Raw genomic sequence first — 72,089 nt, 5'->3', positions numbered from 1 at the left:
CTGGCAAACTGGCAGTGGCCTTTTTAGTGGAGGGAGAGGGCCACATTAGGCTAATGATGGGGGGGCAGCGACAGAGACAAAAGGCTGTGTGTGCGAGAGGAGGAGGCTCGTCCGTCCTCTTCTCTCATTAACACCACAGCGCTCGCCTCTGCTGTCACACAGCCAGGCCGCACAGGCAGATCATTAACCACAAGCTGGGATGTGGAAAACTGGGTGTTCTCGGCTGTATCGCACACTACGCTAACTGTGTGTATGTGCGTGTGTGTATTTTCATTGGCGATTTACCCGACTTAATCCACCTCTTAGTACCACTACTATTGAATCACAATTATAGAAACCATCAATACCTGAAAACACAGTATAACAGCATGTGCCACATAATCACATGGAGCACTTTAGAATCAATATTATCAGATTAGATTGACATGGCTTCACATAGGGCCCTATTTTTGTGCCCAGCGCAAAGTACAGTCTAACTGTATGCATGGCTGAAGTGTTCTTTATTTCTTTTTTTGTGTGTTCCCTACTAGTTTGCCATCCCATAGAAGTGGCTCACCTCATCCCCCTTTAAATTCAGCACAGCGAGTCGTGCGGTCTGCATGGCATACAAAAATTACCATTATCTGGAAAGTAACATATAACACATTCCCTTCCAGATATTGTATTATTGTACAAAACCTCACTGTGTGCAGGTGTTAGGGCCCCACAGTGAAGTAATGCATGCCTCCTCTAAAATGATTAGAATTGCATTTACTGTGTTACTGTTATGGTGTTACTGTATGAACCCTAAATTGTGTGAATTGTGCTGCCGTAACACTCTAATATCATTTCAAAGTTGTCTTTCAACATTACAGATGATTTAATTTTAGGAAAAAAAATTCACCAGGAATGCAAGACGTCGTCATCATTTTGCAACCGGTATAAAAGGCAATTAGTACTTCCCCATGAGTTATGTTATTATGTTTTTGACACCAAAAAAAGTAAAGTATTAGAGAAAAATAACATTTTAAGTATTGTACTTTGTACTTTATAAAAAATATACAATTATGACATAATTAAACAGAATGTAATTAATTATTCAATTTGAGCAACATGATTTAATTCAATGGGCCTCCCTCTGTTGTGAGCTCCTTGGCCACCAAGGGCAGCACTGTATAATACACACAGACATATATATATATATATATATATATATATATATATATATATATATATATATATATATATATATATATATATATATATATATATATATATATATATTTCATCAGCTAAGAGAATTCATCAAAACAAAACAAAATGACGTGTCCGCCTTCCAGGGTTTAAAGGTAGCAGAGTGCTAGAGCGCTCCCGGCTCTAATGGTAGAAACACGGTAATGCGCTCCCAGTCTTAATGGGTTAAAACAGCAGATAGCCGCAACTAAGCTGCAGTCACTTTTTTACTGAGGATAAAAAATGTATAAACGTGAATATTATTGTATGCTCTGTCTACATGCCCTGCTACCTTGTTGCTATATAAATAAAGATGAGTTAAGTTGTTTGAAGGTTTGGAAATGCTGCAACATTGGTGCTAGTTTTGTAAGCCCATCCATTGTTTTAGCAGTAAGTTAGCATTAAGTCAGGCGGTATTGTTAAATACACCATGTGTAATTCACTTTGTTTTATATTTAGTTTCATTGTAAACTTCAACTGGGAGTGGCACTATAACAGATTGAAATGGGTCATTGGCCTCTTTTTAGAAGAATTGTTCAGTTTGTAGCAAACTGCTCCTAGTTGTGAAGTTTGATGGCACACATTTTTCCTTTGCAACTTAAGACAAAAAAAACACCAAAAAACGTGTATATGAAGAAAAACTCAGAAGTATGGTCACTCGTAAATTGAGGCATCACTGTATAGAACGCTTATTTACAATTACAGCAACTAGCATAAAATATGTTACATATTTGAGATAACTTGCCAAACAACGGTATCAAAGCAGTCGAGAAGGGTAAAAGAACAAAACAAAACAAAAAACAAACAAACAAAAAAACACTTCCTGATCTCCACGCAAAGTAATTGTGTGACAATTTCGATGGCATTCCTTGTTATTCATTGTGGGAAGCAGCCATGTGAGTCCAGCGAAGGGTGTCAAATTAAAACAGGATTAGCCACAAGGAGGATGGCGGCTTATTGCAACACTACAGTGCAAAGCTGGCAGCCTCACTTGTGGGAAGGGAGCCAGACAGGATGTAATGTTGCGGAAGGTATGAGTAGAGAAGAGGATGAACAACTTAAATGGCAGAGGGAGCAGACGGGGTCACAGATGTGACATGATGCTAACAATGGGAGCGGCGGGGGTAAAAATGTGCAGACACCCCATCTTGGGCAAAGCTGTCTTCCAGCTGTTTGGGTCACCTGTCTATTAAGAGGGGACATATTTCTTCAGGCCTAAAGGGGCACCGACACATTTATTGCACTGACAAGGGGGAGGCCTTTGAGCACTTTTATTATTTAACCAGACCTAATAAATCACTTTTCCTCTTGTTTTTGGCTAAGATGGACATGCATGCTGGGTCTGAATTTAGGTAAATTTCCAGAAACTTCTCACATTTGACTCAATTAATTAATTAATTTCAGAATTTTAGTTTCCTGGTTACAGACTCACCAGCTTTGTTTAAAGTTGCCGTTTATTCCAATGAATTTCTGCAAATGAATTCTTGTCACATAAACACATTTCAAAGTGACCCAGGCCTCTCAACCCTACCACTTTTGTGGGCGCAGGCCGATATTGAGATGACCTCCAGGCCTTTTCCTGTATCCTGGCGGCCCCGTTTGAAAACAAAGCACACACGACAACAGAGAAGTAGAAAAATCAGATGGCTTAATTGTTCTCAGACAATTAGACCATCACTCAGTAGAACAGTGAGCAAGTGAGCAAAAGTAGCAAAAGGAGGAGGCAGCTGGAGAAAGGGATGAAAGAAGGGGACACTAAAACACCCACTGGGAATAAGAAGCAAGGAGGGAGCGGGCCAAGCTATTGAGTGCCTGACGGCACCACAGAAGCAGAGGGCAGTTGACAATACTGTACACTGCTGTTGTGCACCATTAAGTGGCATGGAGGAGCGGCTCGGGACAAAAGCCTTGTGTCCTCGAGGAGGGAGGCCAGTAGCTCCAGAGGAGTTCTCCTTTCTCCGCCCATATGTTTGTGGCTACCTCACAGGATGCTTCACGTACCGCGGCCGCATGCTCGGCATCTGGCCGCAACACGTGGATGCGCAGTCTCCATGGCAACAGCGCAATGATACACAAAGATTCAAGGCAGCACTTGAGAGATTAAGGAAAGGAAGTGATTTTAGATGTAGTGGACTCCCAATTAGGTTGGATTTAGGGTTGTAGTAATGCCACAACAACCGGATTGTGAAAATAGACGCTTAACATACCAGACTGGAATTAGAAAATGATAAGATTAAGTCACTCGGGGAAGTCCTGCTAAAATAATAATGTTAAAATAAGGAGCTGGACTCGCTTCTAAAATCTTGATTCATTTGTCGTGTCGATGTCAGCGAGCGAATTCTGGTTGGATTTGTAATTTAATATGATGTATTTCTTGGGGGGGGGGGGGGGGTAAAATTTGCCAGAAAATAAACATGTGCATCAATCTCTAATGCTAAATACTATCTTGGTTGACTGTTCAACAGCGCTAAACAAGCACAAGCAATGCAGTGCACACACCAATATTCAACTTTTTCTCTCCGTCTCGAGAGCTATTGGAAGCTGGCTGTGCCGTTTACCTCGCGCCGGACAGCACTGCAACATTGCAAATAAAGCTCAGCTTGTGTTGTCTTACCAACGACTGACAACCTCAGTGGATAGTCGGACTACATTTCCCATGATTCTTGGATTCAAAAGCAGGAAGTTCTAGTTCCAGTCAGCTGCTACGCCTGCTACGTAAGTCTGTCTTGCTACCGATTAGATGCGGATACGAATGAGAACGCAAACGTGAATTTGGAAGTCAATAGGAAGAAATGTAACCGTTAAATTCCATTTGAATGGGTTTTATCTTATGAATCGCTATGACAACTGTGTGATTGACATACATATGGCAAAAAAACGGGACGCCAGGATGAGACCTGTGTAAGAGCGGGACAAAACAATGAGGTTGGTGAAATCTGTCTGAATGCGGAACCCAAACCTCAAAGTCAGGACTGTCCTGGCCAAAAACTGGACCCTACATGTGTCATTTTATAATCGGGGCTTTAACATAGAGACCATCGCCTGTTCAACATGGAAGCCACTCAGGAACCGATGGCCGCTTGCCTGAAATGTACAGTACGTGTTTTTTTTTTAATGATCAGGTAGCATTTTAAAATTGTTGCACTGTTGGCGTTTGAACTAACAACTGCGAAGAAAAAAGCCCCGCGATCAACATGCACATTTGTGTCTGCTTTACGTCAAATCATCAAGATTTAGAAAAGATTCAGAGTATTGTCAAGACAACAGGTATGATTTCATCTATATGGACTCCCTGCGCTTTCTCTGACGAGTCAACTGGCGGTCCCATATTGTTTAAATCTGGAACTGAAAGTGTCGCAACATCGGATCACAGTCCACAAATTATGATTTGATTTTTAATTTGCCACGCCCACTTCAAGGAATGTCGGAATTACCACCCAGCCCTAGTTAAAATACTTTCTATGAATTATAATCGGTACCATGGTGTTGCAATGGTTAGCATGTCTACTGTCTACGTCACTGAGAGCGTTTGTGAGTTGTAATCTCATCTCACATTTTCATGTTCTTGTTGGCTCTCACATTCCCAAAACACGAATGTCAGGTTCAACTGAAGACTAAATTGTCTTCAGGTGTTTGTCAGGCTCTGACTTTTCCTGCATTGTGGTTAAAAATATTGAGTAAGAAACGGAGATGCATAGTGAGTTTCTCATGGAACACATTGTGATGTTTGCAACATCTTCCAAAACTCCTGAATTCACACTCATGTTTCCAAACAAAGCATGTGCATGTCCAACACATTGATGACTTTAGCCGGCTTTTTTGAGCAACTGTGCTCCCCATTGGAGCAGTGACAAAGAGACGTCAAAATGATGGATGATAAAGCTGCTGCTGGAAGTACTCCCAACTCCCGGACCTCCCAAACAAGAAACACATCTAGAAGCAGCCTGCCAGTGAGAGACAACAAGTCGTGGGGGAGCCGAAAGCGAAGTAAAGAAGTGCAATCCTAACAAGTGTTTACCCAGGCTCCGTTGCCAAGCTGTGCAGCAATAACCCAGCGTGGCGAAAGGCCGCGCCTGATCCAGGAAGAAAAGCCCGGGACCGTCAGGTCAGGGGTCACTAACTCTACCATTGTGTCCAACAGGGCAAGCACACTTCGGCTTTTCTCTGGCTTTCAAAGGCCTGCGATGGGGGTGGAAAAACAGGCCTGAAAACACTCGGTCAGGACCGTGGGCTTTATGGTAGCCTCGGAAGAAAGATCTGGAACCCCAAAGGTTAAATGAAGAGCGAAAGGGCCCTTCTGTCCAATTACCGAGGGACAAATGCTCTCTGTGACCTGTACGGGTCAAAGTTCAGCAGAGCCATTGGAAGTGGCACACTCTGGCTTTTTGTGTGCCCGATGAGATGAACCTCTGCTGTGTTTATCTAAGTGACACCGCCGCCTATAGTAAAAGTATAAATAATACGGAAGCTTGTGTGCTGCCACTTAGCAGCATTAATTTATAGACTAAAGTGGGTAAGCGTTTTACAATGAAAGGAGATTTGATGGTGCCTTTTTATTGAAAATTAATAAAATACTAGAAACTTAGGGAGTTATTTTTTAATTAATTATCAATAAATAAAAATGATCACCTTGTTCTGCTTCTGCACTCCAGACAATAACTGTCCAAGGATAGTCAAAGGGCTACACTGTTCTGGATTTAAGAGTAAATAAATAAATAAATAAATAAATAAATAATAATAATAATAATAAAGTAATGTATTTTTTTTCAAGACATTGAGAGTGCTTAAAAAAAAAATTAAACTAATATAATCAACTAAAATGTATTAGTTAGAGCCTCGACAGTTTAAAAAGTAGCTTAAAATTATATTCCCATAATTGTGAACTACAAAAAAAAAAAAATTAGTTAATGGCACGATGGAGGATGTCTATTCTTTAACCAAAGTCACACAAAATACGTCAAAAAAATTTGATTTAATTAAAAGATTTCTGATTAAAAAACTCCTATTAACTACATTTTCATTGAGTCCCACAGCAAAGACAATATGCATTACAACAATATATATATATATATATATATAAAATAAAAAAAACTCCTTGGTAGAAGTTACTGCATATAAAGCAATGCATATAGCCGTCGTACCAAATAGTGAACAGATAACGGAAAACTTCCAGCCACTAGTTGTTCTAATCACGAGTCAGTCTGAGGCTCAGACGACACTTGTGGTGTTAATACCAAATAACACAAAGGCCCAGCGGAGCAACATGGTGAGAGTGCTCCATATCCGGGTGTGCTTGGATTAGTCTGTTTGTTCCTGGACTTCTTCCTCCAGAGTCTGTGGTTCGCCAGGGATTAAATCAGAGAATACATTCGTCTGAACTTGAGGGTTTACCAAGCACCAAGTACAATCATATTACTGGATTTATTCCTTTCTTTTTGACATCCGAGTTTACTTTTAGGCCTTCCTGATGACGGCTTGTTTGCTGTGACACAGCAGTCACAACATTTTTAATTGAATTTAAAAAAAAAATTTAATGTGTAGGACATATTTATTTAGTCTTTATATGTACGGTAATATTAATATATGACAGACAATAAGAGAGAGCCAGAGAGCATCCATCAAAGGCCTGAGATGCACTCGAGTGAAACAAACTGAAGCCAATGAAAAGCTTTAAATCTCTTCCTCTGCAAAATCCATTTAGCATGGCTTTTCCACACTCTACCTAGGGGGTCCGATGCTGGATAGCGGGTGTGGTAGGGCCAGGATAAATCATGCATTCACGGTTTGTGTGTGTATATTCACTTGTGAGTGTTGGATGCAGAGGATTTTCCTCTCTGCAGGCTCTCTCCCGAGCTGGCACATTAAGCCTGTTGGACACAGTTTGGAGCATTAAAGGCGAGTCACTGGGACTGAGTCAGGCTCCCAGGGTCTTACAGGCCCTTAGAAAGCATAGGATGACCTTTAATCTCGGGATCAGGGGTGCAAGCTCCAGCTGGAGGCCTGCAGCATCACCTGAGCACGTACAACAGGGGTGCCTAAACGTATTCATTCATTCATTTGAAAGCTACATACAGAAAAACGAAACATGCAAGGGCCACTTTGAAATTTAATTGAATTCAAACACAAATCAATTATATATTATTTATACTTTCTAGTTATTTTGAAATACTGCTACTAAGCTTCCTGTTAAAGCGACAGTGTGTACAAAATGTTCATTTTTCAATGTTCTTTATTTTAGAAATTCACTATTAATTTCAATAATATGCAGAAAAATATATTCTATCACATCACATCAATGCACTTTTAAAAAAATATATAAACATAGGTTTAGTAATCGCTAATTAGATTACACGGGTCATGCTTCACCTTACAGCAGGCTGACGTGTTTCACCGCCATCTTTCTGCTACGGACACCCATAGGAGACAAACTCCGAACATAGTAATGGTCTACGGTGGTAGACTTGCGGCATGTGGTCTCTATGAGGCACCGTAGTGTACAGGTTTCAAAATGCATATGCTTCAAACTTAGGTTGTTGCATTCCATTAGTTCACCACTAGATGTCAACAACTTCTACACACTGTCAATTTAAAGATCATAAGGCAAATAGTTTATGATTTTCAAAATGTTGTGGTGTCCTCAGCCTTATGTATCCCACTAGACTAGATCCACCCCTACACTGAACAGCAAATCCAATCTCCACATTCAGAACCAAAACAAGAGCTAACTGTAGTTAGCTGGCCATTTTTAAACAGTTACTTGATGATCGTTAATGTTCATAAATCCGACCTTGACACAGAGCAGAAAGGGGAAGAACCCATTTATCTTTATGCCCCACCGGGTTTGGAACAGAAATTATTATTTTAGTCGTTTGTATCTTCTCATATCTAGAAAAGCTCTACAGCTAATAAATCTATTTATTAGTAGTAGCTGAAAAAAGGACGGCGGGCCGCAAATTTGGACACCAATGACCTACAGTAGTAAAGTCATCCCTTGAACCTTGGGTGCGCTCAAAGACACTTGGCAGCACTGGAATAGAAATATAACTAACGAAGCATTTCCCGATGTTCCTGTTCTTGTTTACATAATATGGGTCATGTTATAAACTTACAAATCAAACACAAATGTACAGATTGATGCCACCCTGAAGCCTGCACATGCACGTGTAAAAGCTCAAAGAAGAAATACTCTTGGTTGATTTATTTTAGCTTTTGTATCCTGGGGCAACTCTTGGTCATTAAACAAATTCACACCGCCCCCCTCCTTGGAATCCCTCTGACATACAAGCCCACACGCTCCTGCCATCTAGGGGAAATGCAGCCTCGCCCTTAGGATTAGCCCCCTGCCCCAAGCTCTGTACGCACTCGCATCCCCTATTGCCCCTATTATCATATTTCATCAACCCCCACCTCCACCCCCGTCTCCTTCATCACTCTCCCACAAGCACCACCAGCAAGGCATGCCCCCTTTTTCTTTGGGCCACTCTCAGGGAGAAGAAGAGGAGGATGAAGAGGCGAGGGCATTCATGGGGGAACAATCTACCAGGGAGACCAAGAATGAGCGGGCACTCAATTAAGGGCTGCCCATTGAGCCTGCGGAGTGAGCCTGAATGCAGGCCCCTCCAAAGGAATGGAGTCCCATGAATAGATTGCGGGCCTTCATGAAATATTAAAGAGCGGACGGATTTCCCACAATATTTGTACACCTCCCTTTGTGAGGATTTCTCCCTCCATTGAGCCTGAAACTGTTAACACATCCGCTCTGAAGCGCGGCCTGCAGACGCGACTGAAAGAGCGCCGCCATCCCAGCACCAAAATCGCACCCCCTCTCTCACAGAGGAGCTCTATCTCTCCTTCATTCCACTCTTCCCTCTGGCCACGAGCTATTCATTTGGTTTATGGCACTAATAACCACCTGTCATTGGACCATTCATGCCAGGCCAAGCAGCAAGCGTGCTCCCAGCCCACCTTTCTGGCATTAAAAGGTCATAATGCTAAATGGTGACCCCTGTCACCAACAAGACAAGTCTGACTACCCAAGCCACCCAGACAGGTAAACCAAGCACCCTACAAGCACCTTGAATGGACTAAAAGGCAATGCAATACGTGCTACATGCTAAAAAAAAAGAAAAAAAGTTCATTAATTCCTAAGCAAATAATGCATAAATGTTATTAACAGATTCTGGCATATGTAAAGACTTTACTTTAGTACCACTCCAAACATGGTTTGCTTGTTCTACCTTAGTAGAGGTTAGGGTTCTTGTTGTTATTAGCAAGTGCCAGACTTTAGGGTATAGTTTTGAACTGAGCCACAAAAAGGTATTTAAAAAAAAAAATACTTCTCACCTTTTTCCTTTTCTTGTCTTACTCTCTCTCTCTCTCTGACTACACGGTTGGATGTGGTTGACTGGAGATGTATAGAGAGTAAAGCCAGCGTGGTTAAGTAGGTGGTTAAATCTCCTATTAGCATCAGAATGGCAAAATATTCCTGCGGTGAGTCAACATTGGTTCAGTAGTCAGTACTGAAGGGTCCATGGACCAAAAACTGAGCACTGGTGTTACAGTTGTAGCCTACTTTGATAATAGTTCCACATGCATTCGTGGAGCTTTCGTATTTGCATGTATTTAGATTTGAACATTTCCAAAGAAAGGTGGTACCGTAGCTACAGGTTTGCACTTGGATGTTCACATATTTCACATTTAGCAACACAAAAATTACCCACAATGCATTTTAAAGTCTTTCATTTAAAATGTGGCTACCAAGTCCTCAAACCTGCATGGGAATATGACAGAGCAGTATATGATTATGTACAGGAGTATTTGAACGGTGACCAAATGTATGGTTTTTGCCTATATGGGATTGATTGAAGAGTACTTTTTGCTTTAGCTTAGCTAAGTTTCATAGATCTAGTTACCTCCTCATAATTGGGATTACCCCAACATGTATGACTCCTTCAAGTCAGTCCCTAGTTTGTTATTTAAACCACCTAGTGGGTGTGACAAGAACATGCAATTTTTTTTTAATCATAACTCAATTCAATTTGATTTATAAAGCAATTTAAAAACAACCATTGCTGCATACAAAAAGCTGTACATGGAGTCAAAATCAGTCTTTTGTCAGTTTTGACATACAACACTCTCTTTATTTGTTTTGAATTACATCAGTAAACGTTTGACCAGTTGCAATGACAATTGATTAGGTGTAAGATATCAACTTCACAATCATTTCTTAGGAACAGGTAAAACAATATTGTATTCATACATTATGAGCAACAGTGTAAATGACAATTAGGAAGTTACTTGCTCAACACTGTAAAGCTTTTTAATGTTGTTTATAAAGTGTATAAAACGTGTGATTATTAGTTTGACACGTAGACTGTAAGCTCCTGTACTAGTAGTTTCCCTGGTATGTAGTCCAGTTGCCTTTTCGAAATTGTCCGTTGTGCTTGAAGCGTGCTACTAGCAGGCAGCATGTGGTGGTGTGAAGACCATGTGCCCTCTCCAGCAGGGTCCCAGCTGTGGAGCACATTGGAGAGCAGCCCTCCATATGCTAAGGTCTGGGCCACGGCCTGGCAGCGTAGAGACCCAGCATGTGGAGGGCAGTTGAGGGGGGCACATGTGGGAAGGGGTGGGTAGCATTGTAACAGGAGGACAAGAGCCGAGTAAGACCCAGCAGGAGAGTTGGGGGGCCTTTTCTAAAGAGCGACCAACTGGAGCTCTCTTTTCTCACAGCTCGCTCATGACGTGTATTTCGCCTCCTCTTTTTCCACCAAACCTCCCTTTGCTTTTCCTCAGCAGATTGATACGCTGGACAAAATGTTCTTGTCTCTTCCAATGCATACTCTGTACACACACACACACTCGAATCCATTTTGTGATGGAATCTACGCTGCTTTGTTTTTGAGTCATCTTACACGCATCTGACGAGGCTGTCAAAAAGACGGGGTCATAGATAAAACAAGGCTCTTTGGCTCTCCCTTCACACAATACTTCTCATTTGAATATATTGCAGATCACCATTCCTGAATGGCGCCTCTGCTGAAGTGTTGTTTTTATGGCTCCTGACATGAATTCTAAAGACCCCAGGGATACATTTTCCTCTTTTTGTTTTGGACATCAAAGTTTGAAATGGGACGTGTCAGAATAAAGAAACGGTGGCATCACAGGGGCCAGTGTTTAGAAGTTGTTTATCAAATTTAACTATTGAGTCACCACAGGGAATTTGTTTTTCTTCCCCATGACTCAGACAAAATGACGCTCAAACAAACAACAACAAAATGAAAAAGATCAATCACACCTGACAGTGAATCAGTGAAGGAAGGATTGGCCTAAATAGGCTCTCCTTGTTTTTATGGTTTGCAGACCTTATAATGGTATGCTGGAAAATTGCCACTATAACTTGTGTTTTTTTTTTAATGTATATAAAGAGAACATTATCTGTAAAACTAACTTACTACATCTCTGATGATTTGTAGTAGGAAAGATCAACGTAGTACTGTACTTGACATGTAGACAAGTGAGACCTGTGCAAGCCTCATTATTGTGCTGCCCTCTGCTGGCCAGTCATAAGTCAGGAAACTAGATAGATAGGTAGATAGATAGATAGATAGATAGATAGATAGATAGATAGATAGATAGATAGATAGATAGATAGATAGATAGATAGATAGATAGATAGATAGATAGATAGATAGATAGATAGATAGATAGATAGATAGATAGATGGATAGATAGATAGATAGATAGATAGATAGATAGTGGTGTATGCAGATCCTCTCCTCCGTGGTGACAAATAAACTACCCTACTTAATAAGGCGGAGAGCCAGTGGTTATGAACAAAACCTTTGTACTACAATGAATACGTATTTGAGGCTGAAAATAAGATGACGGATACATTAGCTTTTACAGTTGGACTGAGCACGCTAACGGCATCAGCATATTATTGAAAATGTTTTATCCATAAATGTACATTTCTAAACTTGAAAACTTTATTTCATTTATTTTTCATTTAATTTGATAATTATTTTAAGTCTTTTAAATTTGTAACGAACAAGAAACGTCATTTGATAATAATATCCATGCAGATTTTTTTTTTTAATACCGCTTGGAGCTACCTGAATGTTGTTGTTTTTTTTACCCTTTTTAACAATTTTTTTTTACCTTTTCGCAATTACTCCAATCAGAAATACTCCCATTATGATTTTTAAACTTTTACACTCACCATTACAGTAAAAAGACCAAAAGAGTTAATACCATGATATGAATTTCACGCTATATCACAAAGCCCTCAGTCTCTGATTGAAGCAGTTAAGTCGAGAGCAAAAATATGGGAGTATGGGGAAGATATTTGTTTACATATAATATTACACTTATTTTCAAAGAACATGTACATTAGTACAAAACGTAAAAATTTTTGGTTTCATAGATTATTACACATAATTGCATATTTAAACATGGCGCCAAGTAGTACTGTAGGTCGTGCCTTCATACATTAAAATGCAACTCAAGGTGCTGAACAATTAAAACATCCATCGTCCCATCTGTCCCAACATCCCCATGATCATACCCACAAACACACACATTCACACGCGCGCACACACACACACGTTGGGTTTACATGTCTAGTGGGGACATCTCATTGACATGCTGCATTTCCTAGACCCTTCCCCTAACCCCAACCATAAAAAAATATTGCCTACCCTCATTCCTTACCCTAACCTCAACCATAACCCAATTCAAACCTAAACTTTAAAACCAAGTTTTGACCTTCAAAAAGAGGTTTGGACTCATGGGGACCACCAAAATGTCCCCACAAGGACACGTGGTCCCCACAATGATAGTAAAAACCCAGAATATGGTCCCCATGATGCAATATAAACCCACACACGCACGCACACACACACACACACACACACACTTGTACTTATATAATTGTGAGGACATCCAAAGACAATGCATTTCTTAGCCCTGTCACCTAACCCCAACCATCAAAAATGATTGCCTACCCCCATTCCTTACCCTAACCTCACCCATAACCCAATTCAAACCTAAACTCTAAAACCAAGTCTTGATCCTCAAAAAGAGCTCTTGAGTCGTGAGGACAGGCCAAAATGTCATCACTTCACAAAAATGTCCTCAATCTGTTGGTTAAAGACGTATGTTGGTCCTCACAATGTAGTATGTACAAGTACACACACACACACCACAACATGGCAGGGCACAGAAAAACCCTGTGAGGAAAGGCACCCAGGAGGAGCTCATCCACACAGGAGAAGACCAGCCTTTTCTCCCAGTGCGGAGGCTCCCCCTCACCCTAGGAACAGTTAAAAGACCGCTGCCAGAGGACCTCAGGAGCCGTGAAGAGTGTTTTGATAGAGTGGAGAGTTACCACAGCGCTACCATCCGCTTCTCTTTCTGGATGGCCCATGTTCTTCGAAGCAGTCATGTTTCCGCGGATGTTGCCCGTTATATCAATGGCGCTTTTTGATTGTTCGCAAGATTCCTGTTTTGTTACAGCTTATCTTTTGGTCATGGGTTGTGTGACATCACCGCAAAGACTTATGATAATATCCGCACAATTGATATTGTCATAAGACCAAGACTAGGAAAAGACTGATCTGAAACAGCTGAGATTACTGGTACTACCTTACATTAAACAATCGAGATGATGGGATTGCTCTGTTACTCCAGTTAAACTAAATCTTCCTTCTGTCTTTCAGTTTTTTATCTGAGATTGTGAAAAGATGTAAGCCCACTTCAGAATATGTGGAAAGAAGTGCCACTTAAATCAAGACCACCTAATTATGGGCCTGCTGTGAAGCAGAAGGCACATATTACTATCCTAGAAAAAGGGAAAAAGGGTTTATTATTTTCCGCAAAAATGCGGCCCGTACCGTAGATCGCACCGGCACAAATGAGGTATCAAACGATGCGGCTCGATCTGACTCGCTGCGCTATTATTTTTATAAGAATTCCCAGTTACCATGGCGACGCTATTCCCAAAAAAAAGTCCCATAGGAATGAATGGGAAACCGAAAGAGATCAACTCCAATCAAGCACCTTTTTCCAAGACACGCTGCGCGCACATACGTTAACCGACCGATACGAATTTTAGCTCATTTTGTTGGAATTTTTGTCATCTTTAGCTCAGTGTCAAAAAAAATTTAAGGAATGAAAGCTCTCCCCCCTGTGCGGGTTCAAAGACAGTGAGTGAAATAGCCTTTATCACATTGGTTTGTATTGCATGGGCTTGAGCGGACCAATTAAGATTCAGAGTGTAGACAGGGAAAAAATTGATTTCAAGTTTCACTTCAACTCGTCACCATGGCCACAATCTTTGCTCACTAGACATCAAATTCACACATTTTGTAGTGACAAGGGTCTGCTTTCTGACAAATTGAGTTTTATTTGGCTAAGGTGTCATTTAGTACCTTTATTTTCACTTTAAGCGAGGAGAAGTCGGACTATTTCGATCTCTTTTCAATGTTAATTTCGCCGTTTTTCCCTCTTCATTTTCGATCAATCATAAGTTTTCAACCTGCTCTCATTTGGTCATTTTTCATCAGATTAAAAAACTGAGAACATGCTCGCGTTCCCCAAACCCTTGCCGTTTTAACGAGCCATTTTTGGAATCTGCATCTTCAACCATTAAGTCGTGAGAGGCTTTTGTTTGAGGTGAGCGTAATCCTATACAAAATCAATGGAATGTTGCTGCGTGACGTCTGTTGGTGCGTGAATGTGTATGTTTGTTAAAGGGGCAGTAATACTTTTAGTTGATCATGGTTGACGTCCACATTTCTTGAGCGATTTCAATGGTTTAAATTTTAAACTGTTCAGCTCATTGAAATGTTACTTAAAATCAAATGTGTGTGCGTGAATGTGCATGTTTCTTAAAGGGGCAGTGAGATACTGTTGATTATGGTTAACTTTTACATTTCTTGAGCGATTTCAATGGTTTAAATTTTAAACTGTTCAGCTCATTGAAATGTTAGTTAAAATCAAATGTGTGTGCGTGAATGTGCATGTTTCTTAAAGGGGCAGTAATACTTTTAGTAGATTATGGTTAACTTCCACATTTCTTGAGCGATTTCAATGGTTTAAATTTAATTTTTATTGCGTGTTTCCACGCGAGTCAGCAGGCCCATTCAAAATTTCCGCGGAAATTTTTCTAGTTATGTTTTATTATTCATTTTTATTGTCATTTGGCATATCTGACAAAGTAACTTTCTTAACACAAGCCTTAAACGAAAATAACAAAAGTGCCTTCACATATCCTTTTAGGCAACTGCTTGTGTATATATAGTAACAATATGTGTTGTCTTTTACACATGAATTAAAATATGAAGGAAGGTCTACTTCACAATGGTTGCCTTCTACTGGGGAACCACATTGTGTTACACATCCCTTAAAATAAAAGTTCATGTCATGAGGTTTCAAATTCTCTGTTCTTTGCCTGAACCATCATCTTTGTCTGTTTTTCAAAGGGCTCTTTAGATCAGTGTTTCTCAACCTTTTTTTGAGCTACGGCACACTTTTTTCATTGATGAAATCTCGAGGCACACTACCCATAGGGGGAAAAAAATCCTGACTAAACTAGAACGGCTACAGCGTTTCATTTTTTAATGCTGCGGCTTATTCACATGACTTGGAAAAGTGCAAATAATATCTTAAAATCAAAAGTGCAAATATTCTTACAGGTGCATTATGCACATTATAATCAAACTATCTAAAATATATTGCCAATGCTAAGAAATATGCGGTGCTTAATTCTATCATGGCCAACATTGCTTGAACTACTCCATTTCCTTCTCAAAATCATCAGCTTCCACTTGATCTCTCTGAAACACATACTTTTGTACACTTTTAATTAAGAGACTATGGTGATAAATGTTCAGTTTATAGTTCTACACATTGAAAGACACGTTTAATGATTGATTTACGTCAGAAAACTGTCCAACTCTATGTTTGCATGTTGCATCATTCACATACAAATGTTATACAACTGCCCACCGTTTCTCACTTGGTGCTCCCGACAGACCTCGACTCCATGCGCTCCGTCAGTGTGATTTGCCGAGACTGGATATTTCTTTCAACACCTTTCACGTGTTTAGCACACGTGAAATCAGAGAAATACAATTGTTGGCGCTATTAATTACACTAGACGTAGTAGGCGAGTGCGTCGCTAAGACTTAGCGGTCGGTGTTTTTTTCTTTCTCGCTGTTATGGTACTTGTGGAGTCGCGATGTTAATGGTTCTTGGTGGAACAGAATTGTCGACAAATCGCTCCGCATGACTGCCGTTTTTCAGCAAATCTCTACTGTTATTTTGATTAATGTCACTCTTGTCAAAGTTGTCAAACCCGCAATTGAAGGCAAGGAACATGAACTCTTTGCTAAAATGCTAAGGAGGGAAGACACATCCATCACACCGTGACACACTTCTCGCGGTACCTCCAAAATAAAAGTCACTACACAATTCAGCTGTCAAGACACTTTTATTGTGACGAGGTGCGACAACAACAGTGCCTCTAACTGTGAGCAAATGACATTTTTCAGAGACAGTCACCGCACTAGTCTTGTAAGCTTACTTCGAGCCTTGAAACCAAAAAATGAATTGTAACGCAACACATTTCACATACAATAACGATAACGGAGTTTCAAATATGGGGAGAATGATTTGTTAGATTAGTTTGTTTGTGAAAAAAAACACAGTTTGTTTAACTGTCGTTATTCCCAACACTGGTTGTTACCTATTCAGTGGAATTGGACAATGTCCCACGTTACACCAGACAATATCTCACAGTAGTTAAGAAACAAGACTGAATCAGGGCAGTCAAGTAGACTTGCACCACTGATTGTGTCGATATGTCACTCTCTGCTACACTACCCTGAAAAGTTATATCATTAGACCAGATTTGAACCTTGGTGTAGTGCATCACCCCTTGACCACACCACCAAGAGGTCACAGGTAGTGTCGTCACCACTAGTAAAATCTTGAGGGGAACTACCCTTAAAAAGTAACAGAACCAAGATGTGTTGTCAAAAGATGGAAGTTGACCGGGCAACCAAAGAGCCAGGCTGTCCTCCACAGTAATTAGACGATAAACACAACCTTCGCGACGGCACACAGGTAGGCCAATGTCACACACATGCTTCCATTCCAGTCATCGTACAGCCACACACAAGGACTCCGAAATTCTTCCAACTAGCACAAATAGCCTCACAGCTAACCCTGCCACTTCTGAGACCATTCATAATAAAACTCTCAGTGACGTCAGATTTAAACTGGTCAGTGAAGTCGGGGTCATTTTTTTGTTTCCGACTTCGCAACTTGGATCGCAGTGTGATAGCATTTGTTAGTCTGTGATGGATAAAGTTATCATTAGCACACAAATTGTTGTCTGCACATTAATGTACATAATAATCTGCCAATAAGGCTTCACTTTGTGAAGCTCAAAAAGGAAAAGAAGAGCTCTATAGTCTTTACAAATGATATCCAGTGGTTATTGAAACATTGACTTTTTAAAACCACAGTAAACTGCCAAACTGGTAATCGGCCCACGCCGAAAGAAAATCTCAATATAACGGGCGCAGAACCAAGCGGTTTAAGTCTGTTTGTTCCAGGATTGGCTGCAATCCGCCACAACGCCACTAAACCACAACATGGTGCTATCAACAGGCTGAGACTGGTCACATTTTTCTGGCTTGCGCTGCCCTCGTCACAAACAGATTTATTATACTACAGCAAGCTAAACCGCGTGTCAGTGTTGGCAAGTGTGATTGATTGGTTGATTTTTATTTGTTCAATATGGGACATTGTACATTAATTTCAATAATTAAAAAAATGTAAATGCACTGCTATTACAGTCACAAAACTGATTTCCATAGTTAGTCCCCCTGAATATACAGGTGTGTCCTAATAACAAGAAAAGTTAAAATTTGCAAACAACACATTAAAAGACTAAAAACATAATACAAGTATCATACAACCAGTATAAAAGATAAAACCAATACAAATATCAATACAGTTATATTCTAAAACATTTAAAGGTACACTTAAGTAATAGTCCAAAAATACAATCAGATACATAAAACCTTTGCACACTTCTTATTACACAAATTGAAAGTCCAAGTGTTCAAGGTTTCAATTCAGGTGTGTACATATTTTAGTCAACTCCTTTAAATATTTTTTAAAGTGCCCAGTGTTGAACATGCCTTGATTTGAATTGGTCACATGTTCCAGAATTTGCCACCAATGACTGACAAGACCATTTGACCGAAAGTGGTGCACCTCAATGGAACAACGCAGTCACCTTTTTATCTTTGGCTCTGGTGGTGATGCTCATCGGACCACAGACAGGTTTCTGTTTGATGTATTAATTAGCGTGGGAGCTAAGCTGTTTATGATTTTGAAATTTGCAAGCATTTTTAAACTTAATAAAGTTACTCAAACTTAGTAACTTATATTTATCCAGTATATTGCATTAGTGGTATGATTGTGGTTTCCTATCAAGAACCTTCAGTGTTCTCTTATACAACGTTTCCGGGAGTTTAAGCATGGAAGCACACGTCAGAGACCAGCTAGGCACACAATATTTTCTAAGAAGATCATTGCATGAATAAACGTTTTAGCCACAGTTATTGACATATGATGATCCCATCAAAGACGATTGGACATATGTGATGGCCATATGAGCATATTAGCATGGGCAACTGTCCTGGAAAGCATGGACCTTGATTAGTTTAGCATCGCAGTTAGCACAAAGTTCAAAGGAGAGTATCTATCTATGCATCTGTTTTTACTCAGGCACTAGTTGTGTAAATGTCTCTTGGTGAGAACATATCTTAAGGGTCACCTATGAGGACAATCAATCAGCTCTCATCATGGACGACTCATCCCCTCAATGTCAGTTAAACGATAGTTAGTTTAAAAAAAAACACGCACACAAAAAAAACACAACAACACGTGGGCATCAGGATTTTCTCACGCTCGACTGCTGCAACTAAACCGTGGGAAAATTCTGCAAGTCCCTAAACTTCACGTGCCAAATGTAAACATGATCAAATAAGACTGAGCCACTACCTCAGGGAGGGTTCATATGTGGGACACCTGCGAACCTGCTTTGCTGAGAGCACATCATTCATTTTGGTCTTCGAGGACGCGAACGTCGCCATGGTTGACAAATCTCCACCAGACACCAGCTCCAGCTCGACTCGGCCCGAGGCCCAAGTTGCCGGGGTCGACAAGAAAAACCGCTGGGCGAAGAGGCCGCCTTTTTCGTATGCGGCTCTCATCGCCATGGCCATTAACGAGAGCGCGGCCAAGAGGGAAACTCTCAGCGGCATCTACCATTACATCACCTCCAAGTTCCCCTTTTATCAGAACAACGAACAAGGGTGGAAAAACAGCATCCGACATAATTTGTCCACGCAAGAGTTTTTCGTCAAGGCGCCAATGGAAAGCGGGGAGGCCAAGAGGGGCGGCTACTGGATGCTGGACCGCGCTTTTGAGGACATATTCGAGGCGGGCAAGTTCCGGCGTCGTCGTCGCATGGTGAGAACCCAAAGTGACTTGACGAGTTCGACTCAACCGAACCAACCGACGCCGTACGTGTGGTCCATGTGGACCATGTGCCAGCCCGTCTCGCCGCAGCCGAGCTTCTACACCGCGCCTCCGTTGCTCTACCACAACCACGCCGCCAGCATCAGCATTGGCTCCCCTCCGGTGAGCCCCTACTCCACGCCGACGTACTTCCCCGTCTACCATCAGCAACCGGTTCGGGTGCCACAGGACGGGTACCAGTACTGCGTCCCGAGACCGCTGGTGAACTCCAACTTGGTCACCGAGTCCTGGGAGGGAGTCCGGTCTTCGACTTCACCACCACAGGGGGAAACGTTGCGCAATTGGAGCAGTAATTACTGTTAATTACTGTAACTCACCCCCTCGTTCGTTAAAAACAAAACAAAAAACATTTTGTATTTTGATACAGTTCTTTGATAGTCGAGAAATATTTTACCGCCAACTTGATGTTTATAATCAAGCAGTTACAGTTCAAGCAGTTTTTACATGTTTAAAATGTTTACTTGATGTAAAATAGCCTACATCATGTTTCCTACCCGTTCGATTAAAAAACAAACAAACATCTAACCAATGTTATTTTGGTACCAAAGTCGAATTATTTTACAGCCTACAATTTTTCCCTATTTGTTGGCAGTTCAAGCACTTTTCACTTGCTTAAAATGTTTACGTGATGTAAAATTCATTGTGTTTGTTAAATAAACGTATTTTGTGGAAAAGTAAACAAGGTTATTTTATTTCCTTTATGAACCAAGCAGATCAGAAGTTGGTCGAAACCTTTGTACGTTTTTATTTCTAATGCAACACTTATGATTATAATTAAGTTTTGAATATAACTATTTACACAACAATATTTTTGTTGTTGTGTAAATTAGATAAAAGGGAAAGAAAATCTGACAAATGTCCACAATCATATTGGACCGCGTCCTATGACGTAGTTTCCGTTTCCGGCACATGGGCATAGACAAAAGACAGACTCATTTGCCGCGTACTGACGGCGTGTTACATGGACACTAATAAGTAATTCATAAAATAAAGTTCCTGTTTACTCTACCAAACAGCTTTTTTTATGTTCATGCAATGGATGCCTTCAAAGACCTTCTGCAACTATATCCTCAAGTGTTGTGCAGCGCTACAGCTTTTGTGGCGGGCGGCGCGCTCATCTACAAGCTAGCTAACAGGTAACAACGGCACTATTGTGTACCTCCGCTCATACTAACCTACTAACATCAGCAACAAACAGTAAAGCTACATGCAAAAGTAATGTATGCATAATAATGCGTCTTCGATTGCTGTTTATAATGTTGCGTAGTAACGTAACTTTGGTACAGTCATGATTTTAAATGTTTCCTTCAATTGGCAGGCAAAAGCCCCTGAATGCTACGGTGAACTGCTGGTTCTGTAATCAGAACACAGTAGTTCCATTTGGCAACAGAAACTGTTGGGACTGCCCCAGCTGTGACCAGTACAATGGTTTTCAGGACGTACGTTGGCCGCACTCCCCATAACACTCATGGCATAAGAACTATGCTTTATAGCTGTTGCATTACTAAACATTTATTTGTCCTGATATCAGAATGGGGACTACAACAAGCCAATTCCGGCCCAGTACACAGAGGATCTGAACCATGGAGTGTTTGGCAGCATTCCTACTCAAGTGACTCTTGGTACCACACAGTGGGTGAACTCCAAGATGCTCCTTTGCAGGAAGTGCAATCACAACCAATCAACTAAGATCAAGCTGCTGGCCTCTTTCATACCAAAGGATGATGTATGTATAAAAATGGTTGCTTTGCCGTTATCAGGGTAATCCTTCCTTTTTAATTTTGTAGGAGAACTACGATGAAGAGATTGACCATTACAAGTGTCACTTGGAGGAGCACTATAAGCTGTGCAGGCCGTGTCAGGCAGCTGTGGACTATTACATCAAATATCAGAACCGCCAACTTAGGTCTGTGTTGCTCAGCAATCATCTTAGACAGACGCGAGATTCGCTGAAGGGCTTCATAAAGGTATGTACAGACCTACCAAGATTGAAACCAATGTGTGAAAACCTATGATCCAGAGCTGGACTTATACTACACATAAAATGTTTAGTGCCTATACTTAAATTGATAAACAATTTTTCTTAAAAACATGCACATTCAAGTAATCTGGAGTATAACGCCGTGCTGTATTAGGCATTTTTAGGCTATAAAAAAGTACAAAACGCCTCAGCTCAACTCAATAACTGCAGCTCTAACAAAACACTTTACAGAACACATGACATAAGCGACTCAAAGTCTTATTTCACCAGTGAACCTCTGATTTTATAATCACAGCTTGCATGACGTCACTCAAGTCTGCTCCAAGCTAAATCTGAACGTAAGCAAGCAACTGCGGTATCAATTTGGCGAGCAACATGCAGAAAAAATAGTTCCATTGTCTTAATTTGCTCCTCTTCATTTTGCTTTTCAAACGCAAACTCCCTTCAGCTCCTCCATACATCTGTCTGTCCGTACCATTGCAGACGGTGTCAACGGTGCCGACATTTCAGCTGAGCAGAAAAACTTTGCCCAATTAGCTGCAAAAAACAAGTGCCCTGCGGCTGTAAGCGGCAACGGCCGAATAGCGCAGACATTCTCCTCAATAAAAAACGCGATAATGCAAGCATGTGCTTCTGAAAAGGCGCAACCATCAAGCACCAACATTCTCCTGCTTCCAATGAATGTCATAGCCAAAAAATGTTGAATAGTCAACAGACATACTTCCGTTTTTACTGCAGTTTAGATTAACCGCGGCTGTTTTTATAATGCATTTATTTGTGTTGGGAGGAGGTGTGTATCTTTCTCCGTCAAGTTCACATTGATGGAGCGTTTCTGATCTCTTTACAGGGCTCCCTCTCTGCGTCCTTTCCTCTGGCGGTTGTTCTGCTCAGATGCCTCTCCTTCCTCATCTGTGCTTTCCTGCTCGCTATGTCGTTCTCGGCCGACCGGCAGGCGTCAAACGGAGGACTGAATCCTCTCCAACCTGGCGGCCATAATGTGTCGGCCGCCAACAATGGCAGCGATGGAGTCGCACAGGCGTGGCACAACCTGACCGAGCACTTCCCAGTTACACTTGTAGAGTACGCTAAGCTCTCGTGGCTCTTCGGACAAGCTCATCAGATGGCAGTCGCTTGTGTCGGCCTGTCATCGTGTCTCATTGGTCTGCTGTTGGCAGGAGCCGCCAGGTAAGTCGCATCCCGCTGTGGATGTCTGGTTGAGGAGGAAACGTCAGTAATCCGTTTGGTGTGATTATCAGGTTGAGGAGAATCGACATAGTGTCTTCAGTGCTGTGGCTCCTGGTGTTGTGCTGGCACCTGCTGGCAGTGTACGTTGAGGATGATGAGTCCAGCTGGACTGCCACGCATGTCACCACGGTACTCTGTTGCCTGGTCAGCTTTGCTGCCGCCGTAGCGACGCGCAACCCTCTAGGTCAACGAAGAGGCAGATATCGAAGGTCAGAAACTCAGCTCTGATGTACTTCAGTTGTTGTTGCTGTTTTTCATCTTTGACAAAACCAGAATCATGCAAAAAATATGTGTTGGAAGGATTTTGAGACAAAACAACTTCACCGTCAACCTTAAATATGCCACAATGCTTTTACAAAAAGTACTTACTTTGGTTTTAGGGCTGTAATTCACACCCGTCAAGTTGCACTGGACGTGTTTGTCACATTTCTTGGGAAGTTTATTTTACAAAAACATAGACCAAGGTTATTAGTATTAGTTAAGAATTATCTTTGCTGAGAATTTGCTGTTGATATTATGTTGCACTGTAGTCTTGTCAAATGATGATGAGCGTCTGAAAACCTTTTGGAAAAGCAGTTGATTTGTAACTTTTTCTTGGCACATTGTAGTTTGTTTTTCTTTTCCCTTTCCCCTCTGTACTATTTAAAGGTGGGGTCTTGAGTTTTCACTCAGAAATAAACACTTCGTAAACACTGGATGTATATGCATGAAATCCTTCTCAATCAACACCTCTGGGCTTCTGTTAATGTGTGGTGGTGATTTTGTCATCAACTTCCACCCCCAGCCTGTGTTTTGCCATAAGAGGGACGTTTCTGGGCGGAAACTCTATGTTTACCCCTCCAGCCAATCCCAGAGCGGTTGATGTTGACGAGAAGAGTGGGAGGTTGAGCCATGGGAGGAGTCAGATTTGAATTGTTTGTTTACAAACACAGACGGTCAAAACTTAAGATCCCACCTTGAATGTGTGAATGTAGCCATTACTGTCTGTTCATCTTGTCCTCCACATACCAGCCAATGTGTTCTAGCCATGTGGACTTTTCTTCCCACATCTGTTTATAGATGTAAAAGTGAATACACTCACTGGACACTTCATAAGGTACACCTGATCAGCTGATCATAAATGTGCATAAATATCTAATCAGCCAATCACATGGCAGTAGCTTGTCACATTCATGTTTGCAGCCATGGTCGAGGCCATCCACCTTGATGACCACAAGTACATCCTCTGATGCCCCCTTAATCAAGCTGAAATGGGCGGCACTTGTACTGAAATGGCTTCCTCTGCCCAGTAGCGCAACATTTAAATGTAGCGAATCAGCTTAGTTGTATCATGGATGAACAAATCATAATGGACCAGCATCTGTATGGAATGTTCCCTCAACAATTGTTGAACCTTTGTACCGACAAATTGGAGTCGATAACATAAGTGAACCAATAGTGCCAGGTGTCCCTAATCAAGTGTCTTGTAGTATAGTGTACTGCCAATTATTCCAACTTTAAAAAGCTGTGCACGTGGGATTTCAACAGCGTACTCATGTTCATTTTACCACAATGACTCATTTGGCTGGTGTGTGCTTTTACTTCAGCCCTCTGTCACTGTCCACTTGCTTGTTTTGATGTCAAGTGTCCAACTTTCCCCGGTGCATACAATCTGAGGCAGTGATTTCCAGCCAGGGTGCTGCAGGAAATTAACCAATTTCACTGAATTTGCCTGAGAATGAAATAAATTACAATATATTTTTGTCTTATCTGTGCCAGGGATATATCGTGAAAGACAGAACAATTAAATGCTCTTCTGTTAGAGGGCAGGAGGCAATCAACCTGTGTATCCACCTGTCGGCATTCATAAAATAAGGCATGGATGGCTCCCTGGGAGTATATTAGCTTGGTATTGAATTAAACGGGCCCAGGTTTTGCACTGAGTTTGGTCAAATTGGGAGTAAGTTGACACAAGATCATTAGTGTTTTTGTTTTTCTGGTGTTGTGAGATTTTTCTTTTGTAAAATGGCTGCCTTGGCTCAAAGTTTGGAAAACACTGACGTGTGATAAACACTGGTTTTAGTTGTGATGCTGTATGTAAGCATGCGTTTTTAAGAGCACAAATTTTTGAAAATGTTATTTAAAATGTAGTCAAGGCTTCATACAAGCCAAGCACATTTGTGTTTTACTAATGTAGTGAATGTTTTAATAGCACTGTGGCATTAATAATCCTGAACATTATGTGAAGTATTATAAAGTATAATGGTCCGAGATGTGCAGCTAATATATTGATATTTACTTTGAGTTTATTATCTGAAATTAAAAGCTACTGTTCTCGTAATAAACCACTTCATTCTTGTTTTGTTCCTCATAGTATTACAACTGGAACCACAAATAATTAGTAATATTTATTCTTGTAAATGTACAACTTTTGCGTAATGTATTTTTTTTTGTGTTGCACTCATACTTGTAGTAAATTAGCACCAATGTAGCATTGTGGTTGTTTGTTGTAACAAACTCAAATGGGGGTCAACAGACAGCATACAAGTGAAAGGCGGCCAAAAAGTCTAAAACGAGGGGTCGTCAGCATGTTGCCCTCAGGCGATCAGGGTCCCACCAAGGACCACATGAGTAGCAGGCAGGCTGTGAAAGATAGCTAACCCAATGGGATTTCCTCTGAATGTTTAGAAGTGACCATTTGAAAATAGAAACACTTTAAGATATTTATAGAAATACAGGTAGTGTTTAGAAAAGTTTGGTGAAAACACATACCGTATTTTTAAAGCTCGTTTGTGAGTTGTCTGCATGCTGAAATCTGTTGTTGTTGTTTTTTCAGTCATGTTATTTAAGACTTTGTAGGAATATTTGCTGTGTGTATATATATATATATATATATAATAAACCGCTTACATAAGCATGTGTCCTTTTTTATGTGCAGTGAAGGCAAAGCTGTTCTGTTCAAATAGTTATTGAAAACACCAATTGGCATCTTCTGTTTGAACTCAATTAACTGCCACCGTCTAACTGTCAAACATGGCCGAAATGGCCTCATTGTGTGAAGCTGCTTTGATGTGCATGCACATGCAGCTGTTGCTTGCTGGTTGACAGCTGCATCAGCATCTCTGGCACCGTTCACAAAGCGCCAACACTTGGCCCAAACATTTGTGCTACTGTGGAAAGCCAGTTGAGCTTTTATTCAATATCCTCGATGCCTAGCTTAAGGTCCATGTATTAGTATGAGCTTCAGCATCACAAGACAAGACAGTTAAAAACACTAATAGAACGGCTGTCTTATTAGTCAACCCCCACCCATAATTTCCGTGTCATATTTTTGCATATTAGTAGGGCAACTACTTGGTCTTAGTGAGGCAAAACTGTGCATGAGTTGACATCTGTACTCAACTTTATTTATAAAGCACTTTAAAAACAACCATTGCTGCATACAATGTGCTGTATATGGAGTAAAAACCAGGGCAAAACAAAATAACACCAAAATAAATCAATATATATATTGTAAGTCAATAAATAGTGGTAAATGAATGCATTCTGCTCAGTCTTCGCACTTTTTGTCTAGCAGGTTAGTAGACTGTCACTGCTCTTGTTTTGCAGAAACCTCCCGGATTCCTCCATGCGCTCCCTAAGCAACCAGCCCGCTTTGCTTACTCCTGAAATGATCCGCTCCTTCATCCCCTCACCTCCTCCCAACATCTCCAAGCTCATAAACCAGCAAAAGACTCCCCCGAAACCCAAGGGCTCGCTCTCCACTCTGCCGCGCCGACTCAAGAACGCCCTCTGCCTTGGCACCATCTCCGCCTTCACCATGACAGGTAGCACCAATGACTTAGTGTTAAAAAATTACACGGGGTGCTCGGGGCAAATTTGTACGTAGTCTATCAACATTACCAACATTAATGCAATAGTAAAGTCACACTTTCTGTAAATGTGTATGAAAATAGGCCATAGGTATAAAACTAGTGAAAAAAAACAGTAGTTACATCAGTAACTGTGCATGCTGCTCAAACTAGTTCACTGTGTGTTGTCCGTCCACATCTTCGACTTCTTTAATGTCAATATGTGTCGGAAACTGAAGGTTGCTTTGTTCAGACTGTAGGCTGTATTTATACTGTTCTGCCACTAGGAGGAGTGAAAGATTACATTTTGCCTGACCAGCAAACCATGTCCTGTCAATGGAAAAACCTTGTTACTATCATCGACACAGGCAAATCTCTAAGAACTGCTGAAAGTGAATGCTGGGATTATAATTGTATCAAACTTGTTTTTCAGATTCCGGCCACTTGTTCAGTGGAAGCAGACCAGCCTCAGTCTACAAAGACTCCCCTCCCTCAGGTATTGAAATGCAATATCTCTAAGGCCGACCACAGTCTGCTCTGGGAAGCTGGTGGATTTAAGAGGGGGAAAAAAGTTCCAATAAGAAATAATGCCAACTCAAGTCCTCAGTTTCCTGATCAAACTGTTGCTATCATAAAACCTTAATAAAATTTTAGTCAACCCCAAAAAATTTTATGCAGCCCCCGCTTGTGTAAACATGGTATTGTGATTAATATTGTGTTTGCGGAATATGAATAGAGTAGCAAAATCAACCCGTTTTTATCCATCTTAGGGGGTGTCCATTTTGCCACTTGCTGGTGAGTGAACATGACATCACGTGTGCACGGGGCTCAGGCAACGACCAATCACGGCTCAGCTTGCGACACATGATCAAACTCAGAAAACAGGTGAGCCGCGTTTGGTCGTTACCTGAGCCGTGAGCAACTGTGATGTCATTTTCGGTCGATTGCAAGTGGCAAAATGGCCGCCCCCTGAGAGCGATTAAAAACGGGTGGATTTTGCTGCTTAATTCATATTTCACAAACGCAATATATAAGGTCACAAATTGCCTTTCACTGTAGTAGGACCGGTGCAGGCGTTAGAAACGACATTAATTTGGGCCGTCTCGTCCCCCCACGTTTGCCACAGACTACTTCTCAATGAAGTCATGGAGTCGACCGTCATCGCCCGGGCTCTCGCCGACTCCCTCACTGGATGGCTCCGCGACGTCCAGCTCGGGTTCGGACAGACAGATCCGCCCTCTCATCAGCCCGGCGCGTCTCAACCTCGGCGGCCCCAAGCCCAAGTTGTACTCCGGCAAGACACAGTCCACTTTCAAGTCCCCACTGGTGTCCCCGTCACATGTGCTCCACTCGGACCAGACCTCCGTTTACAGTGGTCGCATTTCACCAGACATACACCGTTTCCCCAGCCAGAGTGGTGAGTTGGGAGTACAGCATTGTTGGGTAATCCTTAATTAGGACTCCTTGTAAGCCCCACAGATCTCAAGCAAAAATAAATAAAAAAATTGTGCTTTCACTGGCACCTCATGGCACTTTCTGTTAGCTTTTGTTGTTTAGATCCTGACAATGACTTTGTCTGCCAACAAATGCACATTGAAATTTAAAAACGAGTCATTTTCTTTGTGTTAACATGTTTTAATGTAGATTTGACTTCAATACATGAAGACAGCTGTGTGAAGGAGAACGAGAGCAGCACGTCTGGGTCTTTAACTTCACTGGTTGGCATGACGACAGGCTTGCCAGAGAACAGAACCACCTCACAAAGTAAGCATTGAAACATCCTTTTCACTTTTAGTGTCGTAGTAGAAGCTCATAAAGGTCGAACAGGATCCCTGCCGGGACGCTGTTCGACATGTGGTTCTGAATTTGTAAACCAGGTTTCCAATAGGAAATGAGCCATGCTAGGATAAAACACAAACAAAAAAGTGCGGTAAGCACAGCTGATTTTAAAACCTAAGATTAAACAAACTTGTAGTCTTACCAAAGTGACAAATGACAAAGCTGTAGTACAAAAGATGATTAACCTTGCGTCTAAGAGCACTTCACTTTTCAAATGGATTGAATTTTTGTCTTATCACAAAAGAAAAAAGCCAAATAATGAGCAAAACACAAGAGATCAGTTCCACAAGCTTCAAAAGGATTAACCGACATCTGATAGGTTGACGTCTCAAGTGGTTCATCTTTTGTGTTCCACAAAAACACACAGAAAATTCCAAATGCTCTGAATTGTGTTATTTTCCCTCGGAGTTAGCTCTGTTTTATGATGTAAGTTGTTATACACTATGCAGTAATTCAGAATTTCCAATGAGTGTGTTTGTGTTAAACATCTCAACTAGATTTTTGTGCTTATTTTGGAACAATCTCCGAGGACGCTGTCAAACTTGATTGGGTCTTTGTAGACGCCAGTATAAACTTGGTTAGGTCTTTGTAATTAATCAAGTTAACGTTTTAAGTTTTGTAAGTGGCTCCTCGTTTTATTTAATGAGGCACTTTATCGCCTGTGTGTTTATCGCCATGAATTACACGCGCGGTGAAATACGTGTTGCCGATGTAGTGTCTTATTAGTCCAGTAGGGGGCCTCGTTGTTACACTTGTTGCAGAGCCATATATATAGAGAGAGTTTGGCCAACTGGGTTTTCAGCAGGGCTCGGACTTGTTGAACAGATACAGTGTCTGTTTAGTCTTTGTCTTTTGATTTGATTCATCTCAAACAAGCACAGCAATAAAACCATAACAAAGGAAAGGGAAAAAAAGCACAATATGATAAGATGCAAGTTTGAGAAGGGGCGGAAAGAAGTGAAACATATCAAGTTAAACCCTCCTCTTTACACAATTTTAAATCAGAATCTATAAAGACATACACAAGTACTTCAATACATTTTAGAAGATTAAGAAAAGTTGAAGGACAAACCTTGTGAATGAAAATAGGAAGAGAATCATCACAAATCCTCAAGAAAGCTTCTGGAGCTTCATTCTTCATACTTTCTGTCTCACTGCACAAAGCTGACAACGTGTTGCTAGGGCAAAATATTAACCTTAACCACAAAACACTGTTTGGACAAAAATATAGTTAAATAGTCAAAATTATTAGTTCCATTTTATTTATTTATTTATTTTATATCGCCTATAAAGTTACAAAAAGATCATGTTTGTAACATGGACAAAATGTAGATGTTAAAATGTGGTTATCAAATGAGTCATTTTGTAAAAAAAGAGAAAAAAAATAATGGAATCGAAAATGCAATTGGGTTTGAGTGAATCAGTGTTCTATTTGTTGAGATTCCAGTCAATTTTCCCCGTGCTACAAATGGAAACTGAAACGGATGCATTCACAGGCCGCATGTTTTCTCAGTCTTGTTAAAGAGTTTGAATGTCTCGGGACCTGATGGAAATGTCAACGCCTCATTACAGCAAAATGTATTTTCTTGGTCTGGCACAGATACGACACGGCGGGTTTGGATGGTGCTTTTATTCGTCAGCCTGAGCGCCAACCTGCTGTTTGCCTCTCTCTGGATGTCCTACAACTGGAGATGAACAGTGCGATGAACAGCGCGCTCCCGATCCACGTGGTTGCTTACTAAGACTCGAATATCCGACACCGCGACTCCTGTTGTAGGAGTTTGGATGAAAATGGCGTTTTGTGTACGAGGGTCGCTTGAAATATGAGGAGGGCAACGGTGTTGTGACCTGGAATAATGTGCTGGCCACTGGCACAATATTTTGACACTGTTGCTCCCTGATGGAGCATCACCTTTTGAATATTAACAGTTTACAGTGACCGGGTGCAATGTCATGGTCGCCACTTGTGTTTTATTTTGAATGCAGACAGGTAAAGAAAAAGGTTGATAGTACATGTTTCATTTACATATTGCATAACAGCAATTTGCAACTTGTGTATTCACCTGTTGGCGGATATTTTTTATGAACTGTATCATCCATTAAAACCTACGGTAACTATTCACTGTTTTTATGCTCAGGACAAAGCCCTGTCTAACGAAGAGGAAGTGTATTGCTCTTCGTGCCATCTTGTGGCATTTTGGTGCTACAAAACTATGTTTAAGTGAGGGGAGGAGTTTCATTTGGACATGTATCCTGTCTAATAGAAAAGCAGTGCTTCGCCGCCATTTTATAAAGCTTTTTTTTGTGGTGTGAGGGGGACAAACACTGTCCACCAATGTTTGGAATTTTCAGTTGTGAATGCATTTGCACATACTGTGTTTTTTGGAACGAAAATAACGTCTTGGACTGAAATGACTGCAATTATTGTAAATGAATAATGGTGAGTCAACATTGTTGGAAACTTTAACTTGCCCTGTGTGTGTTTTTGCCCAGAGGTTTTGGTTTTTGTAATTTAATTCAATGTAGAAATGTTTTGGTGAGTGTTTACTGTAAGTAGCCAAATCATGTTACAATGATTTATAATCATATTAATTTATTTGTACATTTTTATTATCAAAAACAGATTTTAATTTGGACTGTTTAAGATTACAAATGCGCTGGGATGATTGTTATTGTATATGTTTTTGATCACTGAGCAAAATGATGGCTGTGTGCTTTAATATGTGTTACTCTTTTGCAGGGTGAATAAAATTTTTTTTTTTAAACTAGCAGTATTAATTCCCTATCTGCATTATACTGAAATTTGTGATGAACTGAATATTCTTTATTTGATCCAGTCACCCCCTTCTGGAAGTAGGAGCTGAAAGTGGATGTGAATGTGAAAAGTCAAGCTCGAATAGAAAACGCTGTGAAATATTTCAGCTTTTTATTTTATTTTATGTAATTTAGATTTCTGGTTACAATCAAAATGAGTAGGATAGAATTTAGGGGCAAACTGGCCTTCTGTAAAGCATTGCACTAAATACAGTACAAACAAAATATCTCTTGAGCGCAACCTCCCCAGCACTCAATTTAGTACCCTTTATTGTTTATGCTACAATTTTGCAAGTCAGTTTCCAACATCATGTGAAAATGAAATTGCACACAATTATTGTTGGAAGCATCTTCATAAAATACACATTTGCAATTTTTCCCTCAAAAATCAGTACCAAAGCACCACCCCTTTTATAAAAAGTCCACACTTATGCAACGATGATGTTGGTGGATTCCACCACTTCATGTCCCAGGTGGGACCTAACAAGGGAAGCTCTGACCCGAGTTGAGCTTTACTCAAGCGTCCACCACAGTCAAGCCGTTGTTTATACAGCATAGCTGCCCAGTGCAAAACAGGCGGCAATAGTGGAGGGATGGCAAGTTCTTACTGGAATTGGGCAATGACTGTAAGCCGAAATGGAAATGACTCAGATGGCTAAGACACTGAGAACATGTGTTACAAGAATAAGTTTAAGTACACAAGCAGCCAGTTGTGAACAAATGAATGGGAGTTTTATTTGGCATCAGTTCATGTGCAAAAAGCAAGTAACTGGCTCCATGTAAGAAATCCATATTCACTCAAACTCGGCACGCAGTCTATTAATAGGAGGGGTGGGACAAAATGTCAATATATGTAATCGTTATCTCTCGCAGTACATTTATTGATATACTGTATAGACATCACATATGGACGTTGCGACTATCTGATTGTACATTGACAATATGTGTGATATTTATTTCTTTAAGGGAAATAAGAATCGCTTATGTTCACTGGCAGTGTCGTATAGAGCAGAATATTACCGTACCTGGAGCAGTTTGAGTCAGTTGAACATGTCGCTCAACTTCAGGTTGTTGTTGTTTTTTTTAAACTATCTGATAAAGTAGTTGAGAGTGAATTAAGAACGCATCTGCTGGTTCGAGGCAAGTAGTTCACCCCATTTTACACAATGGATTCAAGTTGCAATTAATACATTTTTCAAAACAGGTCATTAGGCCAACTTGATTAACAGATAATATGCACATGCCAAATGTAATTTCTTCATTTAAAAAAAAGCTACCATGCAAAATTACATTTCTATAACATTTCCCTCCTTAGATTACATAGATATTGCCATCTGGTTTGTGTCCAACGATGTTCTTGTGCAATCCATGTAACGTGATATTGTTTCTCTTGCTGGCAAAATATTGCAATGATATCAGATTGCATATTTTTCACCCATAGCCGATAAGACTACATACATTTCCATACAACAATAAATACCTAATGCATTGACATATATAATTTAGGTGTTTCCAGATAACAGAGGTGCTTTGGAATAAAAGTTCATGTTCACAGTCAGTACCCCCTTGCAGGAGGAGAACCTGCTCCTCGAAAATAAGGCTTCACTCAACAAGCCATGCTTGAGCCATGTTAGAAAATAATACATCTCCAGGGCTGGGCAATTAAATCTAAAGGTTTTTTTTTTTTTTTTGGTCACATAGTTTTTTTTCCCCTCCTGATATGTCTTTTTTTTTTTAGGGGGGTCACATTTGATCTATTTTCACCAAAAATCTAAAAAAATATTTTGTTGAACAGTAAGGAGCTAATTGGCTATAGAGGCATCAGACAATGAGCAACAAACATGTATATTTAAAGGCTGTTGAGAGCAAAGGAAGATGCTCCTGCTATAAACAGATAAAATAAGTAGAATTATTTCACAAGGAGCTTGACCACTCACTGAATCCATCACACTGAGCATCGCCATGGTGACATTATATATACTTTTATCCATACACTGTCCCATGCCGATGGTTGTGGTAAACAATCTGTACTGTAGCTCATCCAAATACATAACACACTTCAACGGGGTTCATTCCCAACAAGTCAGTCTATTACATCACTACTTCCACCCATGTGACTTCACAATAAGAGCACCTGGAAGTTTGCCAAACATTACAGTAGCATTAAATCAAGTTCCCATGGTTGAATAATATAGACTTGAAAAAAAAGTGCCCCATTAGAAATCATTTTCAGTGCAAGGGTGACATTGTAGCAAATAACGGCATTCCAAAAGCCTCAAGTTGTAGACAGGCTGATCTTTCTTGCCCAAGAGTGTTCATTAAAACGAGGCATCCTACCTGGCGTTATGTATACAAAGCATGCAGGATTTTGTGTACAGGGGGGAGAGGTTAATTTTATTTGCAAACAGCACCAGCATTCATTTGTGACATACTGTATTAACCCAAAAGAGAATATTTTTATTTATTGATGTTAGATTATCAAACATTTAAAATGTTTCATTGCAACATATTAAAAGGTTATGTTAAAAGGACGCTTTTTCCCTCCAAGTTTTGAATGTCATTGTCCTTTGCTTTTTATTTGTTTTTATGGGGAAAAAAATACTAATTTCAGACATCAGATTTTTTTGGGGACAACTAATCAAGGGATTTTACTTTTCCTTTTTACTCGGAGAGGAGTCAAGTCAAAAGTTTTCTTGACAATAATGATGTTCTATGCGCTCCCAAAAGTCTAAACACTGGATTCTGATATCTAATACTATGTTTTTGAAATATAAATTAAGAAGCTAATTTTTAGCAACCATTTTTTATCTGTCTCAGGGAGGCAGCCATTTTGTCACCTGCTGTCGACTGAAAATGACATCACAGTGCCTAATGGCTCAGGTAACAACCAATCACAGCTCACCTGTTTTCTAAAGCTGTGATGACATTTTCAGTCGACATCAAGTAACAAAATGGCCGCCCCATAAAAGTGGATTTTACTGCTCAGTACATATTCCACAAACACAATATTAATCAGAATACAGTGGGGCTGCATATAATATATTTTTGCTAAGAACATTTATGACTTGACTTACCCTTTCAAGCCATATCGCCCAGCCCTAGTACAAGTACTTTAACCAGAAAATTAAGTCGTTCTCTGCATATGAGGCTCATCGTACAGCAAAGAAAAGAAGGAATCTTCTCAGTCCACAGTGATATAAAAGTGCAAATTCTCCATCACGAAAACAATGAAGTCACTAATGGAGTCACCAGCTCAAGCCGCTCTCGTCAAGTTCTCAGGTACTCCGGAGTCGAGTAGTTGAAGAGCAAGAAGTCCATACGATAGAGGTTGAACAGTCTCTTTTGGTGAAAGGGACTAATGTGTTTAAAGAAGCGTGCCGCCATGTGTCCATCCGTCCTGGTGCTTTTACCGGACGTTGGGAACTGAACCGTGCCTTCCGCCCCCGCCAACGAGAGCACGGCGTGGGCATCCGGCTCCAGCGTCTCGTACTTGCCCACCACGTCGTAGTGGATCAGACACGGATGGCAGAGCGAGTGCACCCTCTCCCAGTGCTCATTGAAAGGCTCCTCACGTTGGGTCCGAGGGTCAACCAGATACTGGACAAACTCGTGGAAAGAAACGTCGCTCCCTTTCTCCAGAGCCTCCGGGTCCGGGTTAGTCCGGTGCCGCCGGACGATCTTGGTCCCGTAGCGTTTGTGGAAAGCTGTGTTGTAGCTGCGCGTGAACTTGTTGCGGTACGCCGACACCAGGCGCTCGAAAGGCTCCCTCACGAACACGAACTTGAGGTAGCTGCGGAGGCGGCGGTTGATCTCGGGGACCGAGAACTCGGACAGCGTGCGCAGCTTGCCCGCTACGTGGGCCTCATTGGCGGGGATGGCGAGGGGTTGAGTGTAGCGGCCGTCGCTGGTCAGGACCATGAGGACGCGCTTCCAATTGGTGCAGGCGACCTGGAAGGGATGCCGGATTACATCACACAAACAGCTGCAACCTCCAGTCCAGTCGCAATACTGACTGCATTCAGAAAGGTGATAAGAACCAACCTTGGGTACGTAGCAGTAAATGAGGCTGTGCTTGTCGTCCACAATGAGGTGCTTGAGATCTTCTGGAGAAAGGACCCGCCGCTTCTTGGTATGGCTCAGACAAGCCTGCTCCAGCAGCTCCCTGCGACCATGAAGCGTCTTCTGATCAGCCAACAGCTGCAGCTGCTAGTGGGACAAGTTCAAATAATATTAGCAGGGGCGACTTTTGCATGGTGGCATGAACAGCTGGGATGAATGGTTTAGTGGTTAGCGTATTTGCCATGTAAGCAGCAGGTCTCCACTCAGGTTTTCTTTCTTTCTTCCCTCTTCTCCCTTCCTCCTCCACTACAATTTCTTGCAAGTGGACGTTTTGTTTCAAACGTTTATTGAAGAATTGAACATCAGTCCAATCTCCACAGCTGGCCGGTCTTGCATGGCCACACAGTGCTCCTTGGCAGCAGCCGGCTCGGACAAGAGGGGTGCGGCAACCACACGGGAAGAGGCGGGGTTTTACTGAACCGGGCGTTTTACTTCCGCCTTAGAAAAATAGCCAGCAAACGACCTAATATTTCATTGAAAAAAATACATCGCCATGGTGTCAAAGGTAAGATTAAATCATTATATGCCTATAGTTAACTGTGGAAGGGCTTAAAATTCCGTGATGTAAACCCTTTAATTTGGCTTGCCATGCTACGTTAAACAAAATTCATGCTTGTAAGGTGAGAAGGTGGTTTTCTTCTGTATCACATGTTAAACATGTGTAGCTAAACAACAAATGCTAAAAAAAAAATTCTTCTGGCCTAGTGGTAGAGTGTCCGCCCTGAGACTGGTAGGTCGTGGGTTCAGTCAGTCTCCGGCCGGGTCATACCAAGGACTATAAAAATGGGACCCATTTGCCTCCCTGCTTGACACTCAGCATTAAGGGTTGGAATTAGGGGGTGAGATCATCAAGAATGATTCCCGAGCGCGGCTCCTGCTGCTGCTCACCGCTCCCTCAGGGGATGGGTCAAATGCGGAGAAAGAATTTCGCTGGGTGTGACAGTCAGTGGTACTTGAACTTTACTAGAACTGTCCTTCAAAATGTACAATGGACCTCTGTATAGTCTCGGTTTGTTTTTTTTGTTTTTAACCTTACGTCTTTCGTAGAAAACCTTTTCTATTTTCTTTAACCTCTCAGAACAAGTCATACAAAGGATTTTTGTTTTTGTTTTTTGACAGCAAAATATTCTCTGCAGCACAATTTATGGTATTTATTGTGTTGTAGGTGTGGCATGGTGGATGACTGCTTAGTACGTCCGCCTCCCAGTGCTGAAGACGTGAGATCGAGTCCAGGCTTCGGCCTTCCTGGGTGGAGTTTGTATGTTCTCCCTGTGCCTGTGTGGGTTTTCTCTGGGTATGCTGGTTTTCTCCCACATTCCAAAAACATGCATGGCAGGTTAATTGAACACTTTATATTGTCCCTAGGTGTGATTGTGAATAATTGTTCATCTCTGTGTTCCCTGAATTGGCTGAACTGGTTCGGGGTGTACCCTGCCTACTGCCCTAAGCCAGCTGGGATAGGTTCCAGCACCCCCGCGACCCTCGTGAGGAATAAGTGGTTCAGAAAATGGATGGATGATTGTGTTGTAATGTCTCTTAAATTGAGATAATGCTATTGTCGGCCCTAAACATCCCAAAAACATCACACCTATGAACAGCACAGACAAAAAAAAAAGCTACATTGGCATGAATAGGCCTTTTTTTTTTAATGATCTGTCATTATTTTTTGGTGGGAATTTTGTGCCTTGGTACTTGGTATTGGTGACCACTCAAGAGTTGAGTACTCGTACTGATACCGGTCTGAAAACAAGTGGTATCGAACTTAGCTTGACAAATATTGACAATGGGAATGCAACATGTGCGTTTGTGTTCTCACCTGGTCTCCACTGTAGAGGGTCTGCAGTGGACTTCTCCTGCTTTTCTCTGGTCTGTTGCCGGTCCCAACACTGGGTTCTGCAATCAAGACATTTGTAGGTCACATTCTATGTGCAGGCATGAATGAACCCGTGTTCAAGCTCTATTTGTCCATTTGCTATACCGCTTGCCCTAATTAGGGTCATGGGCCTGGTTCCTATTCCAGCTGATTATGTGAGAGGTAGCATATACCCTGGACTGGTCGTCAGACAGTCAACAGGGCACATGTACTGTTAACAAAAATTCACTATCACATCACACCTGGGGCTCTATTTTTGTAGACCGGCGCCCGTGCGCTTGGCATAAAAATGAGCGTCTCGTCATTTTTGTGCCCAAGTCTAGTCTACTGCGTTGCACCTCGCTGGGCATTTCGGTGGACACAGCTGCCGCGCCCCTGGCGTATCTGGCAGTTTAGTGACAAAAAGTACACTAAATTCTAGACTTGGTAAAACCCGCTCTAACTTGTGGCACAGGTGGTATAACGCGATTTTGGTGGGTTTGATCAAGGCGCAGGCAGAAGATTCGACGCGTGTGGTGGATATTTCATTCATAAGTATGACAACAGCGTTGGACAATCCCTTATTGTAGAAATCAATTCATTGAACAAATTATTATCGTTATTTTCAAAATATTTTAAAAGCACACCCCTGACTGTGATTTTTGTTTGTGTAATTTGTTTTAGCAATATCATATTAGACAACTGTGATAATTTGGGTTAATGAATCAGCAGTCATTATTAGTCGTTTGGATTATTTGAGAAAATGGTACAAATTATGATGCCTGTCCACTAAAATATAAGTATAGGCTGATTTACAACAAATGTGAGTAATACACTTTAAAAGAGTTGTGTCCCGTTCTTCAGCAGTTCCAAGCTTCTCCCGTGTGACAGTACTCAGGATATGACTACATGAGGAACTGAAACAGTCAATCACATGAAAATACTAAAATAAGGTTCAGTTCACCATGACTAGCGAAGGGAGGGCGAGAGAATGTTGTGTATCAACATTGCTTCGTGAAAAATAACTATCTTGTGATTAGCAAATGTGATGTAATAATGTGTGGGTCATCGTTGACTCGAACCTCCCAAGAATTCATAGTAACTCTGCATTTCATGTTATTTATTTATTTATTTTATTCTGCCGTCTGCCTTCAGCTTTATGGCTTTCTTAACTCTGTGCTCTTCAAGTGCTCAGGATACATTTAATAGCTGGAGACCAAGGCAGTTCACCAGCAGATGACGGAAAGTGTGAAAGCAAAAGAGGCCTGTAAATGACAGCGAGAGAGAGCCTGTGTCCACCAGATGTGTCTTTTTCTAAGATGCAAGTGCTCACAACCTCATTTTGCAATGAACTTCCTTAAGCGATAATTACATTAGAAATGCCTTGTTGCACCGTGGCTCTCCTGTGTTGTGGACACAGTTGCACATGGCCCATAGTTAAAATGATTAACTCTGTGGTTTGGGATGGCTTAATCCTCCATGACTGTGTTAATAATGACCTGATTCTGAACCCTGATGACGAGAATGTGGAATATTGATAAAGGGAGTTTCATGCTATTGTGCGTACAAGATATGGAAGTCAAGCAGACAAGTGTCTTTTTAAGAAGACGTATAAAAACGATGACCAGTACATAATTGTGTTTTAACTTTTGCTGGGGCTGTTTATGGATATTAGTGGTGTGTTGATAGGGTGTGGGATAACTGTAAAGGCTATATAAAGGTAGACGGCGCGCTCGAAAATGATGCAAGCCTAACTGTGCCAGTTAGAATTTGGCTTTCATGAGATTTATTTGTAATAAAAGTGCAAACAAAAGTAAACAAATACAACTGACTAGTTCTAGTCTTTGGTTAAAATAAAGGAATGTGCGAAATAAAAACAAAATACAGGTTGAACTGTTAAGTATGACACTAGTCTATGAAGTTAGCAACTGTATAATACACACAAGTAAAAGCTCTGTTTCCGGCACAGCAGGAAAAACAGACCTTTTTAATGCACTGAATAACAATAATAATAATAATAATAAATTAGATCCTAATGAGCATATGAGAGGATGGATATGGATGGTATTCAAAAGAGACAAGCGCTCTGTCAGCCCCTGTGGAAATGAAGTCAACAAATAAACATTCATTATGATGATGATGATGATGATGATGATGATTATTGTGTGATATATGTGAACTGTAGACTTGTGGAGCCAATTGGGACTTTTGTGATTGAGGGCTACTGCATATCAATAAACTTGACTTGTAATGTCATGTCTGCCCACACTAGAGCGAATCTGATTCTCAGCTCATCTAGCCTTGTCCTCCCTCTTCAATTAAATTGTTCCACTGTTGGCGCACGACATTCCAGCTGCAGCATGCCATTCCGGTGTCTGTCTGATTTCCCCCACAGCTGCCCTGTTTATCTTGATCCTGTCTGAGGGGCCAGTTGTGTGTCAAGCCTAATAAACACTTCGCATTGAAAATAAAATCTTGCTGCAATGCTTTCATGCATCTGTAATTTTAATTTTATTTGAGCAAATTATGTTAATTTTAAACACCACAATCACGATTGGAAATTTCCATACCATAAACTCTTGTCAGGACCTCATTCACATGAGAGGTTAAAGGTTTTACAGAGTTGCAGTTAAGGTCTGCCGTATTTTGATCCGTAGAAACCATCTTTCTCTGCGTCATATGTTCCGTCACACTAGCAAACCACAACTTCCTCTCAGACCCAGGAAGTGAAGCAATGCAGACGGTTGAAGCAGAGCCCCTTCACAAACGGGCCAGTATTCAGAGTCAGGGTCTGTTGGTGTTGATACTTTATTAGTGTCCACTAACCCAACGTGTCATTATAAACAGGGCAGCACTAGCTTAAAACAATTGGTGGAGAAGGATGCTTGAGAACGTGTGGGCCAGTTGTTTAATCTTCAATCATCACAAAATCTCAGCCCGACTTGGTGAGCAATTTAGCTTCCTTGTTTAAAAACCTCTTCCCGTCTGTGATCATCACAAAGAGCACAGAACAGTGTGTGACATAGTGGCTATGTACAGCAACAAAAAAGTACATTGCTATATTCCATCTATTGAAAGTGAAAGAACATTATGGGTTCCGTGGTTGATTATTTCATCCACCTGTTTGAAAGCGCTATATAAATAAAGATGACTTGGCTGGACTAAAGTATATACACAAAGTACATATCAGTCCTGAAAGGGAAACCAAAGTAAAACAAAGCAAGGAGCCTCCCTAATGTGAGGGCAGTCACACGCTTAAGAGCTACACATGCTTGCAATTACACTGACATAATGATGTGAGTTTACAATCGGTGATATCCTTTCTAAGCTTGTACAGACACTTCCTTTTAAATGATGCTTTTAATGATAGGGCACACGCACCCCGGGGTAGGCGTCCAGTGTTGTGCTGAAGAATAGCTACAACGATACCGGTTCTCTGCTGGCTTGCACTCACATTGTGCTTGTGTTATGCTCACCACATTTACACACACCATCACTTTGTGATAGGTCGCTTTCTTGACTTTGTCATTTAGTTTTTTTTATCATTCAAGGTGGTGGTTATAATTATAATTGGCCAGGGGAACGATTGCATCCTTTATCCGAAACATACATACATAACACATTTTCACTATTTTCAACTGTGTTGACTTTGGGGCAAGGAAATTCAGCATGCTTGAGCACGGCTCGTGTAACGGAGCATAGTATGAGTTGCCTAGAGTCAGTTTGCCCTTTCGTTTGGTTATACAAGCTTTGTACTTGCATTCAAATGGCTCAACACTGCAAATCAACACATATCATCCTGAGAACCAGCCTATTGATTTGTGTCCACTGTAATGAACATTTTATTTTGGTATACTGTATATATTTTTGACTCATTTGAGCTAACCTACTAAGACCTGATGTGCTCAGTCGAGGACATCCCGGCCTTTCTACTGATATCTCATGTGTTGGGGTGGGACCAAAGGAACGTTGCTTTCCTGCTGAGACAACATGAAAACTGCAGCAAAACACAAATGCCAGGAAAAGAGTAAAATATTGAATTACTATTCTGTGAATTATTCAATTTGTAATTGAACAGTAGGCATACTATAAATCTCAAAATATTTTTTTAAATAAAATTTTGTGAGTGGAAGTTTTAGCTCCAAGAAGGCAGGAAATCCCCCCTACCCCATCCCCACTTTAAAAAAAAAACGGACACAAAACAATTTAAAATCTCCCATCTACGTGCAATGGAACCCCCCCCCCCCCCAAAGAAAACAAAGAAAACAAACAAGCAAACAAAAAACTATAATAATAATAATAATAATTAGAATTTCTTACAATTAATTTGATAAGAATACATTAAGCATACATTAAGCCTGCTTATTTGGCTGCACATTTTTTTCCCATTAGTTAATGGCATTGTTTTAGGTACATTAACTAAAATTAATAAATAAAATCGATCAATTATTAAATCAAATATTGCAATAATATTGAAATCACACTATTCAACACCTATATCACACATTGCATGTTTTTAACAACAGCGAACAGCCCAACAATACCAAATTTTGATGACTTTTTCCTACCATTTTTTCTTTTGCAAAAAATATCAGCGTTATCTCACAACATATCAACAGACCTTTCAGTTATGTAAAACATAAAAATACTTAATACTGACTCAAGTTAAACATGGTTTTAGAGCAGCTCTCTAGCAAATAAAAAAGCTCATCGCTGAGAAGCCACAATATCGAAATATGTAACAAACAGCATAATGTCCTAGAATTATTATTTTTGCACCCTTGCCCTAGTAAGGCAACATTGCAGAGGTGGCCTTTAATTTCAAGCAGTTTACACAAATGGCACTGGGGATTCGATGACATCACAGTTCACACAAATGACCACAAATGCTGTCATATGCATGAATAAGTATTTGCTTTTGTGGGCCTTATGAAATGTGTCTTGAATTTGACACCCGTGATGTAAAAGCTTGGAAGGCCTGATTAATGCACCATTAATGGCCATATTTTGCCCATCTCATTCCGAGAGAGGCATCCCATCATTGTTTTATCACAGCCGGGTTGAGGTCATACTACATAAAACAGCCCATGCACAGCAGCGGTGATGCAGTCATACAGATCTTGTACAAACGTAACACATTTCTGCGTACGTGTCCACTTTCAAATACTACGGTGTGTGTGGGTATGCCTACAGTAAGCGTGAGCTAAAATTAGCTATGGTCAACTGACTCACTCAGAAGGCCTTAATGTCTTCGGTTTAAAGCTGCAAGGAGGAATCCATCACTGTCATGAGAAGCAACTGAGTGGACTTTACCTCTGTGAGCTAACTGTGGCGCATCTGTGAGAAACTTGTCTGGTCCTGACTTTTTGTAAATTGGATCCACTTCTGTTGACTTTTGGTGATTATGCTGGAGCTGTTAGCAAATTAGCACATAGGAATAGATTTGACTCTCGTAAACGCTCACAATATCACTTTGTTTTCCAATAGTATACACATTGCAAAGTGCATTGCTTCACACTATGCTGATACCGGGCAAGGTAGCAAACTCAAACGACACACTGCACAACTGTGTGACAAGTGAGTTGTTGACTTTTTCTAGGCAAATAAAAACTCGAGAGGTAAGCTTTTTTTGTGTTTTGCCGCCATAGACCCTCATTTCTTTAGTCAATCAACTCATCCTGTATTGCAAGTAAATGTGTGGTCTTTTTTTATTTTTTATTCATATGAACAAGTGGGTGCTGTGCACTTCTCTCGGCTTAATAAGTTGCAGGTTAAATAAATAAGCATTTTTGTGCAATCCAACCAATCTTGTAAACATAGTTTTCTTTTTCGTTCCACCACACAAACTCGAAATGTTACATTTGGTAATCTAAAACTAAACTACTATAAAAACTTGTTGTTGTGCTTTTGTACTTCTTTGTGATGATTGCTAAGTAGTGTTGTCACGATACCAAAATTTTGACTTCGATGCAATACCTGCTTAAAATACCTCGATACCGGTACTGAAACAAAATCTAAAACATCAGCAAAAGCAGCTAAATTATTTTTATGAATTCAAAATATTAGGATGTATACATGTTAATTTACGTAAATACTGTATATATTTATGTATATAATGTATGTGCTTTCACATTGCATGCCATATTCTTGAAGTACTGTATTTGACTGCATTTGTTGTTATCCGTTTTAAATATTGGTAATACAGTGGCACTCCTCCCATGACTCGATGTAATGTTGCTTGAGTGTGCGTGCATGTCTCTGCTCTTCTCCACTCCGCTCCCAATGGGGTAGATGCCACGGACTTCCAACTTCCGCGTTCCAACACTGGCACCCCCACCCCTGCGCCCCCCAACCGCACGCTACCGCTCATCGGCGGGAGGGCGTCTCGTCGACGGGAACGCGCAACCGAGGGGCACAAAGGCAGAAGCGCAAGTACTGGGACGCGGCCCACATGTCGCAAACCGGAAACGGAAACAAAGTTGATGGGTGAAAACCCGGAAGTCCCGTCTCCTCTGTGGCATATAGCCCATTAATCGAATGTGCAATAAAATACTACAAACTGGGAACAAATAATTCACATTGGACTTATTTTTTAAGGTTAGTGTAAAAAAATGTCACAACCTGTCGCTCTGTCAGTCATCTGGGCTTTTTCTATGCATAACTGTGATTTCCTACTGTGAGCACCTTGAGTCCACTGTAGGGCCAGGAGTGATTGTTGCTTTTTATTTTCTGCTTCTCTGTGAAAAAACATTTGCTTTTGTTACAAAACGTCATGTCAGTTGGCTTGCTGTGGCTGTCGGCCATGTAAGAAAAAAAGTTCCATAGACACTTTGCGAGTCGTACTTCTCAACGAGGAGTGGCCGGCCAGCGAGCTCGTCAGTGTTCAGTGCGTGAAGCCATCTTCCTGAGCCCTCTCGCACACAAGCTGAAAGAGGCGTGCCGCTTAAGGCGTTTTCCGCATATTGGTAGACAGGCGGCCATGCGTGTATGTGTACCCGCCTTTAAAAAAGAGTTGGCGGGCTGTCTCGTATTTATTTATTTAAGTGCCGGTGCAAAAATGTTTTGATACTGAGCCGTTTTTGACGCCAAAAAATCGAGGTACCGGTATCCCATGCAACACTATTGCTAAGTGAGTTCCGCCCACCTACTCAACACTTAGCATACAAAGTAAAGGCGCAAGGAGCGAGGACCTAGAGAAATGAGATGAGCCCATAAACGCAGAATCGTATTTACTTCCATTGACACTATGTGCCACGTGACGTTGTATTTTGTGAGCATACAGTATATGTCACTCGACATGTCACTTCATGGATGCATTCTGTTCAGATTAGAAGTCACATTTGTTCTTTTAAGGTGAACAATTACTTCAAAAGATTGGATTTAACAAAACAAAAAAACGAATTGGGCATCATGCCTTGCAGTGTGAACGTAGCCATTAAGCGGTGATCATGTCAAACTTATGACCCCAATCTATAACTCTTTCATTCCTAAGGTCAACTATTTTTTTTCTCATTGACTGTCACATCAAATTCTTGTAGAGTTGTCAAAATTAATCGATTAATCGTTAAGTAATCAATTATCACATTAGTCGACAACTATTTTAATAATCGAGTAATCATTTGGAGCCACTTTTTTATTTAAAATTGTCCAAATGCTCTGATTTCAGCAAATCAACAGTATTTGTTTACTGATTTCTGTAATTCCTCATAAAAGAAGACTGATTATCTTCTGTGTTTAATCAAAATAAGACATTTGTTTTTACTAAAACAATGACGAAACTTGTAACACGGTACAACATCAATCCCCCCCCCTTTTTTTTTTAAATCACTATATGAAAATGAAGTACGAAATAACCACCAACCACTGGTTAATAAACAATAATCAGGAAAAAAAAATTGTAATACACTTTAAAATGAATCCAATTTGTCGATTAATCCACTGAATAAATAATCAGTAGATTATATGAATAAATAATCAGTAGATTAATCGATTCTAAAAATATTCAATAGTGACAACACTAAATTCTTGTTTGAGCGGACGATGAGACTGATGAGTTTTTATTGGCACACTTGATAGAGCTTGTATTTCTTTCCTGAGAGCCACCCTGAGGGTGTTGGCACAGGAAGTCAGACAATGGATGCAAAACAATAATATGCAACAAGCTTCCTGTACAGCAATGCAGGGTGTGCCTGATAAGGATATACAGTCTGGGTCTACCAGATAATTGGATTTCCTAAGATAAATCATTAGATGTCATAGGCTGAGACAAAAGTTAATAAGGTGCCTCAGTGTTATGATCCAAGCCAGCAATATTTTGGACAGATCACCTTTAAAGAGCTGTCTACAAATATAAGTGCATATGAGCTGCAAAACCAAGTACCACACATGTACTAACATGTACTTTGAATTTCTATCAATCCATCTTGTCTACTGCTTATCCTTGGGTAAAGGGGTGGGGGACATTCTGACATCTCTCCATCAGCATTCCTTCTCATTGTAATGTGTAGTGTATATATTTTTTTAAATGTGTACATTCTCAAAAATGTTTTGCATGAGTGATTATCACATGTCAAACATGCATGCGTCCATGTTCATAAATCAGACAAGTTCTTTCCTTATTCACCAGTCGGATCAAGATAAGAAAAATTGACAACCTGCACGTTGACGTTCATCATGAGCTTGACTGGGCCTCGAGTGGCTACTGGCGAGCCTGTGCAGCAGACAAGCTCATACAGGACAAGCAGCACGTGTGGTGTTGAACGCCTCTCACGTGGGCTGTGTGCACTTAAGGCTATTCAGGTGTGGTGTGTCTCGTGTGAAAAATGAATGCCGCTCAAATTCACAATGTATATTTTGGGACATTGGCTGACATGTTGCATGTGATTACATGACTTAGAATTATAGCCAGGGGTGCACATAAAAACTTTGGCATGGTTCTCGAATGAGCACCAGAGGTTGTTGTTTGCCGCTCATTATTTTCCCGACCCACCGACCTCATGGATGAACTTAAACTTGCGGTACATCTGGGCAAGTTAGTGCCCAAGAGCTACATCCAGCCTGTCCATAGTCTCTACAGTCTTTATGAAATCAAAATAAAACGTCAAGTATGCATTGCTTTTATTTTTGATGCGCTTGCGTGTCAACAGTACAAACAAACAAAAGCAGCAACTTGACTTCAAGGTTGCCAAGTTAAAAATATTGTCATTTTCGTCAGTGACGTCCCTGAACAATCTAGCAATTAAACAAAAAAATTAAAAAATTACTAACCGCGATCCTCTTATTCGCACTCATTTTATTTCCTGCACAGCGAAGGGAACTTGCCCTGGTAATGAACTGGGATCCTAAGAATGGCTCATAGTGGTTTGTTGTCAATGTCAGCACACTTTGAAAATATAGGGGTGTGGGAGGGTATATTTGGACACTCTAGACATGTCTTTAGTGAATGTTAATTAAATGGTGATTTATCATTAATATACTGTATTTTGGCTGTCTGTCAAAGCCACAGTTAAGCAACACTGATATAACTGTCTCACCAGCCTAGTCAAGCCAGCCACCACCACAAAGGTTGTTCGAAGCTTTGTGGGAACATTTATCTTCATCCTGCAGTTAAGAGTACGTGTTCGTCATTATTATTGTTATTATTTGTTGTCTTTTATGTTTTCATAAGATCCGTTTTGTTGCATATGCACCCTAGAACACGACAATAATGTCTTCTATTTGCATTCCAATGCGGTAACAAAACTGATCACACTTAACCCGCATTTTTTCTGCTGGGGAATCTTTCTAAAATAGTATTTAATTCTTTATTTACTTTTTACTGATTTTGAGTTTTTTTCCCACATAAGAACAACATGGAAAAAAACACCGGCCGCTCATGAAACTCACAAAATTCCCCACATCAACATGGTGGGATAATACACTAGAGGCTTTAAAAGGATATAGATGGATGGATGGATGGATGGATGGATGGATGGATGGATGGATGGATGGATGGATGGATGGATGGATGGATGGATAGATAGATAGATAGATAGATAGATAGATAGATAGATAGATAGATAGATAGATAGATAGATAGATAGATAGATAGATAGATAGATAGATAGATAGATAGATAGATAGATACTTCATCTAGTCTAATCTAAGCAGGGGAAAAAAAGGATGTACATTTTCTTTGGGTTCGAACATGTAGGGGTATGTGTTAGTATAAGACAGATGATACTGGTGACTTGCCACCATCTTCAGTTTATCTGTGTGCAGTTAGCTTTGCATACTGAAGTCAAGTTATCAACCGTAGATATCTTTTAACCAATGTCACTCACTAACCTATATGGTACACTTTCATGTTTACATTTTGCTGATGCCACTGACTGACCAATTGAAAGCGAGAATGATGTCAAATGGTTTTCTTGTGATGCATTTAGCTTCAGATTTTCTTACACTTACATTTTTTTTTACTTAACTTGAACAGGAAACAGACACAGGGTACAAACTGTCAAATCAAATCAAAACTATCATATAAAAACCAGAGAAAACAAACTCTTGTAATGCGTGACCCAGAATTCATATTGACTAGTAATACAACTCCATTGCCCTTATACTCTTTTGTCTTTTCCCTGCTTTTCTACTGCCCTCCTCTTTTGTACTCTACAAATGGAAAAAGAGCTGTACAGGCTCACATGCTTGCTTAGAACCAATCAATCAAGGCATACTTCCTCACGCTTTCTTTCTCTCTTTTGAGTTCTGATTCCACTCCCAGGGAACTTTGCTGAGAGAAGTCTGCTGTCCCATAGGGGAGCAATATCTGCCTTCTTAAGTCAGATGGGCTAAGCCCAGGAAACAAAAGGAGAGGGGGTGAAGCAGAGGAATGCAGGGGGTCTCAGAACGTTTCACTATCCACAGTGCCCTTATTCATACTTGATGTACATCAGATTCAATTTGACTGGCCTCCGCAGATAAATCACATCACATTGAAAGTAATCCCTAATATCATGTTTTTCAAATTTATTTTTACCCCAGTAAATGCACTAAAGTTAATGTTATAAAATGAAGGCATAAGCAAGATAACGGTATTCCAAACTATGATTACATGGCCTGGGCAGAGGTCTACTATATAACACAGTTTAAGTACGGACATTAATTTATTATCTTGTGTAAAACTACAACAAACAAATGCATGTTTTTTTATCCACTGGCTGATTTTACAGTATGCAACAGTTCTCCTGTCAATCATTTCATAAAGCAGAGGCTTTTTACCTAAAAATTAACATCTCTCTAAATTAATAAGTAATAGTGATATACTTGCACTGTAAACCGCACAATATTAACGTAGATATGTAGCTCAAAAGTCCCCCCCCCCTTTTTAAACCTTTACTTTAATGAAACTCGATCGTAAGACAACCGCTGTGTGTACTTGTATTGAGGGTGATATAAGAAAGTTCTATTCCAAATAAAAGTGTCTGCATGACTTACCGGGCTTGCCAACACTCTGGAAGTAAAGCACCAGGACCACGAGAGAACCCAGGCACGTCGCCAGAAACAGGCGTCCTCCTCGGGGCATCCTCATCCTGACGCCCTGCCGGCTCAGCTGCTGGCGGGCCCCTCGTCGCGACCCCTCGCCGCTGTCCTTTTGCCTCGGCCCCGATCATAAAACGAGGGCGCAACTCGCCGAGGACCCGGCAGCCTTTCGGGGTATGAAACGGTGCGAAGAACGGCTGTGAGCAGCCATCCGAGACAAGTGTGGGCTGCGCTTTTTAACTGTTAAGCCTCTATGCGGGACACAAAGTGACTCACTGACGCTGTGCCCATGTGAAAGACGTCAAGCTAATTTACCTTTTCAGAGGACATCAGTCACTAATATTTCGATACCGAACGGTTAAAAGCAATCCTTCTTCGCGAATACCGTTTTAAACGCCGAATTGAAACTCAAGTCCAGTTTATTGAAGTTTTATGAGCTACTTCTTCGCCAAACATGGAGGGTCGTCGTGACGTCACAGCAACCCCCCTCCCTTGCCCCCCCCCCCCCTTCAAACCCCCAACTTGGAAACTTTTATTTTAACATGTTGCTCTCTCGTAGTCTAAAACGTCACGTTATCGTATCCAAACAACTATTTTTGCACATCCAGAGTGTTTGGTGTGTGTATTTATTGCTTAACATTGTAATTACGTTCTTAATCTTTAATCACAAAAATAAATTAGGCAGAACTTCCAAGGTTGACCAATGCGTTACATAATTTGACTTTTTTCCCATCAAAATCCAGGGTTACACTCACCCAATTTTGTAACTTTCTTAGCCCAACAAATTTAGGCAAAAAACAATTCAAATCTAAAATATCAAGGCACTAATTTTTGGACCAGCTGAAATACTGGAACACAAGTAACTCTGGCCTAGTCCCAATTTTTATAATTCTGCAAATGAGCGCATGAAAGCGGATCTTAGAGAGGGAGGGCTGCGCCTCTGTGGGAGTGGTCACATGACTTTCGTAACGGCAAAAAATAATGATGATGGTTCCAACAATGAATCAGATGGTTTGCGTTCAGAGTGCAGCCATATTTGACCCCAATCAGATTCCTCTTCAAATCAGATTTTTAGGGCTGACTGTCCAGACTGTTTTTAGCAAATCCGATCTGGCCCTATTCAAACTGATCCACATTATTGACCCATCTCATTAGGGGTGGGCGATAATCATCGTCATCGATATTATTGTCAACTTGGTTTTCACAATGTCCAATTTGACATTATCGAGTTTTAATACTATCTCAAAATGGGGGGGGGGGGGTACGGCTGAATTGATAGGCTGAAAAGTAGGAGGAAGTGATGAAAGTTCTCAATTGGCGAATCAGCATGCATAGACGGAAGAGGAGGTCATGATACGTCTTCATTCTGCAAATCAGCGGGCAGGATTCAGTCACGTGACTCAGTGGCGCCAGCCGTGAGGCAGACGGGAGAAGTGTTTGCAAGTGACAACATGGAATTGAAGTCTCGTATTAGTGACTAATAAACTTAGCAAGACTTAAGTCCACGTCCCCAGCCTGGAAATTATTTGGGGTTGACAAGACCAAAAAACATCGTAACGTGTGCTGAAAAACGCTCGCCGTGAAAAGCACTTTTGTTCCAACACAGACCATATGGTGGATTACGTGTCTTTGAGACTCCACAAGTACGACTACCGCTAAAGATAAGTAAAGCAGCCAAACACAATCAGAAAAGCCTCACTGCATTGAGCTAACACACACTGTAATTGACAAAGCAAGTAAACATTGGCAATGCCTCACAAACGCCGCTGTTATGCAAGCGAGTAAAAGTTGACCGGATGTTTCAATCCATATTGGCTTAATATTCAGTTTTTACATGCTTGTGCTCCGCATCATAGCTACATTTGCGACTTTATCACGTGTATTATGTGCAGGACAATTTCAGAAATTGCCCGTCCAAGATCGCGGTTGCATTTGTTGTCATTACAATATATGCAGGAAGCTGGCTCTTTCTTACCATTATATATATATATTATCTATATATTCGTTCCATCACCATCAAACCAAATCAACATATATAATATATATATATATATATATATATATATATATATTCCCCCCGCCACCCCCATTCTGACTGCTGTAGTAAACGGCTTTTGTCGTGATTTCTGTAGTATTTGGCAGTAGTGCACTAGTACATAGTGCAGATTAAAATGTGATGATGTAAATGGATGAATGTAAGGCAAAGCGCTTTAGGCACAATATAGTGTAGTTAAAGGCGCTATATAAAAAGTGATTTACCATTTACCAGATCTGTTATTATGGAATAATAAAAGACATTTAATTGACAAAGATTCAGAAAAATCAATGAAAACACCCTACATAGCCTGGAAATAATAATAAAGCTTTCATTAGTAAATGTTGCCGTAGAATATTGTTGTAAAATGTTTTGCAGAAGATGTATTGAGCAAATTAAAATATAAACAAGAGCTGTTCAAAAACGCTGTCAATAATTATTCTGTGAAGCGAGTGCAGATTTACAAGATTTTCCCCCCCTTTCTGTAGAATATTGTTAAAATATCGTTATCAAGTAACATCATACATCATATTGAGATATTTTATTTTGGCCCATATCGCCCACCCCTAGTCACACAGTTAAAAAGGGATGCTTTTCATGAATGTTTGCAGTAGAATAGTTTATGGAACTTTTCAATTGTGAAATAAAACGTGAAGAAAACATCGATCACCACATAATAGCAGATGCCTAACATTTTTGTAACATATTTGTATGATCGTTATTGATTTTACAGAATCTTGCTTTGAAAAGCCTCACTTTTAGAAATATCCCCAAAACGCCGTATTTGTTGAGCCATTCATATTATATCACCAAAGACAGCAAGCCATTTTGAACACTTTAGAATGCTCAGTAATTTGTACTGGAACTGAACAATAGTATCGGTTTGTGAAAAAATCTGAAATAGGACCTACAGTAGGAGGTTTCGAAAGAATTATGCGCAGTGCATCCCACCTCCATTGCAAGAAGCCATATCGCTGTGTCTTTGAACCAAAGTTGACTTGACTATGTGCTAAATTTGCCAGTATGACTTGACACTCAACCTTTGAATACACAGATATACAGATACGTTAATACTGGTCTGGATTTCACTTGAAACATCCCACCATATAATTTTTGCTGACCAACAACAGATTACTGTACATCATCTTGTATAATGCCCGTTTTGAGACGTGATCTCTTTATATTGTGATATTTTTTACTCTGGCTTTCAAAGGTGACTTTTGCTCGACTTGTCATCTTGTGTAGTGACGGTGCAGGTTGGGATGTTGAAGTCAAATTTGCCAACCACGCCCAGTGTGAGAACTTTAACACCCGAGACACACTGCCCCCTTTGTGTTGAACGCAAATGTGGTTCTCCTGACACACATCTAATTATGTGAATATGGCAACCCGCAACAGCTGTCTGAATGCACACTTCAGACATAGCAATGTCCCGCTTTGGTGAGTTCTGTCTGAAAGGCACTGTCGTACAATTATCGGTGGTTCAGAAAAAAAAATAAAATATATATATATTATTTTAATGGAAGACTGGTGGAGCTTCACAACTACAGTAAGCTACTATTGGTACTTTGTCTAATATGCTTTGCTTTAATATGAAGTTATGCCATAAATTGCAAAAAATAATTTCATTATAGATTTCACAACTCAAATAACATATAAACTATAACAGACATAGAAACATTTTTATTTTTAATGGTGAAAATTCCAAGAATATTACCAAAAACAAAACAAACAAACAAAACAATGCTATATAAGGGAAGTTGGGAACTATGACATAGAAATTTGATATGGACATCAAATAGTATGTTCTGTATATGTAAACCTTCTAACCAGAAGATTTCATAGAGCAAGGCCAATGGCCAATACACTCTAAAAACAGTTGGGTCAAAAATGGACGATCCACTACTTGGGTCTATTTGAGTCAAGAAATGGGTCTTTTAGTGTAAAACAACTAATAAATATTGGTCAGATCCTTTACTTGCGGGTCAAAAAATGTGGTTTCATTTTGTATAAAACAACCCAGAAAGTTGTGTCAAATTGACCCATAAAGTGAACCGGTCCATTTCTGATCCATAATTGGGTTACTTTTGACCCAACTGTTTTTAGAGTGTATACTGCATGTATTATTGCATCATGGAAAATCTTTGCAAGCCAGCATATAATGACGCAGGTTGTGTGTTCGTGTATCAAGACATGTCATGAGGAGGCCTTAACCCATTTGTGAGTGATGGAATTTTCGGGTGGTAATGTGCAGTTTCCCCTCTGGGATGCACAGGTTGTACGCTGCAGTTAGCGGTTCACTTCAGCACAACCCTCTGATCTCATATGGTTTTCTATTTGTGGTTCCGGGATGGGCTGGGATGGCTGGCCCAGTGTTTAGACGTAAGCGGCAAAGCTAGAAGACAATGACAGGGCCTTCAAACATACTCAGCAACATGAAGGGACTCTTTCCAGTAAATGAAACGAGACTATTTTTAAGTCTCAGAAAGTGTTTAATCACAAGCGTGTGTGAGTCCCGGCTGTAATGCACTGACTCTATCTTATCAAAAGGTCTCAAATAAGTCAACTGCACATGGTCAAAGTGCATTTGTGGACGATTCATCACATTTTAGAATAACCTCTTACGAAGGCTTCAGAACATGTATTTGAAAAAGAACTGCCAGTAACAAACCCTGTTCCGACAATGTCAAAGTAAGAACAAAAAAAGCCTCCCACAAACCCCATTACATGAAAAACACTTGATTTCACTTTAGTGTTTACAGTGTAAAGACTATGGACTGTAGAATTGCACATAAACCCCAAAAAATTCTGCCTACGAAAACTTGTGAAACAGCTGTACATATGATTAGAGAGAGAGAGAGAGAGAGAGAGAAAGAGAGAGAGAGAGAGAGAGAGAGAGAGAGAGAGAGAGAGAGAGAGAGAGAGAGAGAGAGAGAGAGAGAGAGAATGTATAGTTGATATGAGAAATGATATGAAAATACCAAAGTGCTTCAAGTAGACCTACTTTATTTTAGTTTATAGTTTCTTATTTTTATTTATAATTTAAAGGTTCTGTATTTATTATGTTCAAATAAATTGGGGTACTTTCACATATTGTACTGCAATTTATGTAATCTTGCTCTTGCGTGCATGCCGGAATCTTCCCGAGCCTAACTAATCCCAGTGTTTCCCACACCATGTTAATACCTGGGCGGGCCACCCAGGTAAATTGGCCGCCATCCAAATTTTTTCCCAGAAAATCTATTAAAAATGTATTTAAAAAGAAAAAAATGTCACTTGTGGATCGTGAGGCTAGAGGAGACGTAGTAACAGGACTGAGAGCCACCTCCCGTCCAACCGACCCCAAAAAAATCCCCAAGGTGCCATATCATATCATGTTGGTAAAATTGACACTAATTGACCCCCCCCAAACGAAATACTAGACATTATGTAGATAATTTTTTTTTGGGGGTAATTCATAGTCATTCCCATTAGCCATAACAATACACCAAAATCCAAGGCAACACACACCTGATACAGATCCTGATACAGGTGCCTGCGTGCACCCTAGTCAGGCATCCTTTTCATTTTCATTTCCGTGGCATCTACATACACTTTGCCCCCCACTAGCTTAGACTTGCCATAGGCATGCAGCTTAAAGGGGTGTTTTGTATCTATCTACCATCTCATATCTATGAATGAACCCTTTTTCAAATGGAATAGCAGTAGCTTGTAAGATTCACTATACAACAACCGACTTTTCCACCGGAAATACTTCATACGTTGCCGTGCAACAAATACATTTGTGTTTAGATTCCTGAAATGGAAGGTATTTAGTCTCCGTGTTGTTGATTGTTCTACTTCAAAATAAACTTTTATATATAATGTGTGCATGCTTAAATGTGTCCTCATTCATATGATTTATTTAAATAAAAAAATGCAAATAAATTGTTATTCCTAATAGCGTGGTTAACTGACAGAAACAGGTCAAATTATCTTCCGATGGAATAACGTGTGAAAGTCATTGGGGGGGTTCACAGTGGAAAATATCAGCTCTCATATGAGAAACAAGACTCCCACTCAAGCGAGTCAACTCGGTCGGCATCTAAAGTGCCATATGTTATTTTTTTCCCCATCCCCATTTCTGCGCTATTCAAACCATTTGTGAAACTTTTGGGTCCCGAAAAGATTGCCTGCCCCCCAAAATTGATATTCACCTTGACACATGTCCACATACTTTTGTGTTTCAAGTTATTATGCATATTTAAAGCATTTAATTAAATAAAAAATTGAGGATTCAAGTTTTTCTATGTACATTTTTGCACATTGGTTCTAGTGTCTAATTACAGTATTTTACTGTTGTCCATCAAAAACAGGTTTTGTAGTAGGCAAGCATGTTGGACATCTTCGAGTTCAGCAAAAGTAAAAGGTGGCATGTCATGTTAACTGACAGTGATAAACAAGTCTGTCAAAACCAAGTTGACATTTATACAGTAGTTGATATAGCGGGACACCACAGAGTTGGCTGGAGGAGCAAGCAGCTCTCCTTGCCTCTAAGAAGTCAACATTTTAATGCCATTTTGACCTAAATAAGTACCAGCACCAAACTAAATATAGCTATACACAACCCCGGTTTGTCGCATTTAATGACGGAGGTTATTTCCCCCGTCAGTTAGCGCCCCAGTAGCTTGTAAGACATTCACAGTGGAAACTGTTATGCCATCTGACCTTTCCTCTGGAAATGCTTAATTTCCTGCTATGAATAAAATCCATTACAGGCAATTAGGTTGTTCCACACTTCAAGTAAGTCACAGTTTGTATGTATATTTGGCAAATGAAGGATCTTCTCTCTTTTCTGATGGAAATGCCTTCCGAAAATAATGAATAAACAAGAACAATGGACATTACAAGAAAATACTTCTGTATTTTGTCAATTAAGGAATGCTTCTGCCAGGCAATTGCAGCTGTTAAAAGATGACTGATGAGCAGCAAACAGGTATTTGAAGATGATGATGTCTCTGAAGTCCCAGGAACCTCTTGATACAGGGTCCCCCCAAAGGCTTGCAGTGTTGCATAAAAGCTGTATTTCGGTAACCCCTAAGTACAAATGCTCACAAAGAGAAACATTGGGCCCCAGAAAAACATGAAGACTAATTGCCATGTGATGAAGGCTCGACTACTTGGGATCCAGATGGATGGAGATCTGGATAGTTTTTCAACCTTGGATTTGGCCAAGTTTTGGACTGGATTCATATGGAGTTAAATGTTTAGCCACAGAGTTTGCCAACAGTGGCGGTTTTGGGGTGGTGGGGACGCAGAGTGGACATGTACCCTCGCAACTAACTCTGTGTCTTCTGTGACCTTGAATGATTTATGGGTCTTTTTTTTTTACATCACAAAAACAGGGGTGTGTAAACTTTTTCTGTGACATAATCAGGATGAATGGGTCTCATAAACGTCTGAGGACAGAACAGGACAAGTGATCGACATTGTACAATATAATTTTAGCGTCTCACTTTAAATTTATGACATGACACATTTGCACATATTGCATAGTTCTTGGCATGTTTCCATTGACGGCATCTTCAAATGAACCAAACTCAACCAAATGTCTGATGTTAAAATAGCTGCATGTGAAATTTAGCATAGCACAGCGTTTTAACTTATCATGTTACATAAAACTTATTGTATGTAATAAAGTGATTTTGAACTGTCGTATGACAAGTACTGTACACAATTGTGTATAATTATTTTATTTTATTTTTTACTGAATTTGTTTTCAACACAATGATCTTGAGTACTCACCGATAGTACTTTTGATACATAAAATTTCTGTTAAACCAATGACGGATAGTTTCAAAGAAAGACCTTTTGTTCAATACTGACAAAAAGCAGCACATTCACTCTGCAATAAAGAATTTCAGTCCAAAATAAAACAAAAATATAAACATCTAACTTTGAATTCAGGATTCAAACAAGTGCCAAATAAAACTGACAACAGTTGTTGACACGGTTCAAAATAAATTCAAGTGCAAAATAATACAGATAGGCTACAACTGTTAAGCATGACACAATTGGCAAAAAGTGAGTAGAGGACTCTGTGTAATACACACTAGTAAGTAAAAGCCCTGTATTTCCTGTACTGCATTTAACAGGAAAAACACAATAATGCACTGAATAATAACGACGTTCTATTTTTGGACTGCTATTTCCATTCCATTCAATTTTTCTCAGTCGACGAAAGCAGGCAAATGTGTAAAATGAGTAAATGCAAGCAATACTGTAATGAAAAAAGTCTGAGTCGACAAATAAATGTATAATGTTGGTAAATGCATACTAATAATGCAATCCGAACATGACTATAAACCTTATAAACACACATACACTCACAGAATTTGCATCTTAATGGACAAACGAAAGGATGGACATTAGAAAAGTGCTTTCTCAGCCATTGGTATCGGCCGCCATCACGAGTACCGGTACCATAAAATAAGGCTGGTATTGGCCTGATACGATACCTGGTATTGCTACTCGCCCATCCCTAATGTATATTTAGATATTAGTTCAGTACGGTGGGTAACTGATTAGCATATCTGCCTCATATTTTCGAGGTTGTGGGATCAAATCTAGGCTGTGGCCTTGATGTGTGGAATTTACTCCGGTTTCCTCCTGCATTCTATAAACATGCATGTAATTGAAGACTAACAATTGTGCATAGCTGCATGTGAGTACCAATGGTTGTTTGTCAATTTGTGCCCGGTGATCAACTGACGGATGTCATCTGCCACTCGAAGTCAGCTGAGCGCTCCAGCACATGCACCCGTAAGCATTGTGAGGTAATCGGTACAGAGAATAGATGGATGGATAATTGTTGAATTATTTCAATTAATTTGCAATGATTTCATGACTTTTCTATTCTCTTAAGACAGTTGTGTTCTATTCTGCTCCACTGCGGAGAAATTGTGGATGCTGATAATGTTCATGTGTTTTGTTATGGCCAAAAATGTTTCCTATTAAAATGTTTACAATGCCTAATAATATACGTTATTGAACTTTTTTTAATGCATAAAACATGAGTGTGAAATCTCTTTTTCTTCATCAAAGCAGCTCTAAAGGAAAATAGAAGATGTATAAAGTACATAAATGTCATGCAGTCGATTTTATTATACTTGCCGTTATACGGCTTAACATGTACGTGCGCTAACGTAATACGACAGAAAATAGTTAGAATTCCGACAACCTGCTATGCATTTAGTATTTTTATAGCGTTCTTAAAGCAAGTGACTTGCTCCAACAGGTGCTAAAACATGACCGCAACATTTTACAGCCCTGTGTTCATGTTGCAATGAGGCCAGATTTAAACATTTTTACATGTCTTCATCAAACACTGCCGACATCAAAGAAATAAAGAAAAGCATTTTATAAGGCCCGTTGCTAACCAAGACAAAAAGATGGCTTACGTTAACGAAAGTGGGACATTATGTGTCTGTCATGTGAGAAGCCATATAACTTTTAGTAATAGCTAATAACCCCAAGAATGATACATTATGCGTAAGGTTTTATAATGTGGTATAAATTGTATTTCTAGATGCAGGTCTCATGCTTACCGCCTGAGGGCAGCATCGTCCACACCAAACAAAACTGGAAGATTTGCTCAAGAAAAGTGAACAGGACGTGCATGAGTCATGATACTATCGAAACAACTTCATTATTTCTTTTAAAGTTGAATGTATTTGTAATTTTTTTTTGTCAGTTCCTTAAATTAAAATTTTTGTATAATTTGCCAAGGATTTTTGTTAATGCCATATACCATATACTACTACCACCACTACTACTACTAGCTACTACTACTACGACTACTACTACTACTACTACTACTACTACTACTAATAATAATAATAATAGTAATATAATTTTGTTAGTAACACAGTGACACACATTTCCGTCACAGTTTACTATAGGGAGTTTTAGAATTTCAACATTTACTGACACATTCTCATTTCTCATTTACAGTACTGTATTTGTACAATATAACAGGTTACAAAAACATATTTGTGATTGCTATCAAATGGAAAGAAAGATAGTTTCAAACACACCATAACGCTAAGTGGTTGCTCAGCAACAGACAAATCACTGTGGCCTTCCTCCAGGGACGGATTCTCACAGGATGTTTTAACACAAAATCAATTTACAGATTCAGTCGACAAGCAAGGATTTCTCAATATCTGCGGGGAATTGGTTTGATTATTTTGGAGGTGTGAATAACTCCAGCACTTAAATTTGACCATTTGTCTGAACTGTTTTGTTTGCAGATGGAAGCATCCAATTGTTACTGCTGAAAATGTCTTATTGGTTGACAAGAACAAACATGCATGACTCTGTTTTTGCTTATTTGACTGGCGGCTATCACCTGATTTTTTTTTAAAATGCCGAAAAATGAACTACCCGACCTTCCTTTGTACCGCTTTTGGCCATATGATGGCGCCATTTCTTCATGTTAGAAACCACCTGTAGTCCTTCAAGTTAAACATCGATGCAGAAAAATCCGCCTTCTGACATGAGTTTAGAAATATTGTGAGTGAACCACAACCAGATTCATAGGGTATGCACCATCACACGGTGGCATGGACACAAGCTGAGTCGTTTGATGTGTATGAAACAGACTCGGGAAGCAGGTATTTTATTTGGGATTTAATAGTGTGCCAGTGAGAGAGAAAACGTACCATCAAAGCATGTGTGCTCTCCTTTGTAATGGAAACGTTGGATGAGAGCTGCTTGAGCACAGACATGATTTTTCATGTCGCAAATGTAATTGAGTTGACGGACACAGTGTCTGACTGCTTTGTCAAATAAATAAATAAATAAATAAATACATAAATAAATACATAAATACATAGAACATGTGAGTAATAACGTTAATGCAAACAGGTACATCTCATTTAATTAGAAATGAATATCATGGAAAACTATTTATTTCAACAATTAAAAAAAAAAAAAGAAGTCATATTAGATTAAATGAAGATTGTATCTGCGAGCTACTAAAAACCTGAAAATAACCATCTGGAGAATTTCAATATCACCAAATAAACGGTCATTGATTTTTAATATATAAATTTGGCAAACATTAGAACGTATTTCCTTCTGCGCTTAATGAATGTATAATGAACAAAGTTTACTTTTTGAATGGAACTACACAATTTATTAAACTTTATAACAATATCATATTTATTAAGATGCATCTGTGATGTAATTAAACAATTTGTAGAAATTTCCAGAATTTAACTGTTTAATTTTTTGTCCATTTATCTTGCTTGCTACTGATCTGAATCCCTATTTAATTCTCATTCTTTGGCTAAAATGTAATAGTCCATTCATCCAACCATCCATTTCCTGAACCGTTTATTCCTCACAAGGTATGAAACACCGATTGTATAACAGCCACAAGTGTCTTTATAAACTTAAATATGCACCAACACAATAAATAAAAAGCTGACGCAGGTATTGTGTTCAATAAGTAATAAATGCATCATCTCCAACTTACATGATGACATTTAAAAAATGATCTGCTCAGCATGCAACAAAACTCTAGTAATTTCTTAAGTGAGTCCTATAAAAAGCCTCATTGTTTCTTACTGGTAAAAGGACATCTTACAATATTAAGCAGTACAGGATAAGTTGTCAAGATATTTTCTATGCAAATGAAAATAACTAATTGAAAACAGCAAGTTCTTGGGTAATTATGGGAGAGAACAAAGGCTAATATATAAAAAACAATAATAAATGTATGCCGATTAGACTCTTTGCTTCATTAAAATATATGTTTAGCATGTTTACTTCAAACTAAGTTACATTAACTACGTTGAGGACTTTAATGTGTTGACAATCTCATAAAGCTGATAGATCGTCAAAATTGCCTGTAATGCACATTCTATACAGTTCAACTCTATGGGGGCTGAAGCTTGGTTTATGCTTGCCGCGTCCGCGAGGCCTGCATGGCTCCACACGGCGAAATGATGTCATTTCAGCATCATCACTCCGCGCGGCGGCCACATTACCCACATTTTCTGCAATGCACACCTACAAGAATTTCTAAGATACGCCGCCTACGCGGACGGTCTGCACGGAAAAACATTGCGGACGAGCAAATGCTGTCGGAAACATTGTTTTCTACTTCCCAATTATGTGTTTTATTTACTTTGATAAATGTATATATGTATATTATTCACCCCGAATTGTTCGTGTTGATACTTTATTGAGGGGGCGAAAATATATATTTTTTCTTCTTCTATTGTGGTGTTCAGTATTGTTCACACGCCGTTGACGCTCTTCACTGCCTCCTGTAGTCAGGGAGAATATCGACCACAGCCGCTGACGTGTACCCAACCAAACAATCACAGCATGCACAGTGCATCGTTCCTGATACTCCTGCCTCCCTGTTTGTTTGTAATGGGAAGCCATGGCGGAAAGTCAAAGCGAAACAGTTGGTCTCGAAAAGAAACTCCACCTCCATAGTGTGGACTTGGTTTGGCTCTTCCCCCGGAGGACAAGGCGCAAACCGAAGTCATTTGCAAAGTTTGCAGAGACTCCGTTCGGACGTCGGATGGCAACACGACGAATCTGTTTAATCACATGCGGAGACAGCACCCAAAACACAATACAGACAGGCAAACCAAATTGAGATCAGTTGCTAGCTCCAAGCAAACACAACCCACGGTAACAAACTCATTTACCAAGGGCACTACATATGGGAGAAAAAACCCAAACAAGTAGTGGAAAGAAGTAACAGAGGCAGTGACTTATTATCTTGCTTGGAAAACGAGGGGTTTAAAAGACTGTTCAAAGCAGTAGACCCTCGTTATGAGCTGCTCAGGCGTAAATATTTCTCTCGCATCCAAATTTTGGGACAATGGTCAGAAATGTGCAGATAAGACAAAAAAAACCTATGTAAAAATAAATAAATAATTGTGATAAACTCGTGATTGTGAATTTATTTTAAAAAAATAGAGATTTTTGCCATATCGCCCACCCCTACTTAAAAAAAAGAAGAAGTGTTTTGTGACTGTGCAGGCCGGTTCACAGCATTGTACATGTAGACCTCTAAGACACACAAACAATGCATTCTAGAAAGCTGGTCAACTTCCGTTTCCTTTGATTGTATTGTAAAGAAATTTTTACTCATAATGGCAATACATGTAATGGAAATAGTTTGTTTGTCAGTGTCAGTGTAAAAATCAATCAAAGCTCAATCACATCAGATGCAAGTCATTTTTTAATGTCATCCTTAAAATTAGTATATATAGATTTGTCACATGGCAGGAGGAACAAAAACGTTCAGTACTTCAGTACTTCCCTGTTGCTGAGGTAAAGTCTTTGTGCAACATACTGCCATTTTGTCTGACATCAAGTCCAAACTTTTCAAAAGTTCCATGCTACTTAATTTACACAGTTTACTGCATGGATCCTAAGATCAGGCAATTCACATAGGAATTCACAATGATGCAAAGAAAGGATAGACAAGGCTATCTTGTAGCCCCACTTGTTAATGCCTGGATTGAACAAGATTCAAGAGAGAAAAGTGAAGATAAAAACCTTCTGCCAAAAGAAGTGGAACCTTCAGGTTTTTTCAAAAACTCACCTCTTATCCGATTGCTTGGCACTGCGTGTGACCTCTTATCAAATACTCATCTTTGAACAGCAGAAGGAACATTGGGGTTTATATAAATCAACACTTCGTTGCACCCCACAGGAGATTATAAGAAGCCTGATCGTGTCTTCCATCTTTTCAATCTCAAGTGGACATTCAGAGCTTGAATCCAACTTGTTTGGACGGTGGGGGCGGGGGGACATGGAAACAATGTAGTGTTCACCAGATTAGTTTAGGTTGTGTGCAACCGTGGTCGCTATGGTTACCATGCCTGCCTGATAGTTAACAGGTCTCCGGTTCAAATCTTGAACATTTCACAACAGTCAAATACAAATTAGACATGGTAAACACTGTTTTATTGACAACATTACCTGTGTGTGTTGTTGTTGTTGTTTTTTTTTTGCTATTTAAAATCGAGCCAGTAAATGTCAAAGCCTTGCATTAGCTCAAGGTTGCTCTACACTTCCAATGCCAATGAACTGGCTGCTATTGAAATCTTGGTTTTGAATGTTACTCATTAGACTTGAGGCAAACAAGGAGTGAGCTTTCGGTCTAAAAGGTATTCATCCTTTGGGGAGTGTCTGTCTCTGAAGCAACTACTTCAATCTCTATTGCAAGAGCTTGCTTTATCCATCAGGATTACACACCTAGGGCACTGGAAAAAAAAATACATCCAAAATGTCATATTTGACATATTATGAGCTACTGGGCAGCAAAGTGACATTGTGGTTAGGACAGGAAAATCTATGTGTTATTTCCAGGTTTGCCACCAGTTCAATGGCGATCCAAATGGGATAAGCAGTATAGAAAATTAATTGATATAGCTGGGAATGATCGCTTTACAGTAATTGTATGACACGTCTACGTTGCTTGTGCATGTGTATGACCAATTGTGACATCGCCCGCCTCTTCGAAATGTACCAGAGGAGGTCAAGTGAGTATTAGCACTACTGGAAGTGTCATGTTGCCTTTCGCAAGTACAAAAGGAGGTAATCTGTCAACATGGTGCAAAAACAAAGTCTTCTCAGTCAGAGTACAGACTGTGAGGAGGAGGCAGAAAATATAAAACCTGTAAAAAGAAGGTTGATGTATGCTAAATCCACTTGAGACAAAATAATCCTGAAACAGTGCCACTGTTTATTCAAGATGTTATGGTGAAGGAGCTGGGATTAGAGTTCTGGTAGCTGGCAGGTGGAAATGGTGAAGCCACCTGGGATGTGTCACAGTCCCCAAGAGGACCTCATGTGTTTTTGCCAGAGAGGTGACACTTGTTTATTTAAGTATTTCTTTACTTACATCTTGGTTTAATCGAGCAACACACTGCCATTTGTTGAGCTGCCGTGGGTTATTATTATGAATTTATGTAAGATCATTTTGGACATAATTAAGGGGATAGCAAAAATGGACAACCAGGGCCCGGTTGTTCAATCCTCGGTTATTTTAACCACTGTTTAACCCCTAACCGCTGCTTAAATTCTTAACCCGCCATTAACTAACCAGCCATTAAGTATGCGTTGTTCAAAACATGGTTAGTTACGCTGTTAGTTAACGGCACCGTCAAAGGTAACCGTGCCATTTACGGCACTGGTAAGCACAGACATATCCCACATTTCCTCTTTTTGTTTACTTCCGGGTCGGCAACATAAATGGATACTATCCAAACGATCAATGGTTGATTTAAGAGTTTTTGTGAAATGATAGATTTTTTTTTTTTAATTCATTATAATTTTTTTTGTTCTACTGTGTGTATTTTCAATGAATATTTTGTGTTATATTTTTGACAATTTATTTGTAGCATGAAATATTGTATGTTAGAATTGCTTTTAATTATTTGTCTTGTTTTTGTACTTATTATTTATTTACGTATGTGTGTATTTTTCATCTAATATCTGTAATTATTGTTTTAAATAAAAATGAATTAAAATAATAATAATAATTATTATATTAAATTTAAATACATTTGACGTAAATAATTAGCCGCTATTCACAGTGTTGTTGTTGATTATTGAAAACATCACAGGTAACTTCTCTTTGGATTCACCTCCCACTAAATGTCCATTTTTAGAACTCTTCTTAAAAAACAAATTTTTATTCTTTCTCTTTTGACTTTTTTGAATGAGATTTAGCATTGTATTACTGCTAAGTAGTAGCGTGTGCATAACTTCATTCTAATAATCACCAATGTCAAAGTTAAGCCTTCGATAGACTCTCTTTTTCTTGCGCTCAACGGCAGCAATAGACACGAACGCAGAGTTAACCACACTGTTAAAAAGTTAGCGGCGGGCCTTAGGTGTGTTAACTTTAACAGCAAGTTGGCTACCGGTTAAAGTTAACAGAGTTTTGAACAACAAGATAACAGTGCCGTTAAAGTCAATGGTCGGTTAAATCTACTTAACCAGTGGTTAAAGATATAACCGAGTTTTGAACAACCGGGCCCTGGAGTTCAAATGTTTGACACACATTTAAAAAAAGAAAAAACACAAACACCCTCAACATTACTTTTAGTCATCAAGCGTCAGTTGCAAGTTTCGGTTGACTAATCTTGTGATGAAAATATTACGTATAGTTCCATGGGAACACTACATTTGTAAAATGTTATGTGCCCAGTCAATGAGTTTACTGTATGTGCATGGCAGTGACGTGCGGTCAGGATTTTGCTTTCAGCTGAAATGAAAGTTGAAACCGTTTGGCCTTTTCTATTTATTTGAATTATTTCTTTCATGTGTGTGTGCGTCGTCCGTTTCCCAGTAAAAAAGTCCTTTACGCAAATAGGCAGATCGCTAAGCAGCCTTTTTGCGTCACTGTATTATTCCTATGCGAACGTACTTTCGTGCAGTGCTTTGGTGAATTCAAAACACACTTAGTGCACAGCAAAGCGGTAAGATGACGCAACTCTGGAGATTATGAAACTGTTTTCACGCCTTTCTTTTGAGGGAAAACGTCATCTTTTGAATGATGCGAGACCAACGCCTTCGCTACCAGATCTTTAGCAAAGTAACTGTAAACAGAGAATTATTCGTTCTTTTCACAAAGAATGGTGCAAAAATAAAAGATTGGCTTTGTGGATGTGCTTCGATTAACTGGCTGTTTCACTTTACATGGTGTTTGGCATTGCTATCTCGAGGTCAGGCTGAGTATGATCTTTTTGGGGAAATGAAAATATGGTCACCCTAGGATATACGTTGTACACTTGTCTGCCCACACAAATTTGTAATTGTGTGTGCGTCTCAATTTGCGACTGCCTGCCTACCCAAACCTAGAGCTCACTGCACGTCACTGGTGCGTGGACATGCATAAAGTAGGCCGAGACACTGCGATGAGCTGCTTGACTCCTGCCATGTCTTCACAATGGGGGCTTGGCTATTGCAGGAACAACATTGCAAGAAATATCCAATGTGTGTTGTAAACACAACTCCTCTGATTGCATTCACCAGAGAATAAACAAATCCGTCATGCAGGGATGCACACGAATCCACATCACACACAGGTCTTCTGAGACACAATTACACGGAAATAAACAAATTAAATACTCCCCAATGTAAATACAAATGCAACACATGCTCCATTAGTGCTGTGATTGAGTCTCAGTTGATTTCTGAACACTGTTAGTTGTGTGTTGTTAGTTAGTTAGTTCGTGATCATGAAGAAAGCCACTTATATGTGGTTACCAAGATCTAGTCCTCAGACTTGCATTTATAGTGTGCAAGTGAATGGACATTACGTGTGTATCTAAATGAAAATGCAATGTTTAGAGATGTCCCAATCACACTTTTTTGGACCCGAGTCCGGGTCACCTCAAATTGAAGATCAGCCGATTTCGAGTCCTGATCTGATACCTTGGCATTTTATGAAGGATAATTATTATTATTATTATTATTATTATTATTATTGTTTAACAAAACTACTCCAACACGTTTTATATGGTGAGTGGAGAAGTGAAACATTTAATCCCCCCCTCCACACACACACCCTTCCCCCCCACTCCCCACCCCACACCTTTTTCTTTCTTTTTGGCACATCTATGAGTTACTTAGGGCTATTTTTAACCAGTATGTTAATTTTTCACGAGAGCTTTATTTTTGAGAACCTACTGTAGCCGTTTTAAAGCATGATACTTAACACAAATTGATGGGCTAACCAACACTAATGCTTCCTGCATTTTAAAAATTTATTTTATCCCTGGTTGGTTTTAATGTACATTTTAGTAAATGTATTGCTTTTGTTATGGAAATTTCACAACAAACAAAAGGCTGCAATTGAAGAGCAAGCAAGCAAGCAAAATGTATTTAATCTTACTATATCCTGACTTTGGGTCTGGACTCGGCGTGTCTGCCGACTGCTGGCCTGGACGGAATTTGCCGACCCCGCGAAGGGCATTGGACCCTCCGGATTCACACAAGGCTAGGCTAGGCTAGGCGCCAGGCTCCCTTCGAAGCACTACCAGGCGCCGGTGCGGGCGCCGCAGCTGGATGCTCCGCGAGCACCCGAAGCACGTCCAGAGTGGCCAGCGCCTGATGGCAGCGGGGTTGCCCAGCTGGCGGCGGGGGCTGCAGCGGGGAAGCGTGCAACGCATCTATATCCTTTTGCCATATGAAATGCTCACTTTGCACACAGTATAGTCGGAGGCAGATTAGAGAATAATTAGCTTTTTTTTGTTTTCCTTTTCCAGTAAAGATCTTGTCTTGTGACGTTGTTAATTGTGTTACAACAAGTCCTTTTCTCCTAAATACAGCAGAGTACGATAAATGAGACATTAATGATAAATTGTGTGCTCAATCCCAAAAAATCTTGATGATGCATTAGATCAAACTGATCTCATTTGTGTTAGGATGAGGACAAATATCACCGATGTTATGCTGAATGACTGATCAGATGATCAAGACGGTTGAGTGCATTTTATGTTCAATTTTCTGGTCAGGCAATTTCAACCCTGTTCTGAAACAGTTAAGGCTTTATTATTATTATTATTATTATTATTATTATTATTATTACCTTTTTTTGCATATGCTTGCCTTCTTATCTATAGGCATAATGTATATTTTTCAGGTACATGACTGCAATGAACAGACATGCCACCAAATCTGTGATTTGACAGACACATTTTTTGCACAAAAAACTAACAAAAAAAACCCCCAATAAAACATTTCTGCTCATCACCTTTGTGTTACATGACATTTCGTCAACACTCAAAGCAAGCAGGAGAATTATATTTTGGATCAATACGCTTCTTGATTACTAGTCTCTCCTGGGCAATAATGCTGGATGTACACTGCACTGTCAAATTGATCGTTAATGTTGAGTGCTTTAATGTGCCAGGAGTTGAAAGATGGGGGGGTGGGGCTGTGGGGGGGGGGTGCAGAGACGACATGAGAGAAAGCCCAACAAGAGAAGCTCAGCAAAAGAGTAAAAAAAGAAAAAAATAGAAAGAAAAAAAGAGACACTGCATCCAATAACTCCTCTATTAGATGCAGTGACGTGTGGTGAGCTTCATAACTGGTGAGGTGTAAAAAATTAGTCTGATTCACGTGCCAGACAGAGTGATGTATTTGCCATTAAATTAGCAGCCAGATGTTAAACAGCCAAGCAATAACAAAAATTAAATCATTTTTCTTTATATCATAAAAAACATTATTTCCAGCGTTTTAGAGAGAGCTTCTTAGTTATCGCAATTTCTCATTTTTAAAAGGCTATTCAATACTTACTTTATACATACTTTTTGAGATGTCTTAAATCATTATAGCTATGGCTGCTGCACTGGACTATTGTAAGATAAGTATGATCTTATTACGCAGCACTTAATTGTGAATTAGAGAGTATTATTATTATTATTATTATTATTATTATTATTATTATTATTATTATTATTATTATTATTATTATTAAGTAAGCTACCCTTGTTCTAACTTGTCACTCTGATTCTGAATTGACATAATATGTGTTATCAGGAGAAGCCGAGAGAAAATCAGAAAGTAATCATTTTCCATTTCCTGGTATGGAGCATACCTACATGGTAGGTGCCCAACCGTGCTTTTCACTAACAAGTTTGAATTGTTTATTCTTGTTTCATAGTGCTGAAAGTCTGTGTTTCTCTTTAGCTCCGCTCTTGGTATATTGGGGCTTCTTATACAAACCACAATTCCAATGAAGTTGGGATAAAACATAACAGCATGAATAAAAACAGTATATAATGATTTGCAAATCCTTTTTAAACTTCAATTGAATACAATACAAAGACAAATATTCGATTTTCAAACAGATAAACTATAGGGTTTTTATTTATTTATTTGTTTGGTGCAAGTATTCACCCATTTTGAATTTGATGTCTGCAACAATTTTTCTCCAGGTTCTCCAGAACTTCATTGAAATTGGTGTTTGTGGATATCATCAAGTGTATCTAGCTCTCATTGAGCCTACATGTGTTTTATCCGCTTACTCCCACATTCCACAAACATGCTTGGCAGGTTAATTGCCCAAATTGTCAGTGACGCTGAATGTTTTTCTTTTTCTATGTGTTCCCTGTGATTGGCTGACGACCATTTCAGGGTCTACTCTGCTTCATGCTCAAAACCACCCGGGTTAGGCTCCAGCACACCCACAAATCTGGTAAGAAAGAGAATGGATGGAGGTTATATGGGCCAAATATATTACAAGTTAGCTTTTGTCACGCACTCTTGGTACCTGAAAGTGAATTGATTGTTGCAGTCACAATTATTATTTAACTCAATTTTTATAGAATAAAACAAAGTTTTCTTAAAAATCTCATCCTCCAAAAATCAACTCTTTTCTTTTTGGCTGGCAATGCCAAACAATTGGTTTTGCCTTAGAGGAATAAAAACAACAGTCAGGTGACACATTAATGAGCACACACGCCACAACCGTCTGATGTTGAGTTTTTGTACGTTGGTCACAATGACTGTGTCGTGCAGGTGTTATTTACCCATGTCTGCATGGCCCTCCACACAACAATGGAAACAAAAAACATATACACACACCAATGGGCAGCTTTCAAAGAGCCTTACCTTTTTTGCTTTCAGAATCACAAAGTGCACTTAGGAGCCTCTGTCATTTTCGAGCCCCGTCTTCAGCTCTGCAAGGGTTTTATTATGATGAGCAATAGTCTCTTGTGCTCTCATGCCCATTCTACAGTCGCCAGCCTTTCATCTTCAATATGCTTCTCCTCCTCCCCCTTGCCTCCATCCTTGCTTTTCCAGCTGCGACAAAGAAGACAAGAAAGAAACATTGATGCATACGTACATGCAGGTGTTGCCTTTTTAATGCAAAATGGCATACGGCGCATTTAAAAGCACAATACGTACATTTTCTCAATTTCAATGTGTTCTCCAAAAATGGCTCTTGGATCTTTTTCAAGGAGGATCAGTTGAGAACTGTGCACCATTGACCAAAAATAGCGTAAACTCATATCCCCCCCCCCCCCCCCCCCCTGTCTTGCATCCGTCATAATTTAATCATTAAAACACTTTAAGGATAATTGCAAAACGTGAGGTTGCATGTCAACAAAACTGGCAAGGCAACATTTGCCTGACAGACAGAGGGTGATTAGAGGCTCGGCTCAATTAAAATTTCCATAGGACTTATTTTTTCTCCTTTTAGGTTAATGAATTGAACCGGAAAAGTACTTCTTGAGAAAACGCATGGTACTGCAAACTATTACTTTTCTCCTAATTCTATGCAAATCATTTCTTTACCACATGCAAAACCACAAATCACTTGCATATATTTAAAAATACTGATTTATTACAGCGAGTTAGCTCAAAACCTTGGAGAAACTCAAACATTCCTTTCCCCCTGGTCCAGTTGCCTTGAGTGTGATTCTCAGGAAAAGAATAGCTTTTTAATTGTTTATTTAATCACTGACATGGTTGAGGAAGCATGAAAATGTCAATATTTAAAGGTGGTAAACAACAACAGTAAATGTCTAACACATTAATTGTTTAATTGCTTTCACTCACATTAACATAAGCAATTCCTTGGAAGGATAGTGCGAGCATAGCAGAAAATTGGCCTGGAGGGCTTTAGGGAATTACAAAAGCAGATTGCATGATGTGCTGGAAGTCTAAGCTAGTGGAACCGACATTTGAAGCTTTTTTCCCACCTAATTATGATCCGTCTGCGCACTTTTTGTGTCTTTCCTTCACAAGTCTTCCAAAAGCTCATTCAGAAGAGATTTGTCATGTGGAAAATAAGCTTCACTGTTTGAGTGTTTTTCATTTATTATAATTATCTTTTTCTTTGTGATGAAGACATTTTTAGAAAATGACATAACCTTAAGTTTCTCTCTTTGAGTGCTGCGTTTTGTTTGTTTGTTTGATTTTTTTTTTTTTACAGTACTAGCTGGTTGTAAAAGGTTTAAACACACAAAAAAAGAACACTTCAAAGAGCTTTTAATGCCAATTTGGGTCCTCATCATGACTAAATGTATGTGCTTTTTATTTCCATATCATTATCTGCTTTGGTCGGTACTTGCAAATTACTTTGGAATCTGCCAAATACAGAAATACAAGTTGATGCCGTAACTCATGAAACAAGCTTTTCCTCCCTGCTGCAAATGTGCAACCAACCATTCTTCGCTGCGAAGCTCTTCTTTGTCCATTCAGGCTCGTTACAATGATAAAGGTTGGCAGAAAAAGTCCTGATCTTTCCTACTACAGTCTCAGCCCTGTCAGCAATTTAAGCAGCACATTATCTTCTTGTGTAAGTTGCTTCATCTTCCACGGTTGTCAGACGTTCTCAAACGCTTCAGATTAACCTGCCATATAAATAAAAGCACTCTTTCTGTACTTTGTGCCTAATTAGTGTTTCTGTTTCCTCTTCTTCCTTCCTTCCTTTTTTATGATCGACACTATCTATTTTCTGATATCATCAGCTAATAGCTGTATCTGCCGGAATTAAACCCCAAAGGAATCTTTTTTCTTTTATATTTTATTTTATATATATATATATATATATCGTCATTTAAATATTATCATTGCTGTCCAATGAAAAGTTGCTGTAAATGTTTTCCTTTTTTTTCTTATCAGAAACAGTGTTCATCCTTCCATTTATTTTTTATTTTTTTTTAAATGCTGCTTATCCTCATGGGTTAGGGGTCATAGGTAAACTGGAGCCTATCTCAGCAGACTTTTGGTTGAGAGGCGGGATAAACCCTGAACTGGTCGCCAGCATTAGCAGTATTTTTGGAATGTGGGGGGAAAAAAAAACTCCACAGAGCAAGCAACCCCCTAATTCCACAACTGTGAGACGGGTATTGACTAACTATGCCACCATAAGCAGGACCTATACAAAATAATTTAATTAATTAAATGATTATTGTTATACTATTATTAGACTGTTCATGTTAATAGTGAATGACTTTCTGCTGTCAATTATTATTGTTTCTGAGGCTA

At 39.8% G+C, this 72,089-nt stretch overlaps 3 protein-coding genes across 3 annotated transcripts; 2 read left to right on the top strand and 1 right to left on the bottom strand.

Moving 5' to 3' along the window:
• The first annotated feature begins 19,271 nt into the window (after window positions 1-19,271).
• LOC147178502 (uncharacterized) lies at window positions 19,272-20,432 on the top strand. Its single transcript, XM_086069342.1, has one exon. The coding sequence runs from the start codon at window positions 19,381-19,383 to the stop codon at window positions 20,131-20,133; it is 753 nt and encodes a 250-aa protein (XP_085925468.1). The 5' UTR covers window positions 19,272-19,380; the 3' UTR covers window positions 20,134-20,432.
• Window positions 20,433-20,742: 310 nt separating this feature from the next.
• tmem201 (transmembrane protein 201) lies at window positions 20,743-31,463 on the top strand. The gene is made up of 11 exons (XM_086069989.1): window positions 20,743-20,966; window positions 21,149-21,269; window positions 21,362-21,556; window positions 21,618-21,797; window positions 22,659-22,996; window positions 23,068-23,265; window positions 26,645-26,862; window positions 27,320-27,382; window positions 28,013-28,303; window positions 28,531-28,650; window positions 30,326-31,463. The coding sequence occupies exons 1-11, from the start codon at window positions 20,866-20,868 to the stop codon at window positions 30,418-30,420; spliced, it is 1,920 nt and encodes a 639-aa protein (XP_085926115.1). The 5' UTR covers window positions 20,743-20,865; the 3' UTR covers window positions 30,421-31,463.
• A 313-nt stretch (window positions 31,464-31,776) lies between these two features.
• Window positions 31,777-49,493, bottom strand: LOC147178500 (carbohydrate sulfotransferase 11-like). The gene is made up of 4 exons (XM_086066918.1): window positions 48,983-49,493; window positions 37,475-37,551; window positions 35,581-35,745; window positions 31,777-35,487 (listed from the first exon to the last, which is right to left on the bottom strand). The coding sequence occupies exons 1-4, from the start codon at window positions 49,074-49,076 to the stop codon at window positions 34,807-34,809; spliced, it is 1,017 nt and encodes a 338-aa protein (XP_085923044.1). The 5' UTR covers window positions 49,077-49,493; the 3' UTR covers window positions 31,777-34,806.
• Window positions 49,494-72,089: the final 22,596 nt, after the last annotated feature.

This window comes from Leptonotus elevatus, chromosome 2, assembly GCF_054856555.1.
Source record: "Leptonotus elevatus isolate MCC_2025b chromosome 2, RoL_Lele_1.0, whole genome shotgun sequence".
NCBI classification, from domain to species: domain Eukaryota; kingdom Metazoa; phylum Chordata; class Actinopteri; order Syngnathiformes; family Syngnathidae; genus Leptonotus; species Leptonotus elevatus.
The sequence above is the reverse complement of the archived record's forward strand: the minus strand, read 5'-3'. Positions and strand labels throughout refer to the sequence as shown.

Coding starts and splice junctions, on each gene's coding strand:
- LOC147178502 (XM_086069342.1), top strand. CDS start 19,381: ATGGTTGACAAATCTCCACCAGACACCAGCTCCAGCTCGACTCGGCCC.
- tmem201 (XM_086069989.1), top strand. CDS start 20,866: ATGGATGCCTTCAAAGACCTTCTGCAACTATATCCTCAAGTGTTGTGC. Junction 26,863..27,319: donor CTCCGCCTTCACCATGACAG/GTAGCACCAATG, acceptor CTTGTTTTTCAG/ATTCCGGCCACTTGTTCAGT. Junction 28,304..28,530: donor CCGTTTCCCCAGCCAGAGTG/GTGAGTTGGGAG, acceptor GTTTTAATGTAG/ATTTGACTTCAATACATGAA.
- LOC147178500 (XM_086066918.1), bottom strand. CDS start 49,076: ATGAGGATGCCCCGAGGAGGACGCCTGTTTCTGGCGACGTGCCTGGGT. Junction 37,552..48,982: donor CCAGAGTGTTGGCAAGCCCG/GTAAGTCATGCA, acceptor TCTTGATTGCAG/AACCCAGTGTTGGGACCGGC. Junction 35,488..35,580: donor TTTACTGCTACGTACCCAAG/GTTGGTTCTTAT, acceptor CATCCCTTCCAG/GTCGCCTGCACCAATTGGAA.